Source organism: Ranitomeya variabilis, chromosome 5 (genome assembly GCF_051348905.1).
Source record: "Ranitomeya variabilis isolate aRanVar5 chromosome 5, aRanVar5.hap1, whole genome shotgun sequence".
NCBI classification, from domain to species: domain Eukaryota; kingdom Metazoa; phylum Chordata; class Amphibia; order Anura; family Dendrobatidae; genus Ranitomeya; species Ranitomeya variabilis.
Genome location: NC_135236.1, coordinates 86,345,295 through 86,417,383, shown reverse-complemented (window position 1 = coordinate 86,417,383; position 72,089 = coordinate 86,345,295). Strand labels below are relative to the sequence as shown.

Genomic DNA, 72,089 nt, shown 5'->3' with positions numbered 1-72,089 from the left:
GCTACCCATTCGCTACAGGGTCCAGTATAAACTCATCTCTCTCACTCACAAAGCCCTCCACAGTTCTGCACCGCCTTGTATCTCCTCTCTCATCTCTGTCTATCGCCCTACACGTGCCCTCCGTTCTACAAACGACCTAAGGCTAACATCCCCCGTAATCCGAACCTCGCACCTCCGTCTACAAGACTTCTCTCGTGCTGCGCCAGCTCTCTGGAATGCACTTCCCCAGACGATCAGACTGATACCTAGCCCCGACCTATTCAAGCGCGCTCTAAAAACCCATCTCTTCAAACAAGCCTACCACATCAACTACTCAGTAAACTAACTTTGCCCTGTTCCCTCCTTCCAAATATTATTCTAAATCTGCACCCTACTATTCATCTGTCTCCACACCCTCCATGCACACGATAACTGCACTTGATACTTGACTATTGCACTTAAACACCCGGGCTGATGACCGGATCATGCAGCTTTGTATGAAAATCCCTATGTATTATAATTGCCAGACCTGAAATAACAATCACTTTTCCCCTATTGTGTCCCCCCATTTCCTTGTAGATTGTAAGCTTGCGAGCAGGGACCTCACTCCTAATGTCACTGTTTAAATTGTCTTAACTTGTATTGAATTTGTCTGTATATGTCCCCGCTTAATTGTAAAGTGCTGCGGAATATGTTGGCGCTATATAAATAAAGATTATTATTATTATTATTATAAGTATGCGATTTTCATACTTAAGACCACATTCTAACTAGACGTGTCCGGCCTTGTTTAACACACTTGCATTGAGTGAGGCCGCACACGTCTAGTGGGCACATGACCGCATGTACGCAAAGCACATACTTGGGGTCACGCATCCGCTGCTCCTGGAAACGGCACCAGAGAATCCACACAGTGCACAGTGCATACGTTGTGAGTATTTACAAGTTTGTAGTCACATAGAGCTCATACATGGCTCCAGTCACTTGCTCCATATCCAGCAGGAAATTGCTGCTTTCTGACAGAGTCGGCAGACATTGTGCAGAACACTAGGCTCCATACTAAGAGAACACTTGAACTCATTGATGCACATTCTCACAGGAAGAGGGTAAGAGATGATGCCAGGGAGAAGCGGCATTACCCTTGTAGGAGATCCATTACTGTGAGTTGTGTAATGCAAACATGGCTCAACAGTGATGAGAGAATCCTGATTATTATCCTGCCAAGCGTAAAACGAGAACAATGTACTAATCAGCTGTGTCACTCACCCACGTAGATCTGGGAACCCGCCAAAAGCGTCGACTGTGACCATTAGGACTCCGACTAAATGTTCTTAGAAATATTGTGGGTGAAACAATATAATTAAAGTTAGTGTTCATAAGAGAGTGGAGATGAAGTTGCAGGAAAAAGGTGGAGGTGCAAGAATACAGGTGCTTCTCACAAAACTAGAATATCATCAAAAAGTTAATTTATTTCAGTTCTTCAATATAAAAAGTGAAACACCAGCTTGAAAAATGATTTTAAAATCGAAATGTTGGCCTAGAGAAATGTATGTTCAGTAAATGCACTCAATACTTGGTCTGCGCTCATTTTGGATCAATTATGGCATCAATGCGGGGTGGCATGGAGGTGATCAGCCTGTGGCACTGCTGAGGTGTTATGGAAGCCCAGGTTGCTTTGATAGCAGCCTTCAGCTCATCTGCATTGTTGGGTCTGGTGTCTCTCATCTTCCTCTTGACATTACCCGACAGACTCTCTATGGGGTTAAGATCAGGCGAGTTTGCTGCCAATCAAGCACAGTGATACTGTTGGTTATAAACCAGGTATTGGTACTTTTGGCAGTGTGGACAGGTGCCAAGTCCTGCTGGAGAATGAAATTTCCATCTCCATAAAGCTTGTCGGCAGAGGGAAGCATGAAGTGCTCTGAAATGTCCTGGTAGACAGCTGCGCTGACTTTGGTCTTGATAAAACACAGTGGACCTACACCAGCAGGTGACATGGCCCCCAAACCATCACTGATGGTGGAACCTTCACACTAGACCTCAAGTAGCTTGGATTGTGGCCTCTCCACTCTCCCTCCAGACTCCGGGATCTTGATTTCCAAATGAAATGCAAAATTTACTAGCATCTGACAACAACACCTTGGACCACTGAGCAACAGTCCAGTTCTTTTTCTCCTTTACCCAGATAATGTCTATTGGTCATGAGTGGCTTGACACAAGGAATGCGACACTTGTAGCCCATGTCCTGGATACGTCTGTGTGTGGTTTGTCTTGAAGCAATGACTCCAGCAGCAGTCAACTCCTTGTGAATCTCCCCCAAATTTTTTAAAGGTCTTTTCTTAACAATCCTTTCAAGGCTGCGGTTATCTCGGTTGCTTTTGCACCTTTTTCTACCACACTTTTTCCTTTTACTCCACTTTACATTAATATGCTTGGATACAGCACTCTGTGAACAGCCAGCTTCTTTAGCAATTACCTTTTGTGGCTTACCCTTCTTGTGGAGTGTGACAATGACTGTCTTCTGAACATCTGTCAGGTCAGCAGTCTTCCCCATGATTGTGCAACCTACTGAAACAGACTAAGGGACCTTTTTAAATGCTTAGGAAGCCTTTGCAGGTGTTTTTGTTAATTATTCTAATTTATTGAGATAATGACTTTTGGGTTTTCATTGGCTGTAAGCCATAATCATCAACATTAACAGAAATAAACACTTGAAATAGATCACTGTTGTAATGACTCTATATAATATATGAGTTTCACATTTTGTATTGAAGAAATGAAATAAATTAACTTTTTGATGATATTCCACTTTTGTGAGAAGCAGCGGTAGGTGGCCATGCTGGTTGGTGTACTATGCTTATAATAATGGGAAAGTATACATTGTTTTATGTCCATTACAGAACCCATGATCCCACGCAAATTAATTGAAATCACTGAACACACACAGTAGGGTTAGGGGCTGATGCAGTAGAATATCCCTTTTTTTTGGATCGTGGGGTGATTAAGAGTTGGCTGATGGGATTTATGGCATAACCCTCTTCATAATCTCCTGTATCAGTATGAATAACCCATTGTTTTACATATACAGCCTTGATATAACTGAACATCGAACTAGACATATGGGTTTATATAAATTTCAGTTTCAAATAGGGTGAGGAACTATAGGTAACAGCAGATGAATAACAACAACTTTCTCCAAAATTCTCAATGAAAGGATTATACTATGATATGATTACATGAATCCTGAATGTTACTGAACACTACGTCGTGTGTGTGGATATTTGTAGACCAAGACAAATTTGGGGTACAATGTTATTATTAATTTCTATGGTAAATAATTTGCTGTAAATGGAATAAAGAGCAGGGAAATTATTTACTTTATGCACATTTTATGTTTTTTTTTATCATTGTGTATGTAATCGTGATGTCATTTTTGGCCTGTATAAAGATCCAGTGTTTTCTGTTGTGTGCATGTACCTGATGAAGAGGATGGACCGTCATTGAAACGCGTAGACAATGAAACAGTTTTCATTACCTGGAGCTGGCTTGTCGGTGTGTTCCTCCTGTTCAGCTCCTGGACGTCAACTCATTGTTTCTTCGACCTCCGTTTTCTCAGAGCTGAGTCCGCATAGTCACTTTCCCATTGGCTCTGTAGACATGACCTGAGAGATCCCCGTTTCAAAAAAAAAAAAATCACAAGCAATGGGGAAAACACCACAAAATTCATTCTGCCCTTCCCTATAAAAGATATGAATAAGGAGGACAAGTGGGTAGACAAGCTCTGGGCCCTACAGTCCTACGAGGGAGGAGAGGGATGGCATCAACCAGAGCATGCAGGGACATTACTGTGGCTTTTGCTACGGGGATCTTCTATTTTACATAATTCTCAAAGATTTACTTTTTTTTTTGCACAAAATAAAAAAATTATAACATTTGATTTCAGATATAAAAGGTAAATAATGGGATAAATAACCCTACGGGTTCCTCTAGGTCAGGTGTAAAGTGCTTGGCTCAGGGGGAGTGTACAGAACACTTCTAAATACAATCTACTGGCATTCAAATAGTTTTTTTAAAGGGTACGACCATCTTTGAGGACCATCTTACAGCTTTGGCTCCTCTATCGGCATCTTAGGCTTCACTTTCCTTCTGCTGTTATTTAAGAAAAAATATCCGACAGCTGGACAAATACATATACTATGTCTCCAAAACATCAATGATATCATCCTATCAAAAACTGGAAATCTTTGTTAAGATAATAATCTACAAATCTTTATTGAACATGACAATAATTAGTTAAAACATAAAAATTATAAGGTACTAAATGATTGGACGACACATGTGACATTTAGGTAGGAAGTGATATCAATAAAATCACAAAAAATCTTATCACATAATTGTTCCCATAAACGCAGTCTTCAGTGTGTAAGTAAGAAACTTTATATAATGTTTACCCACATGGGAAAAAATAGAAACGGAGGAAGAGGATGTATTTATATGTCTATAATTGTAATATAGAATTTTGCTCAAAACTCCATTAGATGATCATATATACAGCTCGGGCAAAAATTAAGAGACCACTGCAAAATGTTCAGTTTGTCAGATTTTTTTCTTTATAGGTATATTTTTGAGTAAAATGTACATTGTTCTTTTATTCTATAAACTACTGACAACATGTCTCCGAATTTCCAAGTAATACATTTCGTATTTATTTTCTGAAAATGAGAAATGGCTGAAAATAACAAAAAAATTCATTGCTTGCAGACCTCAAATAATGCAAAAAAACCAAAAGTTCATAATCATTTAGAAATAACAATACTAATGTTTTAACTCAGGAAGAGTTCAGAAATATTTTGTGGAATAACCATGATTTTTAGTCACAGCTTTCATGCGTCTTGGCATGCTTTCCACCAGTCTTTCACACTGCTTTGGGTGACCTTATGTCACTCCTGGTACAAAAATTTAAGCAGTTCTTCTTTGTTTAATGGTTTGTGGCTATCCATCTTCTTCTTGATTACATTCCAGAAGTTTTCAATGGTGTTCAGGTCTGGAGGTTGGGCTGCCCATGACAGGGATTTGATGTGGGGGTCCTTCATGCACACCTCCCCTTGATTGACCTAGCTGTGAGGCATGGCGCATTGTCCTGCTGGAAAAACCAGTCCTCAGAGTTGGGGAACATTGCCTGAGCAGAAGGAATCAGCTGTTTTTCCAGGATAACCTTGTATGCGGCTTGATTCATCCGTCCTTCGCAAAGATTAACCTGCCCAATTCCAGCCTTGCTGATGCATCCCCAGATCATCACTGATCTTCCACCAAATTTCACAGTGGGTGCAAGACACTATGGCTCGTACGCCTCTCCAGATCTCCGTCTAACCATTAGATGACCAGGTGTTGGGCAAAGCTGAAAATTAGACTCATCAGAGTAGATTACCTTACTCCAGTCCTCTATGGTCCAAACCTTATGGTCTTTGGCAAACTTCAGCCTGGCTCTCCTTTTCTTCTCATTGATGAAAGACTTTTTTCTAGTTTTGCATGACTTGAGTCCTGCCTCTATGAACCTGTTACGAACTGTTCTTGCCGTGCACTTCACCCCAGCTGCCATTTGCCATTCCTTTTGTAGGTCACTTGATGTCGTCCTGCGGTTGCTGAGTGACATTTGAATAAGATGACTGTCATCCCGGTCAGTGGAGAGTCGCTTTCGCCCTCTGCCGGTCTGTAGCTTTGTTGTCCCCAATGTCTGCTGCTTGACCTTGTTGTATTGGACTGAAAATTTTAAGTATGGAGGCAACATGACGCTCACTGTATCCCTCTGCTAGTAAAGCCAGAATTGAGCCCTTCTTTTCCTCACTCAAGACTTTTCTTTTCAACTCCTTTGGCATGGTTAAAAGTAATTTTTTCATTCCTATTACTTTTGGGATATTACTATCACTTGTTTTGCCATCCAGCTTGTCCTATTGCAAGAGGATTGTGAACACCACAGCAGTGTTTTTTATACTTTCCTTCGTTAAATAAGATTTGGTTCAGGTGATCACCTAATCAGAAGCACATTAAGTTGAATGAGGTGTCCTCTGGTTGGGATTCAACTGACACTGGAATGGAATGGCTGTCAGACATGTAGAGAAGCTGATTTTTATAAAAGGAATAGTATCCTATTAACAATTCAGAGTAAAAATTCTATTTCTCCAACCTCCCTGAAATTCTTTATATGCGTGCTGAGAAGAGTGCCAAGCACTTTGTACATAATCATGCTACAATGCTAATTAACTGCATGCAAAAAGAGTTAATACAGAATGCAAAAATTCAAAGTGCAAAAATAGTGCAAAAAAGTGCTACATTAATGCTAGGCAACTCTCATATCAAAACACATATAAGACTCAAAACGACATACCACAAATTCAGTACAATGGACCATGTGTAGAGACCCCCTAATGCGCATTTCGCGTTATTGCTTCTTCCCAAGGGATGGCAGTGCAATAATAATATATATGATCATATAATGGAGTTTTGAGCAAAATTTTATATTACAATTATAGACATATAAATACATCCTGTTCCTCCATTTCTATTTTTTCCCATGTGGGTAAACATTATATAAAGTTTCTTACTTACACACTGAAGCCGGCGTTTATGAGAACAATTATGTGATAAGAATTTTTGTGATATTATTGATATCACTTCTTACCTAAATGTACCATGTGTTGTCCAGTCATGTACTACCTTATAATTTTTATGTTTTAACTAATTATTGTCATGTTCAATAAAGATTTGTTGATTATTATCTTAAAAGAGATCTCCAGTTTTTGATAGGATGATGTTATGTAAGAAAGTGGACAAGAGAAGATGAGTAGAGTTGATGCCTAGCTGTATAACTGCAAGCGAACATCACCATCTGGTCAAAGGCAAGAGTGTAAGTAAAGGAAGAATTTCAGCAGTAGGAACCTAATAGTGGGAACCTATGTACCCACATTAAGAGTTTTGATGGTGACACCAAGTCAGGTGATACTTGTGTCACAGTTACCAAGGATAAAACTCCTGGCTGGGCCGAAAAGAGGTAGTTGGCTCCAGAACCAGTACTAGGACAGGTCGTGTGGCTGTGAGGAAGATCCGCACCCCATGCCAGTAGAATATCCATACCCAGTGCCAGTAGAAAATCCGTACCCCACACCAGTAGAAGATCCACACCCAGCACCATTAGAAGATCTGTACCCCGCACCAGTAGAAGATCTGTACCCAGCACCAGTAGAAGATCCATACCCCACGCTAGTAGATCTGTACCGCCCACCAGTAGAAGATCCGTTAGAAGAGTCCAGAAGGAAAAAAGTAACAGCAGGAGTTCAGATATATTAGGCAACTGCTCTACCCACCACCATAAGTGCATTTCTGCTCCGTCTGAAAGACAAAACGTTGCAGACATGTGGTAGTGCATAAACCACTTTTATGCTATTTCGAAAGTCCTGGTACTGAAGTTTTTATGATTCTGGACACTACGAAGGATTGCTCCAACCATGTGGTGACATGCACGTGGCCCATCTATTGATGAGTCTAAGGCCAATAGACGTCCATATATCACGGTCCAAGTACGGACTGGCCACAAGTATCCTGATCTGAACTCAACAGCTTCAAGTATGCCCATTAGGCAGTTGATTTCAGTTCAGGAGAGCCGGAGCCAGTCCGTGACATACGGAAGTTTGAATTCGGCCATAGGGCTCGTGCACAGTCGTATTTCTGGTTCGAGTGCGGTAAGTCAAAACATTGGATCGCCCTGGCCCATACAAGTCAATAAGTCCATGGAAACCATCAGACTGCACATGGATGACATCTGAGTGCAGTCGAATTTACACGGACTGACAGAAGATGGATACATTTTTGTTTCTAAATTTTCTCCTTATAGGGGAGAAATGGATAACATTGATCAAACTTAGACTCAATTCTGTTGGATGGAAGAATACACAGTCATTTGCAACAGGCCCCATTTACACGTGGCATCAACTGGTGAACAAGCATTCATAAGAATGCACATTCCTGACTATCGAACCATGTACACATTCTTGAGCAGAATGCTGTCATGATCTGATTCAATCCATTCATAAGGGCGATTAAATCATCAGAAGCTCATTGACCCATCTAAGGGAAGAGTCAGATGGGTGTATATAACTCGGACGAGGATCGCAACTCAATTCTCAGACTGTCCATCAGCTCTCCCAAGCCAACTGTGACAGCTGCATAGAATTACATGCTGCCACGCTTGAGTCGGGAGTGCTACGGCCAGTCCAAGCATTGCGTTGCGATCTTTGTCTGAGCTATAAGTTCATCTGACTCTTGCCTAAACAGATTTGCTGAGGACAACATGCATTTCGTATGGTGAGAGACCGATGTGAATGGGCCACTACTGATAATAATAATAATAATAATAATTTTTATTTATATAGCGCCAACATATTCCGCAGCACTTTACAATTAAGCGGGGACATGTACAAACAATAAATTCAGTACAAGTTAAGACAATTTAAACAGTGACATTAGGAGTGAGGTCCCTGCTCGCAAGCTTACAATCTACAAGGAAATGGGGGGGACACAATAGGTGAAAAGTGCTTGTTATTTCAGGTCTGGCAATTATAATACATAGGGATTTTCATACAAAGCTGCATGATCCGGTCATCAGCCCGTGTGTTTAAGTGCAATAGTCAAGTATCAAGTGCAGTTAATCGTGTGCATGGAGGGTGTGGAGACAGATGAATAGTAGGGTGCAGATTCAGAGTAATATTTGGAAGGAGGGAACAGGGCAAAGTTAGTTTACTGAGTAGTTGATGTGGTAGGCTTGTTTGAAGAGATGGGTTTTTAAAGCGCGCTTGAAAAGGTCGGGGCTAGGTATCAGTCTGATCGTCTGGGGAAGTGCATTCCAGAGAGCTGGCGCAGCATGAGAGAAGTCTTGGAGACGGAGGTGTGAGGTCCGGATTACGGGGGACGTTAAGGTACCTTCACACTAAGCGACGCTGCAGCGATACAGACAACGATGCCGATCGCTGCAGCGTCGCTGTTTAGTCGTTGTGTGGTCGCTGGAGAGCTGTCACACAGACCGCTCTCCAGCGACCAACGATGCCGAAGTCCCCGGGTAACCAGGGTAAACATCGGGTTACTAAGCGCAGGGCCGCGCTAAGTAACCCGATGTTTACCCTGGTTACCATTGTAAAAGTAAAAAAAAAAAAACACATACTCACATTCCGGTGCCCGGCGTCCGCTTCCCTGCACTCCTCCTGCATCCTGTGTCAGCGCCGAACATCTCCGGCATCTCCCACAGAGCACAGCGGTGACGTCACCGCTTTGCTTTACGGCCGGCACTTACACAGGATGCAGGAGGAGTGCAGGGAAGCGGACGCCGGGCACCGGAATGTGAGTATGTGGGGTTTTTTTTACTTTTACAATGGTAACCAGGGTAAACATCGGGTTACTAAGCGTGGCCCTGGGCTTAGTAACCCGATGCTTACCCTTGTTACCAATGAAGAAATCGCTGGATCGGTGTCACACACACCGATTCAGCGATGTCAGCGGGAGATCCAGCGATGAAATAAAGTTCTGGACTTTCAGCAACGACCAGCGATCTCACAGAGGGATCCTGATCGCTGCTGCGTGTCAAACACAACGATATCGCTATCCAGGACGCTGCAACGTCACGGATCGTTGTCGTTATCGTTGTAAAGTCGCTTAGTGTGAAGGTACCTTTAGTCTCAGGTCATTTGTAGAACGGAGGGCACGTGTAGGGCGATAGACAGAGATGAGAGAGGAGATATAAGGCGGTACAGAACTGTGGAGAGCTTTGTGGGTGAGAGAGATGAGTTTATACTGGACCCTGTAGCGAATGGGTAGCCAGTGTAATGACTGGCACAAGTTGGAGGCATCGGTGAAGCGGCTGGACAGAAATATGACCCTGGCTGCAGCATTCAAGATGGATTGGAGAGGAGAAAGTTTGGAAAGAGGGAGACCGATCAGAAGAGAGTTGCAGTAGTCCAGACGAGAATGAATAAGAGCGACAGTACGAGTCTTAGCAGTTTCAACGGTGAAAAAAGGTCGGATTCTGGAGATGTTTTTAAGATGCAGGTGACAAGAGCGAGTGAGTGATCGGATATAGGGAGTAAAGGAAAGTTCGGTGTCAAATGTGACCCAAAGACAGCGGGCATGCTGCTTGGGAGTTATGGTTGAACCCTCCAGGGTAATTTCGATGTTGGGTAGAGTGAGGTTAGTAGAAGGGAGGTGGTCTCTCACTGATGGAGGCGGTCTCTCACTGATGGTGAGAGACCGATGTGAACAGGCCACTAATGATGGTAAGACCGATGTGAACTGGCTATTACTGATGGTGAGAGACCGATGTGAACGGGCCACTACTGATGGTGAGGGATCAATGTGAACAGGCCACTAATGATGGTGAGAGACCGATGTGAATGGGCCACTAATGATGGGTAGAGACTGATGAGAACGGGCCACTACTGATGGTGAGAGAACGATGTGAACGGGCCACTAATGATGGTGAGAGACCGATGTGAATGGGCCACTAATGATGGTGAGAGAAAGGTCCATAGACGGACGAAGGATCTGTCACAAGAAAAAATGGAATTCATTGGACTAAAATAACAACTTAATTTTACACAATGATGGTTGTCTAAAATACTGTTTATTCTTAATATTTCACCAAGTTTACAGTAATGGGTCCGTTGACGGCGAGTTCTTTTGTTTTTCCCACTCTTACGGCTCGTTCTGACAAACACATTTGCACGTTGTGCTGTCCATGTGCCCACGGACCATTTGTAGCTAATGTGCTAATCGACTCCACATGATAGATGGTTCATCTGGAAAAAAAGAGATGGCAGCGTGCACGACTCTGGTCTGTAAAAGAGACTAGAATTGTGCATGCAACAGAAGGCAGCTCCAGAATCTGTCCACAGTTTGGACCAGGACATGGAGCGAACCAAATCTGCAATTTTTGAACATGAAAAGACCAATTTTTCTATGGCCCAAACCCCCTGTTAGCCTCTTGAATACCTCGCCTGTCCAAGACAACATACACTCCTTTATTATTAAGGAATCTGTGAACATTTTCAACAAGTTTATTGATTCATGCAAATATGATTTGCTGGGTGTAAGGTGATAGGTTTTCTTTATCGCATGTAACATTTTCAGATCTTGGGCTTATTGACTTATTATTGGTTTATCTCCACATGAAAAGCAAGACTCCCAGAGTAAACAGTGGGTGCAGCGGTTTGGCCCAGCGCTCGCTTGTGCAGTTGGCAGCCAGCTTACTTCTCCTCCTGCCTGTCACCGAGGTGTGAAGTGTTCGGTACCACACACACAAACCTCATCTGAAACAAAACCTTTCGCAGCAATTATATCCACTGCAACTGTGACTGGTCCATGGAGTCCGAGTCCTGCGCTTCTCAAAATCTGTAGATAGTGTGGTATTGAAATTCCAAAATAGAAACCCTACAATATAAGATAATATTCATAAACTTACTTTTCAAATGAACTTTTCTCATAAACTGGATAGTATCAGACAGGGGTGGACATATCATTGGTGCAACCTGTGCAGCTGCACGTGGGCCCAAGAGGTAAGGGGGCCTATTTTTACCTCCAAATCAGGTGCAATTTTGCATTTTTAGGAGCTCTTGGGCTGCAAAAGGCCCATATATTGTTCTTGCACAGGGGCCTTTTGTGCCCCTGAGGGTCCAGTCGCCACAGAGGAACTGCACCTCAGCCAGAGGTGTGGCATACCTCCCAACTTTTGAAGATGGGAAAGAGGGACAAAGTTTGCGCGCGCCGCGGCAAATTTTAGGCCACGCCTCTGACCACACCCATTCATAATTAGTCCCACCCATATCCACGTCTCAACCACACCCATTTAGCACTGCTGATCACACTATTTTATATACAATAATTATAAACAAAAAAAATATGGCCACACAGTGCTCCATACTGTATAATGACCCCACATGATGCTCCATACTGTAAAATGGCCACACACAGTGCTCCATACTGTATAATGGCCACACACAGTGCTCCATACTGTATAATGGCCACACAGTGCTCCATATTGTATAATGGCCACACATGATGCTCCATAGTGTATAATGGCTGCACATGATGCTCAATACTGTATAATGGCCACACATGATGCTCCATAGTGTATAATGGCCACACATGATGCTCCATACTGTATAATGGCCACACATGATGCTCAATACTGTATAATGGCCACACATGATGCTCCATAGTGTATAATGGCCACACATGATGCTCTATAATGTATAATGGTCACACAGTGCTCCATACTGTATAATGGCCACACAGTTCTCCATACTGTATAATGATCCCACATGATGCTCAATACTGTATAATGGCCACACATGATGCTCCATACTGTATAATGACCACACATGATGCTCCATACTGTATAATGGCCATTGGCCACACATGATGCTCCATACTGTAGAACGACCACACATGATGCTCAATACTGTATAATGGCCACACAGTTCTCCATACTGTATAATGATCCCACATGATCCCCCTCACTCCTGTATGCATGGCTCATATTCCCCCCCCCCCCCCGTATGCATGGCTCATCTCCCTCCCATCCCATATACATGGCTCATATCCCCCCTGCTGTATGCATGGCTCATATTCCCCCTCCTGTATGCATGGCTCATATTCCCCCCCGAATGTATGGCTCATATTTCCCCCCCCCTGAATGCATGGCTCATATTCCGCCCCCTGAATGCATGGCTCATATCCCCCCCCCCCTGAATGCATGGCTCATAGTCTCCCCCTGTATGCATGGCTCATATTCCCCCTCCTGAATGCATGGCTCATATTTCCCCCTGAATGCATGGCTCATATTCCCCCCCTGAATGCATGGCTCATATTTCCCCCCCCCCCCGAATGCATGGCTCATAGTCTCCCCCTGTATGCATGGCTCATATTCCCCCCCAAATGCATGGCTCATATTCTACCCCCCCTGTATGCATGGCTCATATGCCCCCCCCTGAATGCATGGCTCATATTCCACCCCCCTGTATGCATGGCTCATATTCCTCCTCCTGTATGTATGGCTCATATTCCCCCCCCCCCGAATGCATGGCTCATATTCTCCCCCCTTTATGCATGGCTCATATCCCCCCTCCTGTATGCATGGCTCATATTCCCCCCTCCCCCATATGCATGGCTCATATTCCCCCCCTGTATGCATGGCTAATATTCCTTATTCCCCCCTGAATGCATGGCTCATATCCCCCCCTGAATGCATGGCTTATCTCTCCACCCCCCCGCTCTCGCTCCTGCTCCCATCTTGCATGGCGCGCCAGCTTATGTCCTCCTTCATCCCCCCGTCCCCCGTCCCTCATACTCACCTGTCTCACATCGCGCGGCCGCGCCGACATCCCCCTCGCTCTGTCCCGACTCCCGATGCAGCACCTTCTTCCTGCGTGAGCGGTCACGTGATACCGCTCATTAAGGTCATGAATATGTGCATATTCATGACCTTAATGAGCGGTACCACGTGACTGCTCATTCAGAATGAGCTGTGTACGCCGAGACCAGGCATCGCTGGAGCAAGCTGAGGTGAGTATCGTCTTCAAGGAGGGAGGGCGGGCAGGGGGCGGGATCAGAGCGTCCCGTGCTGGACAGCGGGGCAAAGCAACAAAACCAGGACAGTCCCGCACAAAGAGGGACGGTTGGGAGCTATGGGTGTGGTACTCCGCTCTCGGGTAAGGAGGGGGCACTACCCAGGACCCATACACTAGCACCCAAAACTAGACCTCTCTAGGCCAGGGAGGAACCAGGTAGAGGGTGTGGGTAGAGGAAGTAGGGGTTGTCATGGAGACAAGAGGGAGGAGTTAGTCAGTCACAGAGAAGTCAGAGGGAGTTGGAGCTGGGGACTTGAGGAGTGAGAAGCTCATCCCAGCACCAGAGGACAGATAGTGAGAAGAGAGAGTAAGAAGGGGTCCTAGGGGCACGGGTAGTGAGGAATCCACCCATGGGCCCGCATCCACGCCGACCGTAGTCGGGTGGAGGGATCAGGTTGCAGCAAGGGACCAGCCCTAGTGGAGAAACTGAGGACTCAACTAGCAATCCGGAGGCTGAAGTAATTGTATGTGCTACAGCCACAGCCGCACACATTGACTGAAAAGGCAGCCATGCCATATAGGGTCAAGGGGACCAAGAGGATGTCACCCGACAGGATCCACGGCTGCTGGCTCGGGACACTGTGTGTGAAGGCGCATGGCAGGAGGGGCGTGAGCCAGCGCAGAGAGACGGCCAGGGAAGGAACATAAGAAGGGGCTCTGGCAAAGTGTTCCCCAAATTACTTGAGAGCTGACTGGACCACAGACCCGGAGGACACAGCACCCGACTAGGAATTGCATATCAGAACTGTGAGTAAAGTGTGGAAACTGCACCCTGCTGTGTCCTCTGAATTATTGCTGCGCCACCAGCCCTGCACTGCAACATTCACCATCATTGACTTTAACACTATAATTGCCCTGTAGACCAGCTCTACCTGTGGAGAGCCATAACAACTCTGCTGCATCACCATCAGCTCCAACGGTCCACTTAAGCAGCATCAGCCACTGATTGCCGAACACCACGGGTGGCGTCACAAACAAATCCCCTATAAACTTTATTCCCCTTTCACATCACTTTTCATTGGATACCCAGGGCCACTGCTGCCATGACCACCCCCTTAAGAACAGTCAGACCCGGCCCGAGTGCCCCACGGCCCTAGCGGGTGTATCCGCCAGTGGTATCAGGGGTGTCGCTGGGGACCTCCGGGGCATGCGTAGTTGCAGGAAGAGGTGCCAACAAGCCATTTTTCTACAGCTTTCGCTTAAGGAAAATTAAAGGTGATGTCCAAGGCTTTTGTTCCGTAGTTGCTGTCTACCTGCCTGTTCTGCCCTGCACCGATCTAACTCTGCTCAAAGTGGTCACGGCGATTCTTCTGCTTCCTGTGATGTTCTGCTTAACTTCCTCTATGTTGATTGACAGCTGGTTCCCGGCTGCATTAGGCTGAGCTGGCTGTCAATCAGCATGACATTGGCAGTGACAGCCCAACGACAAAGTAAAGCAGAAGAGGAGGAACTGCTCTATCGATGTGACATCAGGAGAATCGCTGCCAGGAGAGGTCGGTGACCGTTCTGAGCTGGGAGAAATCATCACAGGGCAGAATAGGCAGGTAATTTGCAATTAAAGAAAAAAGTCCTGGATAACTCCTTTAAACATTACATGGTGCCCATACAAACAAATGAGATGTCTCAGCAATGCGGGACAGGTCCTTTACATTTGCACCCAGTGAAAAAAGTCTCCAGGAGCTCGGACTTTGGATTGTGCTTAACGCCATCGGATACCTTGGCCGGGGGTCGCTTCTGTGTCCCAGGACAGTAAAGAAAAAGGGGTCTGGCTGGATGTGTTACATTTAGCATACTCCACTGCCTACTGCATGCTGCCGCTTGACATGGCAGGTCAGGACCAGAAGTAGAGATAATTGAGAGGCCAGAGTGCAAAAATAAAACATTTCTTTACTAAACAGTGAAACTTATATACACTGCTCAACAAAATAAGGGAACACTAAAATCCCACATCCTAGATATCACTGAATGAAATATTCCAGTTGTACATCTTTATTCATTATATAGTGGAATACGTTGAGAACAGTAAAACCTAAAAATGATCAATGTAAATCACAACTAATATCCCACGGAGGTCTGGAGTTGGAATGATGCTCAAAATCAAAACGGAAAATCAAATTGCAGACTGATCCAACTTCAGTGGAAAAGTCTCAAGACAAGGAAATGATGCTCAGTAGTGTGTGTGGCCTCTACGTGCCTGTATGACCTCCCTACAAAGCCTGGGCATGCTCCTGATGAGGTGGCGGATGGTCTCCTGAGGGATCTCCTCCCAGACCTGGACTAAAGCATCCACCAACTCCTGGACAGTCTGTGGTACAACGTGATGGTGGATGGTGCGAGACATGATGTCCCAGATGTGTTCAATTGGATTCAGGTCTGGGGAACGGGCGGGCCAGTCCATAGCTTCAATGCCTTCATCTTGCAGGAACTGCTGACACACTCCAGCCACATGAGGTCTGGCATTGTACTGCATTAAGAGAAACCCAGGGTCAACCGCACCAGCATATGGTCTCACAAGGGGTCTGAGGATCTCATCTCGGTACCTAATGGCAGTCAGGCCACCTCTGGCGAGCACATGGATAGCTGTGCGGCCCTCCAAAGAAATGCCACCGCACACCATTACTGACCCACTGCCAAACCGGTCATGCTGAAGGATGTTGAAGGCAGCAGATCGCTCTCCACGGCGCCTCCAGACTCTGTCACATGTGCTCAGTGTGACCCTGCTTTCATGTGTGAAGAGCACAGGGCGACAGTGGCGAATTTGCCATTCCTGATCTTCTGTGGCAAATGCCAAGCGTCCTGCACGGTGTTGGGCTGTGAGCACAACCCCCATCTGTGGATGTCGGGCACTCAAACCATCCTCATGGATTCGGTTTCTAACCGTTTGTGCAGACACATGCACATTTGTGGCCTGCTGGAGGTCATTTTGCAGGGCTCTGGCAGTGCTCCTCCTGTTCCTCCTTGCACAAAGGCTGAGGAAGCGGTCCTGGTGCTGGGTGGTAACCCTCTTATGGCTCCCTCCATGTCTCCTGGTAGCGCCTCCAGCCTCTGGAGACCATGCTGACAGACACAGCAAACCTTCTTGCCACAGCTTGCATTGATGTGCCATCCTGGATGAGCAGCACTACCTGAGCCACTTGTGTGGGTTGTAGAGTCCGTCTCATGCTACCACAAGTGTGAAAGCACAACCAACCTTCAAAAGTGACCAAAACATCAGCCAGAAAGCATTGGTACTGAAATGTGGTCTCCATCTGCCGAACCACTCCTTTATTGAGGGTGTCTTGATAATTGCCAATAATTTCCATCTGTTGTCTATTCCATTTGCATAACAGCATGTGAAATTGATTGTCAAACAGTGTTGCTTCCTAAGTGGACAGTTTGATTTCACAGAAGTTGGATTTACTTGGAGTTATATTCTGTGGTTTAAGTGTTCCCTTTATTTTTTTGAGCAGTGTATATCGGATAGCAGGCATGGCACTTACAGAATAGATCTACTGCACAATCCAGAGGCAGGAACTGCATGGTTACATGGGGTGGTACATTTCTTCTATTAAATGTTGCATTAACAAGCATTTTGTTATTGGAGGCTCCATCTTCGCTTGTGAGGAGCGCCCTGGTCGAGATGTGTGTCGCTGCAGCCCCTCACAACTATTCTCAACTTTCCAATCAAATAGGCCACACCGCACCTCTTGGCGTCTCACTGCATCTTAGTACCTATTCATACTTATTGAAATCTCCTTAGGAGAACATGTCCCAACCTGGCCAATTTTTACTATCTATGACCCTCAGCTCTGACTACACTTTAACTACTTATTTAGTATAGATGGACATTTGCTGTAGGCCTCCACCACCATGGGCTGGTTCCCAATAGTTAACCCTCTCTGCGGGCTAACTATGTGGTGAACGCCACATACTAGATAAAACAACACATCAACAGCTCCTCTCTTCTTTTACAGTGCCTCATGATAAGAAAGCAGTATCATCTTATCTATATAATCGTCTAAGGGTCACTTCCATCTGTTTGTCTGTCACGGCAATCCCACGTCGCTGATTGGTCGCAACCAATCTGCGACGGGCACTGTCTGGCCACGAATTCGACCTTCCCTACTCCCCTCCAGTCAGTGCCCCCATTGCGGTTTAGCAGTCCTTTAAACAGACTGCGTTACACCGCGGCATAACCCGGTGTAACGCAGTCAGATAACGCTGCTATTAACCCTGTGTGACCAACATTTTACTATTGATGCTGCCTATGCAGCATCAATAGTAAAAAGATCTAATGTTAAAAATAATTTAAAAAAATTAAAAAATCATTATATTCTCACCTTCCACCCTCCTTGCAACGCTCCGGTCCCAAGAATGCATTGCGGCAATGACCGAAGAGGACATAGCGGTCTCGCGAGACCGCTACATCATCACGTGTTATTGCCGCAATGCATTCTAAACGCCTGGGTTGGATCCGGGGGCCACCGGAAGGTGAGTATATAACTTTTTTTATTTTTTTTTTAACAGGGATATGGTGCCGACATTGCTATATACTATGTGAGCTGTGTTATATACTACGTGGGCTGTGTTATATATTGCATGGGCTATGTCATATACTGCATGGGCTGTTATATACTACGTGGGCTGTGTAGTACAGTATAGTTACATAGTTATTAAGGTTGAAGGAAGACTTTAAGTCCATCTAGTTCAACCCATAGCCTAACCTAACATGTTGATCCAGGGGAAGGCAAAAAAAACCCCATGTGGCAAACAGTAAGCTCCACCATGGGGAAAAAAAATTCCTTCCCGACCCCACATACGGCAATCAGACTAGTTCCCTGGATCAACGCCTTATCAAGGAATCTAGTATATATACCCTGTAACAATATACTTTTCCAGAAAGGTATCCAGTCCGCTCTTAAATTTAAGTAATGAATCACTCATTACAACATCATACGGCAGAGAGTTCCATAGTCTCACTGCTCTTACAGTAAAGAATCCGCGTCTGTTATTATGCTTAAACCTTTTTTCCTCCAGACGTAGAGGATGCCCCCTTGTCCCTGTCACCGGTCTATGATTAAAAAGATCATCAGAAAGGTCTTTGTACTGTCCCCTCATATTTATACATTAACATAAGATCACCCCTTAGTCTTCGTTTTTCCAAACTAAATAGCCCCAAGTGTAATAACCTCTCTTGGTATTGCAGACCCCCCAGTCCTCTAATAACCTTGGTCGCTCTTCTCTGCACCCGCTCTAGTTCAGCTATGTCTTTCTTATACACCGGAGACCAGAACTGTGCACAGTATTCTAAGTGTGGTCGAACTAGTGACTTGTATAGAGGTAAAATTATGTTCTCCTCATGAGCATCTATGCCTCTTTTAATGCATCCCATTATTTTATTTGCCTTTGTAGCAGCTGCCTGACACTGGCCACTGAATATGAGTTTGTCATCCACCCATACACCCAGGTCTTTTTCATTGACGGTTTTGCCCAGAATTTTAGAATTAAGCACATAGTTATACATCTTATTACTTCTACCCAAGTGCATGACCTTACATTTATCCCCATTAAAGCTCATTTGCCATTTATCAGCCCAAGCTTCTAGTTTACACAAATCATCCTGTAATATAAAATTGTCCTCCTCTGTATTGATTACCCTGCAGAGTTTAGTGTCATCTGCAAATATTGAAATTCTACTCTGAATGCCCCCTACAAGGTCATTAATAAATATGTTAAAAAGAAGAGGGCCCAATACTGACCCCTGTGGTACCCAACTACTAACCGTGACCCAGTCCGAGTGTACGCCATTAATAACCACCCTTTGTTTCCTATCCCTGAGCCAGCTCTCAACCCACTTGCACATATTTTCCCCTATCCCCATTATTCTCATTTTATGTAACAACCTTTTGTGTGGCACCGTATCAAAAGCTTTTGAAAAGTCCATATACACTATATCCACTGGGTTCCCTTGGTCCAGTCCGGACCTTACCTCTTCATAGAAGCTGATCAAATTAGTCTGACATGATCGGTCCCTAGTAAACCCGTGCTGATACTGGGTCATGAGGTTATTCCTCTTCAGATACTCCAGTATAGCATCCCTTAGAATGCCCTCCAGGATTTTACCCACAGTAGAGGTTAAGCTTACTGGCCTATAATTTCCGAGTTCAGTTTTTGTCCCCTTTTTGAATATTGGCACCACATTTGCTATACGCCAGTCCTGTGGTACAGACCCTGTTATTATGGACTCTTTAAAGATTAAAAATAATGGTCTATCAATGACTGTACTTAATTCCTGCAGTACTCGGGAGTGTATCCCATCCGGGCCCGGAGATTTGTCAATTTTTGTGATTTTTAGACGCCGCCGTACTTCCTGCTGGGTTAAGCAGGTAACATTAAATTCGGAATTATTATCACTAGTCATATTGGCTGCCATGGGATTTTCTTTTGTAAATACGGATGAAAAAAAGTCATTTAGCATATTGGCTTTTTCCTCATCCACCATTTCACCCAGACTATTTTTAAGGGGGCCAACACTATCATTTTTTAGTTTCTTACTATTTATGTAGTTAAAGAATATTTTGGGATTATTTTTACTCTCTCTAGCAATGAGTCTCTCTGTCTCAATCTTTGCTGCCTTGATTTGCTTTTTACAGAATTTATTTAATTTTGTGTATTTATTTAATGCCTCCTCACTACCTACTTCCTTTAATTCTCTAAATGCTTTCTTTTTGTCCCTTATAGCTCTATTTAGCCATATTGGTTTCCTCCTATTTCTAGTATGTTTATTCCCATACGGTATATACTGTGCACAGGTCCTATCCAGGATGCTAATAAATGTCTCCCATTTTCTTCGTGTATTTTTATGTCTCAGGATATCGTCCCAGTTAATTGCACCAAGATCCTCTCTCATCCGTTGGAAATTTGCCCTCCGGAAGTTTAGTGTCCTTGTCACCCCTCTACTACACATCTTATTAAAGGAGACATGAAAACTTATTATTTTGTGATCACTATTCCCCAAGTGACCCCCAACCCTTATATTTGATATGCGGTCTGGCCTGTTGGTTAATATTAGGTCTAGCAGTGCCCCCCTTCTTGTTGGGTCCTGAACCAGTTGTGAAAGGTAATTGTCTCTCATAGTTGTCAAAAACCGATTACCTTTACTGGAACTGCAGGTTTCTGTTCCCCAATCTATTTCAGGGTAGTTGAAGTCCCCCATAATAATGACTTCTCCTTGAGTCGCAGCTTCATCTATTTGCTTTACGAGGATATTCTCCATTGCTTCCATTATTTTGGGAGATTTATAACAAATCCCTATCAGTAATTTATTATTTTTTCCCCCTCCCCTTATCTCCACCCACAGGGACTCTACATTTTCATTAGATTCACCTATATTATCACGCAGGATGGGTTTTAAGGTCGATTTTACATACAGACACACCCCTCCCCCTCGCTTATCTGTACGGTCATTTCAGAAAAGGCTATAGCCCTGCAAGTTAACAGCCCAGTCATGGCTCTCATCCAGCCATGTTTCAGATATCCCCACCATGTCATAATTATGTTCCAACAACATTAGTTCTAATTCGTCCATTTTGTTGGCGAGGCTTCTGGCATTAGTATACATGCACTTGATGTTCCTCTCTGTACCTCTATTCTTTCTTAAATTACTAACTGTTCTAACCCCACCCCCCATGCCACCACCACCCCCAACTTCCTTATTTGTGCCCAGGTCTCTATCTGCACTATCTTCCCCTCCTATAAAATGAATACCCTCCTGTTGTGAATTTACTTTTTGCTCCCTCTAGTGGTTACTAGTTTTTTGACTCTGGTTTTTCTGTCATTCCTTTTATCCGCACCTGGGTCGTTAGTTAAGGGTGTTGCTATTTAAGCTCCCTGGACCTTCAGTTCAATGCCTGGCAACGTAGTTATCAGAGCTAGTCTGCTGTGCTCTTGTCTACTGATCCTGGTTCCAGTTATATCAGCTAAGTCCGCTTTTTGCTTTTTGCTATTTTGTTTTGGTTTTGTATTTTTGTCCAGCTTGTTCCAAATATATATCCTGACCTTTGCTGGAAGCTCTAGGGGGCTGGTGTTCTCCCCCCGGACCGTTAGACGGTTCGGGGGTTCTTGAATTTCCAGTGTGGATTTTGATAGGGTTTTTGTTGACCATATAAGTTACCTTTCTTTATTCTGCTATCAGTAAGCGGGCCTCTCTGTGCTAAACCTGGTTCATTTCTGTGTTTGTCATTTCCTCTTACCTCACCGTTATTATTTGTGGGGGGCTTCTATCCAGCTTTGGGGTCCCTTCTCTGGAGGCAAGAAAGGTCTTTTGTTTTCCTCTACTAGGGGTAGCTAGATTCTCCGGCTGGAGCGTGTCATCTAGAATCAACGTAGGAATGATCCCCGGCTACTTCTAGTGTTGGCGTTAGGAGTAGATATATGGTCAACCCAGCTACCACTGCCCTATGAGCTGGATTTTTGTATTCTGCAGACTTCCACGTTCCTCTGAGACCCTCGCCATTGGGGTCATAACAGTTTGCCAGGCCCGTATTAAATGTTTAATGCATTGCAGAAGAGGGATTATAAGAAAGAAGATTCTGAGTTTTTTTTTTTTTTTTTCTTCTTCCCCTTTACCTCAGAGTGGCTATGCTTGCTGCAGACATGAATGTCCAGACCTTGATTACAAGTGTGGACCAGCTGGCTACTCGTGTGCAGGGCATACAAGACTATGTTATCAGTAATCCTAGGTCAGAACCTAAAATACCGATTCCTGAACTGTTTTCCGGAGACAGGTTTAAGTTTAGGAATTTTGTGAATAATTGTAAATTGTTTTTGTCCCTGAGACCCTGTTCATCTGGAGACTCTGCTCAGCAAGTAAAAATTGTTATTTCGTTCTTACGGGGCGACCCTCAGGATTGGGCTTTTTCGCTGGCGCCAGGAGATCCGGCATTGGCTGATATTAATGCGTTTTTTCTGGCGCTCGGTTTACTTTATGAGGAACCCAATCTTGAGATTCAGGCAGAAAAGGCCTTGCTGGCTATGTCTCAGGGGCAGGACGAGGCTGAAGTGTACTGCCAAAAATTTCGGAAATGGTCCGTGCTGACACATTGGAACGAGTGTGCACTGGCCGCTAATTTTAGAAATGGCCTTTCTGAAGCCATTAAGAAGGTTATGGTGGGTTTTCCCATTCCCACAGGTCTGAATGATACTATGGCACTGGCTATTCAAATTGACCGGCGGTTGCGGGAGCGCAAAACCGCAAATTCCCTCATGGTGTTGTCTGAACAGACACCTAATTCGGTGCAATGTGATAGAAAAATCGCAAATTCCCTCATGGTGTTGTCTGAACAGACACCTGATTTAATGCAATGTGATAGAATCCTGACTAGAAATGAGCGGAAAATTCATAGACGCCGGAATGGCTTGTGCTACTACTGTGGTGATTCTACACATATTATCTCAGCATGCTCTAAACGTATAGCTAAGGTTGTTAGTCCTGTCACCGTTGGTAATTTGCAACCTAAATTTATTCTGTCTGTAACTTTGATTTGCTCACTGTCGTCTTTTCCTGTCATGGCGTTTGTAGATTCAGGTGCTGCCCTGAGTCTTATGGATCTGTCATTTGCTAAGCACTGTGGTTTTACTCTTGAACCATTAGAAAATCCTATTCCTCTTAGGGGTATTGATGCTACGCCATTGGCAGCAAATAAACCGCAGTATTGGACACAGGTTACCATGTGCATGACTCCTGAACACCGCGAGGTGATACGTTTCCTGGTTTTACATAAAATGCATGATTTGGTTGTTTTAGGGCTGCCATGGTTACAGACCCATAATCCAGTCCTGGACTGGAAGGCTATGTCAGTCTCAAGTTGGGGCTGTCGTGGTATTCATGGGGATTCCCTGCCTGTGTCTATTGCTTCTTCTACGCCTTCGGAAGTTCCGGAGTATTTGTCTGATTATCAGGATGTCTTCAGTGAGTCTGAGTCCAGTGCACTGCCTCCTCATAGGGACTGTGACTGTGCTATAGATTTGATCCCAGGCAGTAAATTTCCTAAGGGAAGACTGTTTAATCTGTCGGTACCTGAACATACCGCTATGCGTTCATATATCAAGGAGTCTCTAGAGAAAGGACATATTCGTCCGTCTTCTTCCCCTTCTGCTGTGGAGATGGACCCAGTCAAGGTCCGAGCTATTCTTGATTGGACTCAGCCCTCGTCAGTTAAGAGTCTACAGAAGTTCTTGGGTTTCGTGTCATGATCTCTGCAGGCAGAGATCATAGCAAGCCTATAGAGGGACAAGCTCTCGGAAGATGGAACTATACTGACCATGAACTAAGCCTGCCGCGCAACTAGAAATAGCCAGGTAGCATTTCCTATTTATCGCTAGATGCCCAGCTCTGGCCTAAGACCTAAATAGCTAGCAGAGGGAAATATAAGACCTGGCTCACCTCTAGAGAAATATTCCAAAGAAGACAGTAGCCCCCCACATATAATGACGGTGAGTTCAGATGAAACAACAAACGCAGCAGGACAATAGTCTTAGCAAATTTGAGGTCCGCTTACTAGATAGCAGAAGACAGATAGTATACTTTCATGGTCAGCAGAAAAACACTAACAAAACACCATCCAGAGATTACCTTAAACTCTGGCATTAACTCATAACGCCAGAGTAGCAATCCCTGATCAACGAGAGCTTTCCAGACACAGTAACAAAACTTCAGCTGTGAACTGGAACAAATAGGCAAAACAAAACATGGACAAAAGTCCAACTTATCTAGTAGTTGTCTAGAAGCAGGAACAAGCACTGAGAGGCATCAGATAACATTGTTGACCGGCAAGAAACCACCAGAGAAATGAGCTTAAATAGCGACACCCACTACTGATGGAACCAGGTGAAACAGGAAAGAGGATGACAAGTCCAATTCCACAAGCGGCCACCGGGGGAGCCCAGAATCCAAATTCACAACAGTTTCGCTAACTTCTACCGTCGTTTTATCGCTAATTTTTCTAGCATTGTGAAACCTTTGACGGATATGACCAAGAAGGGCTCCGATGTAGCTAACTGGGCTCCTGCTGCCGTGGAGGCTTTCCAGGAGTTGAAACGCCGGTTTACTTCGGCGCCTGTTTTGTGCCAGCCCGATGTCTCACTTCCCTTTCAGGTTGAGGTGGATGCTTCAGAGATTGGAGCAGGGGCCGTTTTGTCGCAGAGAGGCCCTGGTTGCTCTGTTATGAAGCCTTGTGCCTTTTTCTCTAGGAAATTTTCGCCTGCCGAGCGAAATTATGATGTGGGCAATCGGGAGTTGTTGGCCATGAAATGGGCATTTGAGGAGTGGCGTCATTGGCTCGAGGGTGCTAAGCATCGTGTGGTGGTCTTGACTGATCACAAAAATCTGATGTATCTCGAGTCTGCTAAACGCCTTAATCCGAGACAGGCCCGCTGGTCATTGTTTTTCTCCCGCTTTGATTTTGTTGTCTCGTATTTACCAGGTTCAAAGAATGTGAAGGCCGATGCTCTTTCTAGGAGCTTTGTGCCTGATGCTCCTGGAGTCGCTGATCCTGTTGGTATTCTTAAAGATGGAGTTATCTTGTCAGCTATTTCTCCGGATCTGCGACGTGTGTTGCAGAGATTTCAGGCTGATAGGCCTGAGTCTTGTCCACCTGACAGACTGTTTGTCCCGGATAAGTGGACCAGCAGAGTCATTTCCGAGGTTCATTCCTCGGTGTTGGCAGGTCACCCGGGAATTTTTGGCACCAGAGATCTGGTGGCCAGGTCCTTTTGGTGGCCTTCCTTGTCAAGGGATGTGCGGTCATTTGTGCAGTCCTGTGGGACTTGCGCTCGAGCTAAGCCTTGCTGTTCTCGTGCCAGCGGTTTGCTCTTGCCCTTGCCTGTCCCGAAGAGACCTTGGACACATATCTCCATGGATTTCATTTCTGATCTTCCGCTATCCCAGGGCATGTCCGTTATCTGGGTGATATGTGATCGCTTCTCAAAGATGGTCCATTTGGTTCCTTTGCCTAAGCTGCCTTCCTCTTCCGATCTGGTTCCTGTGTTTTTCCAGAACGTGGTTCGTTTGCACGGCATCCCTGAGAATATTGTGTCAGACAGAGGATCCCAGTTCGTTTCCAGATTCTGGCGATCCTTTTGTAGTAGGATGGGCATTGATTTGTCGTTTTCGTCTGCTTTCCATCCTCAGACTAATGGACAGACGGAGCGAACCAATCAGACTTTGGAGGCTTATTTGAGGTGTTTTGTCTCGGCTGATCAGGACGATTGGGTGACATTCTTGCCGTTGGCTGAGTTTGCCCTTAATAATCGGGCTAGTTCCGCCACCTTGGTTTCGCCTTTTTTCTGCAACTCTGGTTTCCATCCTCGCTTTTCTTCGGGTCATGTGGAGCCTTCTGACTGTCCTGGGGTGGATTCTGTGGTGGATAGGTTGCAGCGGATCTGGAATCATGTGGTGGACAACTTGAAGTTGTCACAGGAGAGGGCTCAGCGCTTTGCCAACCGCCGCCGCGGTGTGGGTCCCCGACTACGCGTTGGGGATTTGGTATGGCTTTCTTCCCGCTTTGTTCCTATGAAGGTCTCCTCTCCCAAATTTAAACCTCGTTTTATTGGGCCTTACAAGATATTGGAAATCCTTAATCCTGTATCTTTTCGTCTGGATCTTCCTGTGTCGTTTGCTATTCACAATGTATTTCATAGGTCCTTGTTGCGGCGGTACATTGTGCCTATAGTTCCTTCTGCTGAGCCTCCTGCTCCGGTGTTGGTTGAGGGCGAGTTGGAGTACGTGGTGGAGAAGATCTTGGATTCTCGCCTCTCCAGGCGGAGGCTTCAGTACCTGGTCAAGTGGAAGGGCTATGGTCAGGAGGATAATTCCTGGGTGGTCGCCTCTGATGTTCATGCGGCCGATTTAGTTCGTGCCTTTCATGCCGCTCATCCTGATCGCCCTGGTGGTCGTGGTGAGGGTTCGGTGACCCCTCACTAAGGGGGGGGTACTGTTGTGAATTTACTTTTTGCTCCCTCTAGTGGTTACTAGTTTTTTGACTCTGGTTTTTCTGTCATTCCTTTTATCCGCACCTGGGTCGTTAGTTAAGGGTGTTGCTATTTAAGCTCCCTGGACCTTCAGTTCAATGCCTGGCAACGTAGTTATCAGAGCTAGTCTGCTGTGCTCTTGTCTACTGATCCTGGTTCCAGTTATATCAGCTAAGTCCGCTTTTTGCTTTTTTGTTTTGGTTTTGTATTTTTGTCCAGCTTGTTCCAAATATATATCCTGACCTTTGCTGGAAGCTCTAGGGGGCTGGTGTTCTCCCCCCGGACCGTTAGACGGTTCGGGGGTTCTTGAATTTCCAGTGTGGATTTTGATAGGGTTTTTGTTGACCATATAAGTTACCTTTCTTTATTCTGCTATCAGTAAGCGGGCCTCTCTGTGCTAAACCTGGTTCATTTCTGTGTTTGTCATTTCCTCTTACCTCACCGTTATTATTTGTGGGGGGCTTCTATCCAGCTTTGGGGTCCCTTCTCTGGAGGCAAGAAAGGTCTTTTGTTTTCCTCTACTAGGGGTAGCTAGATTCTCCGGCTGGAGCGTGTCATCTAGAATCAACGTAGGAATGATCCCCGGCTACTTCTAGTGTTGGCGTTAGGAGTAGATATATGGTCAACCCAGCTACCACTGCCCTATGAGCTGGATTTTTGTATTCTGCAGACTTCCACGTTCCTCTGAGACCCTCGCCATTGGGGTCATAACACCCTCCCCCCCAATCCCTAGTTTAAACACTCCTCCAACCTTCTAGCCATTTTCTCCCCCAGCACAGCTGACCCTTCCCCATTGAGGTGCAGCCCGTCCCTAGCGTAGAGCCTGTAGCCCACTGAGAAGTCGGCCCAGTTCTGCAGGAACCCAAATCCCTCCTTCCTACACCAATTCTTGAGCCACTTATTAACCTCCCTAATCTCCCGTTGCCTCTCTGGCGTGGCACGTGGTCATCCTTCAAATGACCATTGGTACCTATCTGCCCTGGGGGCTATATATGGTACCACAATGATGCAGTCCCACTGCCCTCAAGGGAAATTATTTTATAACTGGTATATATTTATGGCACTTTTGGAGAATAAGGCCAATACATTTATCAACCAATGAACCAAATTTCCATTAGTTAGAAGGTACCAGTGTTACCACAGATGCAGAGATCATCATCATCGTGAAGTTAGAGTTATTACAGTTGAGAGAGAAAAAAAATAAAAAAAGATACGCCCATCACGTTCATCCGAGAAATGTGAGAGAATAAGGGAATGGGTATACAGTGAGGAAAATAAGTATTTGATACACTGCCAATTTTGCAAGTTTTCCCAACTACAAAGAATGGAAAGGTGGAGTAAGTCATAAACCACCAGGTAGTAGTGTAAAATGCAAATTTTATTTGAACAGCACATTAAGAACATACTGAATACACAGATAAGTAACAAAAATCATGAACTATGGAGGAGACAAAGAAGTAGGCAAGGAGAGGGTGGAGGTCCAGTGAGACATGGGAAGGCAAAAAGAGGAGTCACCAGAATGTACATAGGCACCAGACGTATGAGAACATACCCAGATCAATGCTGGGTCAACTAGTTGAATAATGAGCAGTGTTCACTAAAATACATGAGCTGCCATGGAACCACATTTGCTTACCCATAGTTAGTCTGGACCACTGAAGCCCTCCAGTCCTTGCTGCCCCTGACGCGCGTTTTGCGTACCTGCTTTATCGAAGGGGTATAGATGAGTGTCCTTCCCCAGATATTTAAATATATTATCACCTCCTCGGTTGCCGTCACTGCATCGTGCACATGTGGGTGAACTCGCACCCGGTGACGTCATTGGGTATGTGCACGATGCTCGGTCAATAGCAGCTGGAAGGGTGACGTGATGGAAAGTCACAGCGCGCACCATCGGCGATCATCTTCATGGAGACTGTGGACGCAGCCATTTTGGAGGGGATTTCAGTAAGTACATAAAGCTTAACCCTATACAGGATGTCAATGAAAATACAACCCTGGGATAAATACTGGATATCGATGTCTTCGGACTGGTAAATATAAACGAGAAAGTGAAAATAAAGTGCGACGTGCGGGGGAGTGACGGAAATAGAATGAATGAGCTAGCTAACAAGCGCTCATGGTGAGAGGGAACACTGGGAACAGGTAATAGCAGCGCGGGTACTCTGTGCATAAAAGGGGCAATATATAAAGGGCCTTAACTGTGACAAGATGAAAAGCAGTAGATATGCCAAAGTGCGAAGCACAAGGATAAGGAAGGTTGTAAGAAGATGGTGGCAAGGCCAGTTGCCCAAAGACAAAGAGCCTATTACGAACAATCAAGGCAACCAGTTTGTGCCAGTGAACAATAGTAAAGCCATTATTGGGCATAGATGTTTTGGATCATCAGATCATCCATCGGTAGTACATATTGCATTTCATATGGAATAGAAGGTGCATGGGACTATAGATGGCAAAAACTGTCAAATTATGTAGGTAACAACCATCATCAAAAGATAGCCCAAGAATATATGTGCAGTCCAATAAGAACAATGGCTGAGAGTGAAACTGAGATGGGCGAGTATCGCTGAGTCACAATACAGTTCTTCCAAAATGGTCATCCATTCTTATAACTCCAACAAGGAGGAGAGGGAAGTGCATCATGAATGTATGACGAGGATCCAAAGAGGCATCAGAGAATCACGGCACATAGGATGGTTACCAGCAACAATGAAAAAAATGGACACGACAAAAATAAAATATCAGAATTATAGAGAAAACCAACCATATAGGACACTAAGGTACTATTTGGTGGAAAGGAACAAGCGAACCGTATTGGGCATGAACGGGGGCAGGTCACAGAAGAGGGACGAAGCTTAGTTTTTATCTTCTAGGGGACATGGTGCCGATCCACCTACATTCACGTTGGGCCAAGATTTTCCATATTCCACCCCTGATGCCACCATGAATCCTCTCGATGCCCTTAACCTTCAAGCCACACGGATCAGACCGTGGAAGGCCCTGAAGTATCTTAGTAGACTTTTAAGTGTCAACACATCGGACACTTCCTTGGCAGCCAAAATATTGCGTACTTGTAAGACTGATAAATCAGGGAGCAGGGACATGTGGCATAATATATCATGTGTGATATTGCACGAGATGAAGTAGCGAATCTTATATTCCATTCTCCCGTCACATGATAAAAAGGTCTTACATCTGAGGATGTTGGGGCATGCCACACAAGTACCACAGGGAAAGCAGCCATGTTTTGGAACACCTGAATTAAAGAATGACTTGTTTTGCCACATAGTGGCTTCTGACAAGGTGGTCCCTCAGATTTTTCCCTCTCCGCTGTCATGCATGGGGCCGATGGTAAATGGGCTAAAAAAAATTGTGTCGTTTTCAAGATCGACCAAATGTTTATTCAGGATCCCACGGATCCGATCCCAGTGGTGGTTAGAGGTAGAGGTAAAGTTAACATCAAAACTTCCTTTCCTTTTTTTTTTTACCATCGTCCCTTTTCGTTGACCTGGCCCGTTTATATCCAGCCCTGTGGATGCATCGGCCACTGTAACCCCTGGCTCTAAATCGCTCAGTGAGAATGGTGGATTGTCTCTCAAAACGTTCCTCAGTGGAACCGACCTGTCTGAGAAATTGGCCAACTGGGAGGGCCTTGATCACTGGATAGTAGTGTGCCGAGGAGGCGTTTAGTAAGGAGTTAACAGATCTTTCCTTACGGTATACCTCCGTCTCAATGGACCCATCCTAGGATTCTGCTTTCTTTTGATCCTCAGTGACCGACTCCCTGTTACCATTATTTAGGGAACGCACCTGTCTGGACCTCTTTTTTTGGTAACCTATTTATTAAAAGATTGTCTTCTGATTTTTGTGGCTTTCTGCCATAATTTTTAACTAACTGATTTGTCTTTGTTTTTTTAACAGATTGTGATGGCATATAAAAACAAAGAGCTGGACACAGACTTCTCAGTAATATCTTCTAAATGACCTTTTTTTTTTTTTATCAAACATCAGTGGAAAACCATCACTGGCAGGAATCCATGAGAAAATCCCAAACTAAAAACAAAAAAACTAATAGTAATAAATAAAAAAATTAAATAAATAAAAAAGGAAAAATTCTGATCCAGCCCCATACCACACTGGGTAGCCTCTTCATTTATAGTAATCTCTGGAGGCGGATTCTCAGGGAGATCTATGTCCGGCCCATAGATCGTAACAGCTCATTTACATATTAAGAAAAAAGTGGATTTCTCTGGAATAAGACATCGGATCGCAGCTATCAAGGTATCATTTTATTCAACTCAGTGACCTACATGACCATATAGGCGGCTTAGGAAGGTTGATCCTACGAACAGGCAGGAGCGGAGGCTTCTCAGATCTGGATCATTAGCACAAATGTTAATGACTTCTACCCTGTCGCTGATGAGATCACAGTAAAAATAATTACATGGAGCCCATTGAAATAAAAGGGAATCATGATCATCGCTAACCAATAGATCCACCAAGTGTAAAATGTGATTTCTAAGCTGTACAGATGGATAAAACATGTGGTGTGACGAGGCATTTTCACAGTAATTTTCTGTCCAAACCCAAACTCTCCTTTATTTTCTAAGTACACAAATGATTTGCATGCAAATGAGCCGAGGACAGAAGCGGCCGCGACTGTTTATTGTGACAATGCGGGAAGGAACACAACGGAGCAGTCCACGGGATATCAGCGCCACCTAGTGATCAGGAGGGGAATGGGAGTACAAATAAACACCCATGATAATGGGAAGAGCGGGGTCATCACCCTCCCAACAAATGGTCCTGCAGAAATAAAAAAAACAAAGACACTTCATCATTTCAAGAATCGATATTTATTTTAAAGCTCCAGTGTCCAATATTAGCAGCACAAACATTACTAACATACAAATTACAAAATTCATATTCGCCGGCAGTGACGACTGTAGAGGGATTCATCAAGAAATATCAACAATGGAGGAAACCTTTAAAAAAAAAAGTCATATTGCAATGCATCAACCCAGATCTGAGAGAGGAAACAAAAATAAATAATAATCTATATCGTTATAGGGCCTTGTACTATAGGGCCAGAATGCAAACCCAACATTTATTTAGTATATTTAGGTTTGATTGATTCCTGCCCTGGATCTGCTCCATTGTGACGTACCGGGGCCAATCCATGACTTTTCCGTGCATAATTGAAAGAAAATAAATAAGAAGTTACTTATTTTTGTGCTATATCCCCCCTTCCCCCAACAGCAGAGCTGAAAACGAATGCAGAGATTTTCTGCTGCGTGTGAACGGGGGACGTAGAAACTTTACATTCATTCGATGTCGACCCTCATCTGCTTTGTTGTGGATTTTAGCGCAGAATCCGCAGCGAAATCCATTTCCAATCTGACCCTATCACGGCTGCAATGGTAAAACTAAAGAGATCCATGGTGATGGAGTCAGAGAGCCACATGGCGGCCGTCTGAATGAGGCCAGTGTGAAAGGAAAAGGCTTAGTTGCCCAGAGCAAGCAGATTTTGACTTTCCTTTTCCAGAATCGAGCTCTGATGGTCAACTACGAGCAACACATTTTCTGGTTCCCATCTCCTATCCCGATATATAGTAGATGTAACAATAATATAAGCAAATACCTCCAATCAGAAATGTAGTATAGTTCTTCTGATTCGCTATGCCTCTTACCCCATGTGCAGGGCATTGCAGTAGCTTAGGTATCCAAGGTTACGACCACTAGCAACTGTCACTGTATCAGTGGTCATAACCATGGGTATCTAAACTACTGCAATGTCCTGCACATGGAGTAAGTAACATAGGTTATAAGAAGAACTATACTACATTTCTAATTGGAGCCATTTACTAATAATATTACACCTAGTACATAATGGGATAAGATCTTGGAGATGGGAATATCCCAATATAGTCTCTTGAACCCTTTGGAGAAAGAAATGGGCAAAATTACATAATTTCATTAGATATTTACAGCAAAATTTTTCGCAAAGAAAAAATATCAAGCAATAGTTAAAAAAATATATTGCCAATATAAAAAAAAATATATATATAAAACCCATAAAAAAGGCCAAAAGTGACAAATTTCAGCAATAAGGCACATAAGCTTCTGATAAAAGAACTATCCTCTGTCCTACCTACAGACAAGGGCAAGACAGCTCGGGAATGGGAAAAGTTTTACAAAAGATTAGGGACTGTACTGTCACTTTAATTTTTTAATTTACCATTACTGCCCCCACGATCTGGAGAACGGGGTCTGGAAACGACCGGTTGGAATGGAGACTATGTGGTTCCATTCATTGTTTGCGGGACTGTTGGAGATGTGCAGCACCCGGCCATCCCCAGCAGATCCATAGAGAAGTGGTGCCAGGCGTATGCATGACCTGGGGCGTTTCAAATCCCTTCCCCCGAGGATCAGTGGGGATCCCAACTAGTGAGCAGGTTTCGCCAACCTCCACCTAAGGTTATGCACACGGCCATACTGGATCCCTGCTATACAGATCAGTAGTAAGACACACACGCACGGCGTACAGTGCAGCCCCTCATCATACACTTCAATCTCATCTTATTGATTGACATCAATAATACTGGAAATATTTTGGTAGTTGTAATTTCAGATATATAACACTCCAATCATTAAATATTTGCCCATAGTCACCAAAAATTAAACGTGATGTGTGCCGCCATATAGTGCCTCCAAATAATGCCGTGTTATGGGGTTTATACATAACAGTGTCTGACGAACAGGGGAACATTTTCACAAGTTCACACCTCTGTACGTGCTCCAAAGGCATGAAGCCCCATAGAAATCTACAGGCGGCGTGTTATTCCGCCATACAATGTGGCATATTTATGGAGCTATAATACTTCTACTTTGAAAGAAGACACTTGGGTAGTACTAGTGTCACATTTTTGGAGTAAAAGGGGATTAAATCCCTTGTGGTCCCTAGGATAATCACACATACCGGGGTTTCCAAATTAGGAGGATCAATTCATAGATCTGAGAATAAAAAACAAAATGCAACTCGATGTTTCCCCAAATTCTTCTGTCAAACAGGCTGGAATTTTACCTGCATAACTGTTTCGCCCAGGAAATAAGCTGCATCAGGGGTGACCGACAGCCGCTTATCTCTGCCATAGGAAACAGCTGAACAGGCATAGAAACGGGATATCTAGTAATAGAGGTCACAGATTTTATAGGTTATCCCCATGTTCTACATGTTACACCTTAGACTACAAATTCCCAAATAGTTTCTAATCCTTCTAATTCCACTTTCTGCCCTTCTTTCTCACCACAACTCCCATCACATACTGCTAAGGTAAACTGCTGCATTAAAAAGAATCTGTCGGCATGCAATCTGAGAGCAGCATGATGTAGGGGCAGAGACCCTGATTCCAGAGATGTTTTTTTCATTAGGAGGAGATTATCACAAGAACTTTTTATCTCGTGCCTCCAGGTCCAACCACTGATTGGCAGCTTCCTGTAGTAGTATACGGTCAGAAAGCAGCCAGCCAATCAGTGGTGTGGGCGGGGCTATACAACGCTCAGCATTTGAGCTCTGCTAGATCTGCAGCAGAGAAAATTGGGATTCCATCACAACTGCTGCACCCAGTAAACTAAGTGACACATCGCCGGAATCAGGGTCACAAACCCTACATCATGCTGCTGGCTGGCAGAGATATATATATATATATATATATATATATATCTCAATATCGAAAACCTGCTGACAGATTCCCCTTAATGCAGTTTTAAAAAATAAAAAATTCTGTTACTACAATACCACGATCAACCCCCAGATGGCTAAACAGCAAAGATAAGCCTGTAAAAGACAGATATCCAGAAAACGGACAAAGCGAGAGGAGTTTTTTTTTTTTTAATTGCAATTTTTTTTACTTATATTTTTAAAACATATTAAAAACTATCAATCATGTTTCTTTCCAACTTGGTGTATTTCAGATTTCCATGGGGGTCACAAAACACTACATTTCCCGTTTAGTGTCACTAAGGGTTCTTTACCAAGTAAACGAGTATTGATTGACAATATCACGAGCTAAACAACAAAAGTTGCCCGCTGTCCCTGGATATAATAGCCACAGTCCAAACAGCATCCATCTTTATGCAATGTCACCCCCTCTTAATCCATCAGCATCCTTGAATTTTAGTGTTCACCATGTGTATAAATATCCCATAATATCGCCTATTTATACTCTTGCCGCAAAACGTGCAGTAACCAGCAGGGGGCAGCGTTGTCACTACAATGACATGAAGGCAGGAGGGCGGCCATAAGGCAGCGGTGCAGATGGGGGTCATGTAATAATAGTGTTAGGAGGATGCTGACATGTTGCGGTGACATTTAAGGCATTTTTAGCTTTACAGGGTGATAAATGAGACTCCCCATAACGAGAATGATGATGGATGATGAATGATGATGATGATGATGAGTTGCAGCATGCAGGACTTTAAAGCCAATCTAGGAAGGGTTAAGGAATGTAGAGATCTCTCTACAGCAGCAGGATGGCATATAACAGCACTATAACCCCCATCATCAGTGGTCAGACACTAGATATAAAGTCTTGGTAATGAATGAAACAAAAACACTTCTTTAAAAATGAACAGACTGCAAGTCCAAGTAAAGAAGGATCAGGAAAAACCTGAAAACCTCATCACACTGACGTACCTACAGCTTTACTAGCCACATTCTGAAAAACCTATAAACTGCACCCCATGTCAACGAGGCCCTAGGCAACTGCCTACTCCTTGCCCCTGGTACTGGGCAGACAGAAGAAACGATGGATTCAGGACTAAACTATAGAGTTAGTTACCACAGATACGCATCAATCTGCACAGGAGCTGTAGACACAAAACAAGGCTAAATAAAAACAACTTGAATGGTCAAACTTTTTCACCCCCCGCATAGTGGTCACATGACATGTATATGTACCTGCATTATATGGCACCGTGTACTTACAATTTTCCCTTTCTACCCAGTCAATTCTTCTCTATGTAGAAACCAGAAGTCTCTTGTCCCTCAAATTATCATTCCCCTCTTCACCTCCTGACCCACCTGCTCCCTATGCCGGGGACTTTTGCAGCGATTTATGACTCTTACAGGGAAAACTGACCTCCTGTTTCTGCATAGAGCTTAGAAGGATTCAGCTAGTCAGTTACACATCACAGACCTAATGGAAAGAAGAATTATCTGGGTAGAAAGGAAAAATGAGCAATAGTAAGTACACAGTGTAATATAATATGATTATTGCAATATATTAAGACAGACCCGGGCAAAGTGCGGTTCGTGGGCCACATCCGGCCTCTGGTTGTCTCAGTCCAGCCCGCGGACCGAGACAGCCATGGGGCTGGAAACTAGAGGTCCACGGGCCGCACCGTGCCCGCTCGCTGTCTATCTGCGCTGCGCCGCTGACTCATTTAGTGGTGGAGAGGTCTCCGGCCACTTCCTCCACCAATCAGTGTGTGAATCAGCTGACACCATGACAACTCATCACGTCAGCTGTGTACTGCGGAGTCAGCGCACCGAAGGTAGGGAGACCAGCAGAGCGCCGGGGAACGGGAGTACGTGGTGGTCATTTTATTATTTTTTTATGTGTATGGGATGTTTGAGTGGGCATGGGGAGGGGTGACATGGTGCAGCACACATGGGGGGTGACATGGTGCTGTGCATGGGGGGGGGGTGACATGGTGCTGTGCATCTGTGGGGGGAGACATGGTGCTGCACATAGGAGGGTGACATGGTGCTGTGCATGGGGGGGGGTGACATGGTGCACGTGGGGGTGCATATAGGGGCGACATGCAGTGTATATAGGGAGGCTGTGTGGGGCACATGCAGTGTATATAGTGAAAATTAATTGCCCACCCCTGTATAAAGAGGATGGAAACAAAGGGGAAAGGGAAAGAGGAAAGGGGAAAGAGAAGAGAAAGAGGAAAGGGGAAAGAGAAGAGGAAGGGGAAGAGAAAAAGTGCTTCTATAAACAAGAGCGTTACTAAAAATCCATTATACTCCACTGAAAGAGTCAAGCACACCCAAAAAAATGTCAATATGGGGCAGAGGGTTAGCCACCAGGTGAGTTGCATTATTTTGGATTTCCTCCTGCATAGGCAAAAGCATATCAAGATGAGCCAAATGTGCGGGATTTTTTGCGTTTGCTTTTGTTTTTTTTAATGAAATTCCCCAGGACCGCCAACTAAAAATTACATCAGGAGCTTGCTTCTCCATAACGTTAAAATACACCTCCCAGCATGCCCCAACAGCTGCAAAGCATGCTGGGACCTATACCTTGACAATCGGGGGGGGGGAAATGTCCTCTTAATCAGTACACGATCCCATTTTAATATCTGTGCCCACATAACATTCACACCCAGAATATTAACCCTGTCTGTTCCACAACTTAAAAAAAACACATTAAAACAATTTTACATTTTCAAAAGAACCTCACACAATATTAATATATTCTCTGGAATAAAAGTGTCGGATTGTGCGTCTTCTTGTTCTCAGCATTACACGGCTCCGAGAATAGCATAAATAAAAATAGATTTATATATAAAATCGGACTTGTGCGCAGTCATCTTGGCGGCTATAAAACTCTCTGTATAATAATATATACCTGTATGCTGTTACAGCAAAACTACAAGCCAGCATTGCTGGTCACCAGTGTACCCGAGGACGAGCCGTCAGAAGTCAGGAAGGTCCAAGACACAAATGGCACTTAATTTGGTGGAGGTGACAGGCACCAAACTGTGGCGTCCTTCATGGCTGTAATCAGAGTATCAAATAAATGGATTTTTTTTAGATATAAAATACTGATTCCCAGACCCGGCTCCATCAGCAATGGCTTCTTCTTCTTCTACCGCAGTGCATGTTTGCAGACCTACTGTTTCTTTTTGCTCAGGAAGTACTTGAAGAACTCGTACACGGACCACGCGATGGCGGTAGAAGGCATCTGATAAATGACCCGAGCCTGCACGCCCTTGAAATACCCTCCTACCCCTCCGAGTTGGTACACCGTCCTTACGGTATTGGCCAGGCCCGAAAGATGTCCGCTGATGTTTACAGAGCTGAGGGCCATGTTCTCCTGAGTGTTCAGTAACGTCTTGCACACGTCTAGTGGGGTGGTGGCTGCAGCGGCCACGGCCCCGGCGATGGCTCCGGACACGATGTGAGAGCCGGGGTGGTACTGCCGCTGCGGATTCAGCTGCTCTTGGGTGAACTCATAAGTGATGAAGTGAATGGCCTGGAAAGGGATGTTCATGAGGAGCTGGGTGGTGTAGCTCCGGTAGAAGGCTCCCACGCCCTCCGTCCGGCTCACCGTCCGGATGCAGTGCAGCATGCCCCTGTAGGGGGAGTTGTACATCTGCATTCTCTGCTTCACCACTAGTGACGGGAAAAAAAAGTATATAAATCAGTTATTGGAGTATGAGAAAGCTCGACAATATACTTTTATGAGTAAATTTACAAGCCATGACTTTGTTACATCAGCAAAAAAAATAAAAAAAATTCTTCACCATTGTAAACTTGTAAAAAAGTCACACAAAAAGTTGTGACTTTTTTACAAGTTTACGATGGTGATGAAAATTTTTTATTTATTTATTTTTTTTAACATGCAGCTTGTCACATGGACACCTGAACTTGTATGATTCTTTCCTAGGCTAGGCAGCCCGCACCCTAAAGAATACACAGGATGCACAGTGTATTCATGAGACAAACCGCAGACTATGGGTCACACACCAATCACTTTCACACCAACTATTTTCATTTAAAAAATGAAAATTCATTTATGAGGGCGCAAAAAAAAACAAAACAAGAAATCAGACACAGTAAACCATCAGATTTTTACGGATACATTGCAATTCTATAACATATAAAACTGTAAATGATTAATAGCTGCTGTGAAATTTAAAAAAAACAAAAAAAAGGGATGGTTTATAAATGAGAAAAAACAAAAACCATTACTTCTCTGGAAGAAGCGCGGTTTCTTCCCCCCCCCCAAAGGATGCCAGGCAGGGCAATGAATAAACCCTTCTATGGGGCAGATGCCCAGAGTCTTGCTTCTTATACACCAGTCTAGATCCAGGGCGCGTCGAGGTCACATGTACAATTCAGGAGCCATTGTAGCAAAGCCACAAGTTTCATTATAATTTTGCGACTTTTCAAGGAGTCACCGCATGACGGATCGGCCCATATACGTCTTGAGTATTGCCACATTGCTCCCATTATCCAAACAATATTTTTTGGTGACGATTTGGCTAAAAAGGCGAGAACAGCGGCCCCCATACGCCTCTGTATTCATTGCCGGGAATGGAGCAGTGGCCAAGTGATCAGTGCATTATCCCTTATCCTATTTTGGGAATAGCCCTTTAAAAAGACTCCTACTATACAGAGAAAACTCGACAATATACTTTTATGGTAAATTTACAAGTCATGACTTTCCGCTACATCAGCAAAAAAAAAAAAAAAAATTATTCGCCATTGTAAACTTGTTAAAAGGTCACAATTTTTTTCATTTTCCTTTTAAAACGTGCAGCTTGTCACTTTTATACCTGAAGCAATCGCAGAAATAGAGAAGGCCGAGCACCGCTGGTGATTCAGAGAGCCAATACCATCAGCTGATCAAAAATGCTGCCCACTGTACCCACTGTATGCCTGTAGGTTTGAGTCAGATGACCTGCGGTCAAGCCGTGCACAGAGGTCTGCATTCAGCCATCTGAACAGTGCCCAATATGAAAGACATTTTTCTCCTAACACACGCCGTAGAGGAGAGTTAGGACATCCACATACACTTTGGATGGTCGGCCGGTCTTGCCAAATTCAATGGGTTTGATTGATCATCTTGTGTATATAAGGTTGTATGGGGTCATCCAGACGCTCCCCGACAGCAGATATAAGGTTAGATTTTAGTGACCGGTCCACTTGTTTTCATGAGGAATAAGAACTTACTAGTCATGTCTGTCTGACAGCAGCTTTCTCCACTTTTCACATGCACACTCGCCCAAATTGAGCAGGCATGTACATTTGCGAGTTTATGTAGAGAAATTGCCGTCGGACAAATGAACACTTTGTGCTTAACACCAACCATATAACATTGGGGGGACGTCACCCAACCACAATGTTTAGCATTACTTACATAGAGCCAGAACTACAGACCAAGATTTCGAAAAAAGAAAAACAGATCATGTAAATCGAAAAAATGTAAGAAAGAAAAAAAGAAAAAAAAGGAAATGGGTCCAAGAGCCGGAGTCTTAGCACATAGGCAGAGGGGGATGGAGGGATGGAAATGTGAAGTACCTTCCGCTGGGTTCATGACGGCATCGTGCAGCACCGTGGCCAGACTTCCTGCCACCCCTGCAGACAAATGAAGAACTAGTCATATGGGGAATGTGATGTAACAGGAACATTATCATAGAAATGGTTATCAAAATAACGGCTTGCGCTCAGGTTTTCCTTTTGGAAACACTAAATCCCCTGCATAGTTTACGGGTGTCCACACTCCGTACATACATGCCAGTCACGTGGCCGGCAGCGGGCCCTACCTCCCCCCATGCACACTACACTTGGGGGAGCGTGCATGCTTTTTTAAAATGGGTTGAGGAGGGTAAACCGCAGCAGAAAGTCTCCTGTCAGAGCAAAATATTGGGAGAGGCCGAAATCCAACATCCAGGTCCCTTCTTCTGACATCCACCATCAAGGAAGACGGGAGCAAGACGATACACGCGCCAACGTGTTCAGCAGACAGTAATCTAATGTGTGTGGCCAGATTTAGACTTAATGGGGTCGTCTGCTACTTTGAAACTAATGACCTATACTGAGAACAAGTCATCAATATCAGGTCTGACGCCCAACACCCCCATTATCACCTCCGGCAGTGGCGCATGGAAATGGTAGCTCTGAATCCTGTGTAGTGGCCGTTCTTAGGTGCTGCAGATCAGCTCTTACTGAACTACTGAATAACAGCTGATCTGCAGGACCCAGGAGCGGCCACTACACTGAGCACGGACGGGACGGCTCTCAGAAATTGTTTCATCCGACAGCTACTTGAGGCAATATCAGCCGAGTGGTGGTGGGTGCCAAGTTTTGGACCTCCAAGATATATTGAATGTCATCAATATCAAAGTAGTGGACAATCCCTTTAAGAGAGAACATTCTGGCTAGCAGCTGTCACCACTAGGGTGACCCTGTGTGAATAGGAAGAGACCTGTCAGTCATTGGTCAGGCAGAAACCGCCGAGGGCCCGCCAGCAGGACGCATGAGGTGGGACGGGGACTTTACCATTAGCCACGTGGCTGTTGCCCGCATGATTAATCATGCCTCCTATAGTGGTCTTCATTTTCTCATAGCAGGCGAAGTACAGCGCGTGTGCCGGCCCGGCCCCCAGCACCGTCACGTTAATTCCTCGCAAGGGGGTCAGCAGCCCTTCGCTGCGGATCATCTTCCTCAACGCCTCCATGACTCCCCGGTACTGAGCGTTGGGGTCGGGCTGCAAGCTCTGCATTCTGGTCTGAAGAATAGCAAAGAAAAAAAGAAAAGGCACATAAAGATTAGAGGCTTAAACCAGGTCTCAACATTAGGTGTTAGGTTAGACGGCAGCATTTTTATCATCTCCACAATCTTATGTCTATTATGCAAACTAAGGGCCCGATTCATCTGTTGCACTTTTCTTTAATTTTTTGTCCTCGTTGACTTTTTTTTGTGCCAAATTCTTCAAAATGTGGCTCATGGGTTCATGACTTTTGTACAAAATAAATAATTCTCTCTCTTCACCCAGTTTCTGATATTTTAGTTAAAAAAAAAATAAAAAAAAAAAATCACAGGTTCTTCTAAAATGACGCAAGATTGGCACTAGCATTGCAAATGTACATACTCCAGGCAAGGGGAAATGGAGTATATGCGGCAAAAATCTGGCGACTTTTACAGAAAAACTTCGTTTTCAATTTTATTTCATAAATCAATAGTACACATGAAAATGAGGAACTTTGTAATATATATCATCAGAAAAATCTGCTTCTTTCCCCTCTTGGACTGATCCTTCACTCTCAGTTCACGGGTGAAATCTGCATTCAGTGAAGACATCCCCATCACTGAAAAAAGAAATGACAGTTGGTGCTGATAAAATTCTATGTAGAGGGGAGGAGCTAAAGTGAGCTCCTCCCCCAGAAACATAGAACCTTATCAGCACCAACTATCATCTCCCATCTCAGTGATGGAACCTTCTTGTATTCACTGAAAACAGATTTACCCGGGAATTGTGACCATGAATGATCAGGAAGTGGAACAAGCAGAGTTCTCTGATAAGAAATATTACAACGTTTGTGTACTAATGATTTATGGGAAAAAAAAAAAGTTAATACATTGGGTTCTCTTTAAATAATCCTAATAAATAAATCAGCTGCAAACATATGGAAGCGTCAAACCCACCCACAATGATGTCAAAAAAAGTGAAGAAAACACATAAAATGGACTAGAAAAAAAAAAAAAAAAAAAAAGCGTAAAAAGATCAAAAACTAGAAGTGGGTGCAAATGCAATAATGAATCTGTCTCCAAGTCTGATTGTTTCCCTGAGATAAGAAGCACCAAGACTCCCAATTGCCGCTTATCCCCCAATTAAAATACCTTGTGTGGTCAGCCGCGGGTGCACATTACAGCGGATGGCAAACGTCCAACTAATGTCTAATAGGATTACGAGTCTCAGCGATAAAACTCTGAACCTTGTGCATTATGCAAACCAGATTACACAACCCTAGTGAGAAGAATTAATCCTCGATCTGCTGGTTATCCGAGCGCATCAGCGCCACCTCCACACATGGAGGGTCACCCGGAGGAAGGCTTCCTGCTACGGGCATGTACATACTTGACAGGGTTTGTAAAGGCATCCGCTAAAGACTGGCACAGAAAGTGACAGCGGGTGGGAAGACAACCGGGGTGGGACCGGCAATTCCTTTCCACCAGTGACACCCCCCGCTGGCTCGGCTCCCTGGATGGTAAAGCTGCAGGCCTGGAGTGGATGTCCCGACCTCGGGGGCTTCCATATCTGCCCTCTTCGGTGCCTGCTGCCCATAGACAGGATGAACACTTAATTAAATTCACCGCACTCTCTTAGAATATGTAAAGAAAATTATAACAATTTATTCAACCTGACGGGAGCATAACAGAATATTGCAGCATATGCGATAAACAACAACGTTTCGGCTCAGCCTGAGCCTTTATCACGTTATCGCTGTGGAAAAAGTACATGAACAAAATAAAGTAAATAACATGAAACAAATGGTAGGATATATAAAAACAGGAACAAAAACATCAAAATCCTAAATAAGAGATGAGGGAGTAGCAGAACACTGAATACGTCCACCGATCGAGACATCGGAGGGTGTCCAAGAAGGTGAGGAATCAGGGAGTGGGAATTTCAGTAGGGTAGAAAGAATCTCATGTATCCTGTAAGTAGGGACGGTAGAGTGAGTAAAATCATGCAGAATATAATACATATAGAGTCATAGTATTGCGTTGGTACAACATGGCATTCCAGAGTATAACATGCTAGACCAAGATGGTAGCACACTGAGGAGAATATACCCAGGTATACAGTAGGCAACATGTATGGACAATGTGCCGCATAAGTATAACATAAAACATAGCAGTCAGAGAACATGGCACAGAGCGTTTACCTTATTCCAATAGAAGATAGTGTGTGAGCAGGGATAAGTCCCAGTGGTGCAGCAGATTCTATAGAGAATAGTGAATAAGGGTTAGCCAGTGAAAATCATAGCAGTGCCCATTATGCTGTATGTTTACCTTTTAGTAATAGACTGGTATGCTAAACAAATATGTATATAGCCAGAGGTTCCCCTTGTAGAGGATATGGACCTATTGGGAAGTAAATAGTACATGTTCATGTTGGTGCCCATAGTGGGAAATAAGGGTGGAAGCCTGCTGTACTGGCGTTTACCTTTGGAATCAGGATGGAGAGCGGCGCTCCCGCGCTGTGCTCAGCATGTGTCAGGTAGTCTGTTAGGGCTGTGTGTGCTGGTTAAATATCGCCGTACCGGAAGTGGACGGCGCAAACCGGAAGTGACGTAGTGTCACTATTTAGAGCCTCAGTGCGCATGTCTGGAGCTTTGTTGTGGAAACCTTGTAACTAGGCGCTTGTAAGTGGCTAAGATGGAGGCAGAGACCTGGGAGTAGGGCAGAGTGCGCATGTCAGGAGCTAGTTAAAGCAACCTTGCAGCTAAGCGCTATTGATAACTAAAATTAGAGCGCTATGTAAGGTATATAATGCCCTGGGGACCGGGTAGAGCCCGCAAATGGTCGGTGTAGGCACTGATAATGTTGTGTTATAACCTCGCAGCTATATGTAACCTTGTGGCTAAGCGCTATTGGTAATTAAGAATAGAGCGCTATGTAAGGTATATAATGACCTGGGAACCGGGTAGAAGCCCAGATGGTCAGTGTAGGCACTGGTAATGTTATAACCTCAAATATATTTACAGGATATCAGGTGGAATAAACTACTAAAGATAAATTACAAAAATAAAAATAAATACAAATAAAAATAAATAAAGAGGTAAAAAGTAAAGGGTAATAAAGCCATACCAGGGGGGCAGAACAAATCAGGGGACTGAGGGAAACTCACCCACTTAAGAATATTGAGAATATTGAGTCCTATAGGGTAATATTTTAACGAGTCTGTAGAAAGAGAATAAACTTGTTAAATAGTTATATCTGGGTTCTAATCTTGCCAAATCTGTAAAGAGAGAATGTAATTATCAAGTAGTAAACGAGAGCTCATATTAACCAATCTATTTCCCTGTTTAACCCTTTAGGGGCCAGAGTATCCAGCTTATAGATCCAGAAGGTTTCACGTGCTCTCAGTAATCTAACATGGTCACCCCCTCTCCTGGGGCGGGGGACTTTTTCGATAACCTGAAACTTAAGCTGTGCCACAGTGTGTTTGAATTTGGTGAAATGGTCCGGTAAGGGCAACCAGTTCTTGCCACATCTGATGGTAGATTTATGGCTGGAGATTCTGTCCTTTATGTGTTGGGTAGTCTCCCCTATGTAGAGGAGGCCACATGGGCATTTGATTAGGTAAACGACAAAATTTGAGTCACAGGTATGAAAGCCGTGTATTGGATAAGTTTTGCCAGATCTAGGATGAGTTATGGTGTTGGACTTAATGACATTTGAACACGATGCACAATTGAGGCATGGAAAAGTGCCATTCCGTTGAGTGCTCAATAATCTCTGTGTATTACTGGGTCGCTTAGTGCCAACGTCCGCTCTCACAAGTTGGTCCTTGATATTGGGTGGTCTCTTATTACACATCAAGGCTGGTTCCTTGAAGGACTGTATATTCGGGTATGCTTTAGCCAGAAGTGGCCAATGTCTCCTAATGATCGAGTGAACTTTAGGGACCAACGGGTGGAACCTATGTACGAATGGGACCCTCTCTGCTGTATTTCTCGGGGGCCGAGGAGATAGAGGTGACAAAATACGTGCTTTCTCGTCGGTGAGAAGTTTGGAGGGATAGCATCGTGCTTGAAATTTAGATGACATGGTGTCTAATCTGTCGTTGAGTTTGATAGGGTCAGAGACAATGCGAGCTACTCTGTTGAGTTGAGATCGTGGCAAGCTGTTTTTTAGTGAACGTGGGTGGCAGCTAGTGTAAAGTAAGAGGCTATTGCAGTCGGTAGGTTTACAGTACATGTCTGTGGAGAGATCTCCATTGGTGGCTTTAATGACAGTAGTGTCTAAAAAGGGTACTGAGTCAGTGTTGCAATAGATGGTAAACTGGAGCTCTGGGAGAATGGAATTCAGGTAGGAGTGAAAGGTTGTTAATGTATCAGGGGGGCCTGTCCAGATAAGGAAAATGTCATCAATGTAGCGGTGATAACATAGTGCGTGTTGTAAATAGAGCTCGTTGTTAAAGACATGAGTTGTCTCAAAATGGTTCATGAATGCATTTGCATAAGCTGGCGCTACATTTGAACCCATCGCGGTCCCGCACTTCTGGATGTAGAAGGTGTCCTCAAATAAGAAGTAGTTCTCATAGAGCACTAGGGTAAGTAGGTCTAGGCAGAATTGAATGGCATCCTCTGGTATTGTGGATTGGTGTAACAGTAGTCTAGTGGCCTCAATGCCTTTTGTATGCTGAATAGCCGTATAGAGGCTATTAACATCTAGCGTAACCAGGGTACTGTGGGGTGGTACCGTGCCCAGTTGTTTGATAATGTCCAAAAAGTGACCGGTGTCAAGGAGAAAAGATTGGGTAGTTTTGACCATGGGTGTCAAGATCCTCTCTAAGAAGATAGATAATGGGGACAGGACAGAGTCAGTGGAAGCCACAATTGGGCGACCAGGTGGATTTCGTAGGGATTTGTGGATTTTGGGTAACACGTAAAAAACAGGTGTTATCGGGTGGGGGTTAACCAAAAAAGTTGCCGTTTTCTGATCTATAGTGTGTTTGACTAGATATGTGTCAATCACATTTTGGATTTTGCGACTGATGGCTACTACTGGATCCCTAGGTATGATATCGTAGGTGTTGGTGTCTGCCAATTGGCGATAGATTTCGCCAATGTACTGTGTACGATTCATTACTACAATCGCACCCCCCTTGTCTGCCGGTTTCACTATAATTGAGTTGTTAGTGTGAAGAGAGGACAGAGCTTGTTTCTCGGTGGTAGAGAGGTTAGAGTGCAGAGGAAAAAGACCAAGGCGTTGCTGGTGAATAAGAGAATCAATTTCTTTATCTACCAAGGAGATAAATGTTTCAGCCGCGTGATAGGTCCTCGGTGGGCAAAAATTACTCCGGTTACGAAGTCCAAGGGTGGTGATTGATAATGCTGGTGGTATGCCATCGCCCCTTGTAGGAATCGGGGTATGCAGATTGTCCGTAATTGAGCCAAAATGAGTTTTTAGTCTAATCGTCCGGTAGAAATATTCCAAATCCTTTTTCAATTGCAAAGCGTCCCAATTAGGTGTGGGGCAGAATGAAAGCCCCTTCTGGAGGACTGCGAGTTCTGTAGGGGAAAGAAGATGATCTGATATGTTGATTACTAAATTGGTAGTCTCACCTGAGATCTTGTTGTCATTCTTTCGCCTTGCTCTCCTTGTGGGTCTCCTTCGTGGCGTCCTCCCCTCCGTCCCTTGGATAAAAAATGTCGCCTGTTGTAGTTGGAGTTGGTTGAGGAATCGCTGCCGGAGCTGTAATATCCATCTCTGCGTGGGTAGCGTGGTTGGCGCCTGGTTGAGGTAGAGGAGTCGGTCCATTTGTAGACCCTGTTGTTGGCGTAATCGTCGGTGTCGCGTTGGAATTTGGCTCTCTTACGTTCCTGTAGGACCTTCTGATGCTCTGCCAAGGTTTTCTCTGTCTTTATTTTCAAAGTAGACCACTCCGTTGAGGACAGAGTTGATGAAAGTTGTGTCTCTATATTCTGAATATTCTGTTTGGTTTCTATTATTGCTTTCTGGAGGAACTCAATTGTTAGTATTATGATGTCTAAGGAGCATTTGTTAAGAATCCTCTTATATTTCTCACAGTATTCCGGAATGTCCGAGAATAAAGTGGGGTGCAGGTTGCACCTAAGGCCCCTGGGTATTTTGTTCTGCTTATAGTATTCAGCTAGGGTTGTGCAATGAAGGTCGTAGGAAATAAGCCTACGCCTTTCTTTTTCAAAGTCCCTGGTCCTCAGTTCATGGACTGGGGTCCTGAGAAATTCGCTAGATCCTGTCACGTGGGACAGTATATCTGAGCTTGTGGCCACATCAAATGCAAACGTATCGGTAGACATGGAATTATTGCACAGATTATGATAGGAGTGGTCGGTGCAGCAGCCAATGTAGTAGTATAGAAAGGGGTTAAATGGCGTGCACTCGGCCTAGTAAGACGAGGTGCTGGTGCAATGGACCTAGAGGCCCTGAATAAGCACTTAATTAAATTCACCGCACTCTCTTAGAATATGTAAAGAAAATTATAACAATTTATTCAACCTGACGGGAGCATAACAGAATATTGCAGCATATGCGATAAACAACAACGTTTCGGCTCAGCCTGAGCCTTTATCACGTTATCGCTGTGGAAAAAGTACATGAACAAAATAAAGTAAATAACATGAAACAAATGGTAGGATATATAAAAACAGGAACAAAAACATCAAAATCCTAAATAAGAGATGAGGGAGTAGCAGAACACTGAATACGTCCACCGATCGAGACATCGGAGGGTGTCCAAGAAGGTGAGGAATCAGGGAGTGGGAATTTCAGTAGGGTAGAAAGAATCTCATGTATCCTGTAAGTAGGGACGGTAGAGTGAGTAAAATCATGCAGAATATAATACATATAGAGTCATAGTATTGCGTTGGTACAACATGGCATTCCAGAGTATAACATGCTAGACCAAGATGGTAGCACACTGAGGAGAATATACCCAGGTATACAGTAGGCAACATGTATGGACAATGTGCCGCATAAGTATAACATAAAACATAGCAGTCAGAGAACATGGCACAGAGCGTTTACCTTATTCCAATAGAAGATAGTGTGTGAGCAGGGATAAGTCCCAGTGGTGCAGCAGATTCTATAGAGAATAGTGAATAAGGGTTAGCCAGTGAAAATCATAGCAGTGCCCATTATGCTGTATGTTTACCTTTTAGTAATAGACTGGTATGCTAAACAAATATGTATATAGCCAGAGGTTCCCCTTGTAGAGGATATGGACCTATTGGGAAGTAAATAGTACATGTTCATGTTGGTGCCCATAGTGGGAAATAAGGGTGGAAGCCTGCTGTACTGGTTCCCAGTTCCCGGTTCCCAGGTCATTATATACCTTACATAGCGCTCTATTCTTAATTACCAATAGCGCTTAGCCACAAGGTTACATATAGCTGCGAGGTTATAACACAACATTATCAGTGCCTACACCGACCATTTGCGGGCTCTACCCGGTCCCCAGGGCATTATATACCTTACATAGCGCTCTAATTTTAGTTATCAATAGCGCTTAGCTGCAAGGTTGCTTTAACTAGCTCCTGACATGCGCACTCTGCCCTACTCCCAGGTCTCTGCCTCCATCTTAGCCACTTACAAGCGCCTAGTTACAAGGTTTCCACAACAAAGCTCCAGACATGCGCACTGAGGCTCTAAATAGTGACACTACGTCACTTCCGGTTTGCGCCGTCCACTTCCGGTACGGCGATATTTAACCAGCACACACAGCCCTAACAGACTACCTGACACATGCTGAGCACAGCGCGGGAGCGCCGCTCTCCATCCTGATTCCAAAGGTAAACGCCAGTACAGCAGGCTTCCACCCTTATTTCCCACTATGGGCACCAACATGAACATGTACTATTTACTTCCCAATAGGTCCATATCCTCTACAAGGGGAACCTCTGGCTATATACATATTTGTTTAGCATACCAGTCTATTACTAAAAGGTAAACATACAGCATAATGGGCACTGCTATGATTTTCACTGGCTAACCCTTATTCACTATTCTCTATAGAATCTGCTGCACCACTGGGACTTATCCCTGCTCACACACTATCTTCTATTGGAATAAGGTAAACGCTCTGTGCCATGTTCTCTGACTGCTATGTTTTATGTTATACTTATGCGGCACATTGTCCATACATGTTGCCTACTGTATACCTGGGTATATTCTCCTCAGTGTGCTACCATCTTGGTCTAGCATGTTATACTCTGGAATGCCATGTTGTACCAACGCAATACTATGACTCTATATGTATTATATTCTGCATGATTTTACTCACTCTATCGTCCCTACTTACAGGATACATGAGATTCTTTCTACCCTACTGAAATTCCCACTCCCTGATTCCTCACCTTCTTGGACACCCTCCGATGTCTCGATCGGTGGACGTATTCAGTGTTCTGCTACTCCCTCATCTCTTATTTAGGATTTTGATGTTTTTGTTCCTGTTTTTATATATCCTACCATTTGTTTCATGTTATTTACTTTATTTTGTTCATGTACTTTTTCCACAGCGATAACGTGATAAAGGCTCAGGCTGAGCCGAAACGTTGTTGTTTATCGCATATGCTGCAATATTCTGTTATGCTCCCGTCAGGTTGAATAAATTGTTATAATTTTCTTTACATATTCTAAGAGAGTGCGGTGAATTTAATTAAGTGCTTATTCAGGGCCTCTAGGTCCATTGCACCAGCACCTCGTCTTACTAGGCCGAGTGCACGCCATTTAACCCCTTTCCATAGACAGGATGAAGACTGCTGGTAACGGCTCTTGTGTTGCGTTTATGGATCCACAAGACACTGCTTCAATTTCCCCAGACACTCCAAGTCGTAGGGACGGAGACTGTAATGCTAGACATGGTCCCGGATCATAAAGTAGGCCGTCTGGACTTCAGCCTTGAAGAAGAGTCCACCAGAAAAAGATGTACTAAACAGATTAGTACATATGCACCACTTAATGGCGCATCTCTCAACTGCCATGCACCACCGCAAGTAATGTTCTCCATGGAGTCTGTCGAATTTAGTCCCACTTTTTGGGGGTAATGCACGATGAATTTGTCAGGTGTGCCCATCACAACACATCCTGGGTAAGCGCCGACGACTTTTCATTAAGTTGCCAGATCGGACTGTGACTGTCCAAAGCTTTTGCGGCATTTGAAAATAGCTTTACGACAAAAGTCTAAATCGGTTCTAAAGTAAAAAAAAAAAATTGCCACTTTTGGGGTATTCCCGACAAAATCATCAACGTTTTTTAAATATTGGATAGAGTTTAGCCAGGCAGGATGGAGGGCGTTCGAGAACATCCAATAAACACATTTACATATTATGCTGAAAAAAAAAAAAAAAAAAAAAAAAAAGAGCATGAACCGCACCTCCAAAAAATCATATAAGGATCTAAAGCCGCTAGGCAAAAATATATATAACTTGAACATGAGGTTCTTAGTTTAACATTCTGATCAGACTGTACAAAGTCCACTGACACATCATGGCAATCCTCGCAGTGGGTCCTACCGCCCTAACAGAGCGGAGTCATGCGCCGACCACATCGGCAATGCACCAGCAGGACAGACGGCCTGTTGCCCCACAGCACCCATGCTGCAAGACTGAGTCCCCATGACTCCAGACCGCGCCGCCCCGCCAGCACAAAACCGCAGCATCAATGGCCGCCACACAGCACCCACACCAAATGGATTGGCGAACGGCTCCGCGCCGTTAGGGCGTTAGTACCCACTACGAGGTTTGCCATGACGTGACAGTGGGCTTCATACAGTCTGATCAGAATGTTAAACTAAGAACCTCATGTTCAGTTATATATATCAAAGTAGTCCCCCTACACTCGAGATCACTGCTTGTAGTCAAGGTAAAACTTCAGATATAAATTCGTCCTGGACATGTGATGACGGACACACTGAGCAGCCATGACTTGTGTCACCGAGTGTCATACATTGGGGAAATCTAAAGAAAACGACAACTATATATAACCACAAGACCATGACCTTCATGACAATGACATCAGAGGAGCTTTGCATAGTACCCTAAGGAAATAAAAAGCTACTGACCTACTAATCAATCTCTCCATGCCGAGAGTCAATGGACCTGCTCTTAAAGTCTATGGAAGTCAAATGCCACTGCGGAGACAATTTTTGCAAAATTTAGCCATGTTCCTCTTCACTTCAGATGTGCAGTTAGCTGGTAATCTTACATCAAGTCCCTTATACATTTAGAAGGTGCCACGTCCCTCCGATGCTGAACATGCAGAGGAGAAAAAGCGATTGTTGGCCAATTCTGCCTGATGTAATAAATAGATCTAGTTGTGTAAAGTGCCTATCGGCGAGAAGATGAGATTGCGTCTCTCCTTCCTCATCCTCTCCTTTTGCAAGAACTTCATTATATATACACACTGCTAAGAAAGAAAATTCTGGGGACACTTGCATGTCACAGTATAACCCCTAGTCAATAAACCTCAGGGAGCCACTGAGTCCATTCCACCTGCTTTGGTGTCAATGAAAGAGACAACAGGAGAGGGACAGAGATAATAAGGGAATGGTTTTCAGGTGGTGGCACAAAATTATTCTTCTCTTATCCTTTGACTGATTCTTCTCTAGTTTTGCATTTTGCTAGAGTCCTTGTCGCTGGTGGCATAAGGTGGTACCTGCAACCCATTAGGGTTGCACTGGCCATCCAGTTCCTCCAGGATGGCACGGTTGCATGATGGTTTCCTGGTTGTATCGGCACAGTGTCAAGAGCTTCTAGCAGATTTCATATCACAAACAATTACACTAAAATATCTGGACAGGAGGACCACAGAAGGGCATCAACACAGCAGCAGGATAAGCATTACGTCTACTGTGTGGGGAGGAAGCCTCGGCTCACAGTCCCGCACCATGCGGCTCAATTGGCATCTGCCTGAGACCACCAGAATTAGCAGGTCCACCATTGTCACCTCATTCTCTTACCAGATAAGCACTGGTTCACATTGTGCAGGTTACAGAAGTGGAAGTATGGCGACGCCGTGGTGACTGTTGTGCAGCCTGCAACATCATCCAGAATAACCAGTTTGGAGGTGGGTCACTGATGGTCTGAGGAGGCATCTCCTCGAAGCGTTGCACAAACCTCCACATGATAGGTGTTAAGTACCAGGAGGAAATCCTCAGAGCTATTGTCAGACTTTACAGAGTAGCCCTGGGTTCCTCTTGGTGCAGAGCAATGCCCGACCTCATGTGGCCAGGGTATGTAGGCAATTCTTGGATGACAGCCATTGATGCTATTATCAGGCCCTCACCTTCCCAGACCTGAATATAATGGAGAACCTGTGGGACATTATGTAACCGTTCAACCAACGCCATCAAGTAGAGCCACATTTCTCCATGACCCCATCGTGATCTCATCAGGAGCAAGTCCAGACGTTGTCAGGAGTCCTTACAGTTGTGTAGGGGCATACATATAACTAACAATATAGCTTTCTGTGATGAATTTCACACAAATTAGATCCACTGGTGAATTTAATGTCTTAACTCTGATCTTCTGGGCTATTTGGAATCCAGCCCTCAATCGGTTAATGATTTAGGTTTCCATTGATTTATCATCAATGAATAACACTCTTTTTATACTAGTGCAATTGAAATCTAAAACTAAAAAGGGGAAAGTTTTCAGGTATTACAAAAAAAAAAATTCTGCTGAAGGCTCATATATAAATGATTAAGAGTTTTTGGTTGAGCTCGCGTCCTGCTGCCATCAATTACCCCGGCCAGCAGATGAACGATACCTACAGCAGGCTGGAGAACAGCAGAACTTTCCACAACATGGAAATCATATATTGAAGCTGTTTTTTTTTGTATTACGTCTGAGCAGCTTTTTTTCTTTTTAATGCATACTCTACGCACGTCAATTTTGGTTTTACGTATCTCCTACGCACTTCTGTACAAGTCTTAAAAATCACTAGAAATAATATTTAAGTGCTAAAAAAAAAAAAAAAAAAAAAAATCACTTCAGGAGGTCATAGTAAGAATTTAGAAGTTTAAATTGTTGGAGATCCTGGTACTCTGTCCCCATGGTCACTACAAGGGGCAAGGGCGTTTAGCTGACCATTGTGCTCTTTAGGTGGAATTAGGACATCTGTGAGACATAGTCAATGTATGGACCATGATCTATGGGACTGGTCGCGGGCCAAAGGCATACATGAGGCGGTTGAGTGCGGGTCGGGAGACTTAAAGCCCGTATGGACATTACAGTATGTACATGAACCACGTGTCTCGGACGTTCAAGTTCGTTCTAAGCCCAAATTCAGATGAGCAAATGCAAAGATAGTCTTTTGTTCTAGATGAAAACCTGACTATTTTTCCCATCCGCATGGTATCAACAAATAAAAGTCAAATACAGTAGCTTTCTATGTTAATTGGTGACCCGTATGAATCAGATTTCTGTGCGCCCATTGACTTGAGGTTTTTTTTTTTTTTTATGAGTTGACCGTCGGTCTGCGTGTAGAACCGGTCACGTGAATTACACCTTTGCATTGGTCACTGTGCGGTCCCTTAGGCTAGCCGTTTTGGTTACAGGCAGTACACGGATCGATAGTATGCTTGTCTGAATAAGCCCCTACCCTGCGTCTGCCTCTGTTGATCATATAAAAACAAGCAGAGCGGTATACAACACTTTCTCCATTTCCAAGGATCAGGTGAGCCGTGGGGGACACAAACGAAGGGGCATAAGGATTGGCTGAATGCTTACGGCCCCTCATTATAGTCAATAGTGGGGGACTCAGGAGCCAGATCCCCACTGATCAAACTGTCTAATATGTTGCTAAAAGCTTAGTTACAGTTGAATCAGATTTTCTCATCTTGGAGATATGAGATATAGATAGAGATATACATCATATCCATCACTCCAGATTTTTTTTTTTTTAAAAAATGGAGGTCTACAGGCAAGTGGACAACATTCAGCCACAGACTAGTTAGAGAGGTGGGCAACACAAACCTATCAAACATTGCACTGGCCAAACTCGTCACCAAGTCATAATCCACAAAGAAAGCAGCTAGATCAGGCTCTGCTACATCTGCCCAACAGTGATAGAAAGCAGCTACATCAGGCTCTGCTACGTCTGCTCCACACCGATAGAAAGCAGCTACATCAGGCTCTGCTACGGCTGCCCTACTCCGATACAAAGCAGCTACATCAGGCTCTGCTACATCTGCCCCACTCCGATAGAAAGCAGCTACATCAGGCTCTGCTACGTCTGCCCCACACCGATAGAAAGCAGCTACATCAGGCTCTGCTACGTCTGCCCCACACCGATAGAAAGCAGCTACATCAGGCTCTGCTACATCTGCCCCACTCCGATAGAAAGCAGCTACATCAGGCTCTGCTACGTCTGCCCCACACCGATAGAAAGCAGCTACATCAGGCTCTGCTACATCTGCCCCACTCCGATAGAAAGCAGCTACATCAGGCTCTGCTACGTCTGCCCCACACCGATAGAAAGCAGCTACATCAGGCTCTGCTACGTCTGCCCCACACCGATAGAAAGCAGCTACATCAGGCTCTGCTACGTCTGCTCCACACAGATACCTTGTCACAACGTTCATCAGTGAACACCGGGAATGACATAGCACTTTTTTTTTACCTCTGTCATTCGGCCAAACAGCCTGGGTGTGGAAGTTATATAAGCATTTAGCAAGATCCTGATATTAGGCCTTCACGAGGAGATGTCCAGCCCTGGCAGTGCCGCTGAGACTCGTGTGCTGCATAAACTGCACGTTTTATGAACTCGCTGTGAATGTTACCACTAAATAAGAGCGGCCTGCCAGCGCTGGTTTATGTACCGTGCACGCCACATGATGGACGCTGTCCCTGCTCACTAGACTAATCTCCAGAGCAATTCTGGAAATCCTCCACATTACAAGATACACGCCGCTTACCACAAGACTTCAAGGAAGTTTTGGGATTTCGAAAGAGCTGGCATCTTGTGCGACTGCCAGAAAAGTTCTCATTTCCCAGTACAATAATATACAAGCTCAAGAGTCACTCTCCCCCCAGAGGGTGAAACGCTCTACATTACTTCACTATATCCTGCTATCGGGATGTGACAAAACCAAACGCCATTAATAAACTCCTGTCATTTAGATTTTCTAAACTGGACAGTGGGAGCGTGAACAGCGCAGAGCAGGCCCGAGCCAGCGAGAGAGAAAAAGCACAAAAAGAGCAGAGCAGGCCCGAGCCAGCGAGAGAGAAAAAGCACAAAAAGAGCAGAGCAGGCCCGAGCTAGTGTGAGAGAAAAAGAGCAAATAGCACAGACCAGGCCCAAGCCAGTCAGAAAGAAAAAGCACAAAGAGCAGAGCAGGCCCGAGCCAGCGAGAGAGAAAGAGCACAAAAAGAGCAGAGAAGGCCCGAGCCAGCGAGAGAGAAAGAGCACAAAAAGAGCAGAGCAGGCCCGAGCCAGCGAGAGAGAAAGAGCACAAAAAGAGCAGAGCAGGCCCGAGCCAGCGAGAAAGAAAAAAAGCACAGAGCAGGCCCGAGCCAGCGAGAGAGAAAAAGCACAAAAAGAGCAGAGCAGGCCCGAGCTAGTGTGAGAGAAAAAGAGCAAATAGCACAGACCAGGCCCAAGCCAGTCAGAAAGAAAAAGCACAAAGAGCAGAGCAGGCCCGAGCCAGCGAGAGAGAAAGAGCACAAAAAGAGCAGAGAAGGCCCGAGCCAGCGAGAGAGAAAGAGCACAAAAAGAGCAGAGCAGGCCCGAGCCAGCGAGAGAGAAAGAGCACAAAAAGAGCAGAGCAGGCCCGAGCCAGCGAGAAAGAAAAAAAGCACAGAGCAGGCCCGAGCCAGCGAGAGAGAAAAAGCACAAAAAGAGCAGAGCAGGCCCGAGCTAGTGTGAGAGAAAAAGAGCAAATAGCACAGACCAGGCCCAAGCCAGTCAGAAAGAAAAAGCACAAAGAGCAGAGCAGGCCCGAGCCAGCGAGAGAGAAAGAGCACAAAAAGAGCAGAGAAGGCCCGAGCCAGCGAGAGAGAAAGAGCACAAAAAGAGCAGAGCAGGCCCGAGCCAGCGAGAGAGAAAGAGCACAAAAAGAGCAGAGCAGGCCCGAGCCAGCGAGAAAGAAAAAAAGCACAGAGCAGGCCCGAGCCAGCGAGAGAGAAAGAGCACAAAAAGAGCAGAGCAGGCCCGAGCCAGCGAGAGAGAAAGAGCACAAAAAGAGCAGAGCAGGCCCGAGCCAGCGAGAGAGAAAGAGCACAAAAAGAGCAGAGCAGGCCCGAGCCAGCGAGAAAGAAAAAAGCACAGAGCAGGCCCGAGCCAGCGAGAGAGAAAGAGCACAAAAAGAGCAGAGCAGGCCCGAGCCAGCGAGAGAGAGAGCACAAAAAGAGCAGAGCAGGCCCGAGCCAGCGAGAGAGAAAAAGCACAAAAAGAGCAGAGCAGGCCCGAGCCAGCGAGAGAGAAAAAGCACAAAAAGAGCAGAGCAGGCCCGAGCCAGTGTGAGAGAAAAAGAGCAAATAGCACAGACCAGGCCCAAGCCAGTCAGAAAGAAAAAGCACAAAGAGCAGAGCAGGCCCGAGCCAGCAAGAGAGAAAGAGCACAAAAAGAGCAGAGAAGGCCCGAGCCAGCGAGAGAGAAAGAGCACAAAAAGAGCAGAGCAGGCCCGAGCCAGCGAGAGAGAGAGCACAAAAAGAGCAGAGCAGGCCCGAGCCAGCGAGAGAGAAAGAGCACAAAAAGAGCAGAGCAGGCCCGAGCCAGCGAGAGAGAAAGAGCACAAAAAGAGCAGAGCAGGCCCGAGCCAGCGAGAGAAAGAGCACAAAAAGAGCAGAGCAGGCCCGAGCCAGCGAGAGAGAAAGAGCACAAAAAGAGCAGAGCAGGCCCGAGCCAGCGAGAGAGAAAGAGCACAAAAAGAGCAGAGCAGGCCCGAGCTAGTGTGAGAGAAAAAGAGCAAATAGCACAGACCAGGCCCAAGCCAGTCAGAAAGAAAAAGCACAAAGAGCAGAGCAGGCCCGAGCCAGCGAGAGAGAAAGAGCACAAAAAGAGCAGAGCAGGCCCGAGCCAGCGAGAGAGAAAGAGCACAAAAAGAGCAGAGCAGGCCCGAGCCAGCGAGAGAGAAAGAGCACAAAAAGAGCAGAGCAGGCCCGAGCCAGCGAGAGAGAAAGAGCACAAAAAGAGCAGAGCAGGCCCGAGCCAGCGAGAGAGAAAGAGCACAAAAAGAGCAGAGCAGGCCCGAGCCAGCGAGAAAGAAAAAAGCACAGAGCAGGCCCGAGCCAGCGAGAGAGAAAGAGCACAAAAAGAGCAGAGCAGGCCCGAGCCAGCGAGAGAGAAAGAGCACAAAAAGAGCAGAGCAGGCCCGAGCCAGCGAGAGAGAAAGAGCACAAAAAGAGCAGAGCAGGCCCGAGCCAGCGAGAAAGAAAAAAGCACAGAGCAGGCCCGAGCCAGCGAGAGAGAGAGCACAAAAAGAGCAGAGCAGGCCCGAGCCAGCGAGAGAGAAAGAGCACAAAAAGAGCAGAGCAGGCCCGAGCCAGCGAGAAAGAAAAAAGCACAGAGCAGGCCCGAGCCAGCGAGAGAGAAAGAGCACAAAAAGAGCAGAGCAGGCCCGAGCCAGCGAGAGAGAAAGAGCACAAAAAGAGCAGAGCAGGCCCGAGCCAGCGAGAAAGAAAAAAGCAGATAGCACAGAGCAGGCCCGAGCCAGTGAGAGAGAAAAAGAGTTAACGAAAGTGATGAGCGAACATGCTTGGATAAGGTGTTATCCAAGCATGCTCATGTGCTAACAGTATCGTTGGCGTGCTTGAATACTATGCTTGAGTCCCCGCGGCTGTTCGACAGCCACAACACATGAGGGATTGCCTGCTTGTTAAGTAATCCCTGCATGTGTTGTGGCTGTCGAACAGCCACCTCCGCCTAGTGGTGTCACCAAATTATCCAGATTAGTTAAAGGGGTATTCTGGCCTAAGTGTCACAGTGAGGGTCCAACTACCAAGAATCTAAGCAGGTTCTACCACTACAATAGAGTTTCACTAGAGCAACGCCACATATGCGCTCAAATGGTGCCCTTTTCGAACTCCTCCATGCTGCGGTCATGCTACACAGAGAAGAGGAAATTGCCTCTATTAAGGGACCAACAAATGTTCAAGGGGTCGGACTACCACTACCTTTATCTGTAGTAGTGACCGGGGCACTGGGCACGAGACGTGTGTTTATTGCAGTAAGCATTCGTGAGCTACTAGGGGGTAATACTATTGGTCCAGATATCTAATAACGGTGGTCCTTTCAGCACAATTTCTTATGTCTTTTAATATTGGTCGATCTTTTCACTGAGGTAGTACTCTGGGCATGCCGTCTTCAGATCTAGATGACGGGGACGTAGTAATCATTCTATGAACAGCACCGCCCTCTCAGTGCATGATCACTTTCAATTGATGGCTTGTTAACTCAACGAAATGTTGCGCTTTACCTTATATGTCTTGAGTTATTAAAAAAAAAAAAAAAAGCTCTGAAGAAAACATCCTACATGCGATGCCGTGGATACTACTTAATGTAACACTAATTGGGTCACAGTTAACAGTGGGGTAGCACAGGGGTCGGTACTGGGTCCTTTTCTTTTTAACAAATTTATTAATGACCTTGTACAGGTCAAGCAGTAGATTTTTCATATTTGTAGACGATATTAAACTCTACAAATTAACATAAGAAGAAGATAATCTAAAATTACAGAGGGATTTATGGAAGCTGGAGGTTCAGGCTGAGAAGTGGCAACTGAAGTTTAATGTAGATAAATGGAATTACTAAATAGTAAAACTGTCACTGAAAGAGACTGATATGTTGGTGGAAAGCAAACTCAACTTTAGTGACCAATGCCAGGTAGCTGCTGCCAAGTCAAATAAAATAGTTGGATGCAATAAAAGAGACAGATGCTCATGAGGAGAACATATTGTTGCCTCTATACAAATTAAATATATTACAGGTTACGGGACGTTGATCAAGGGAACTAGTCCAATTGCCTTATGTGAAGTCAGGAAGGAATTTTTCCCCCACTAATCGGGTCCTAAAGTCCACTGCTTGAAGCGGGATGTTAGCCACCTTACCAACCCCCACAAGAGGTTGTCACAACACTTTCCCAATCTTCAGTTATGAAGCAATCATCACCCCCACACACCATATAGCTTTAAGGCCTCTTTCACACGTCAGTCTTCCACATGTGTGGTGACAGTTTTCACACATACCAAAGACACTTACACATGTAGACACATTCAAGTGAATGGGTCTGTGCATGTCTGTGTGTTACCACAGACTGTGTGCCCGTGGGCAAAATATGCTAACATGTCTTTTTTTTTTTTTTTTTTTTTTAACAGCAGCACGGGCTGCAAAACATCCTGCACATATGCACACAGATGACATCCGTGTGTCAATGTGACATGCACCCGTGCCTGAGAAGCAGCAGTACAGTTAGCGCTGTTCCCCAGTGCTGGGTGCTGAAGAAGGAGCTCATCATTCTCCAATGCTCTGCCGGTGATCAGGTGAGAATGATGAGAGCTATATTCAACTGGAAACAGCAATAGCAGGCGGCGGCTGATGGGACTACTATTCCCATCAGCTTACACCTGCCGCCGTTAATAACCGTGAGAGCAGTCGGCGGCTGATGAATACTCTCTATACTCCTGCGCTATAAAACTATCTGCACACGTCAGGATTTCTTGCAGAAATTTCCTGAGCAAAAGCGGACATTTTCTGCAAGAAATCCGCATGCGTTTTTTGCGTGTTTTTTTTCCAGAGATTTCCCAATATAATAATATAGCGGGAAATCCGCAAATATTTTTGTTTTTTTTACTGGAGACGAGTGATTCAGAAGAATTAGGTGTTCTACTCTTCTGTTTCTTATTTTAAAATAAAAAGGAAAAGGGGGTTTTGGTTTCATTTCAAATAAAAGACTTTATTCTTGCCATGTTTTTATTTACCATACAGCTATAGGATTAGTAATGGATAGACGTCTTATAGACGCCTCTCCATTACTAAGCTGTGGCCTTGATGTCACTGGACAATACAAAGGTGACATCAACCCCACTTGCCAACGCCACAGGGCAAGTGGGAAGAGCCAGGCAAAAAGCCAGAATTGGTGCATCTAATAGATGTGCCTCTTCTGGGCGGCTGCGGGCCGCTATTTTTGCTTTAGCAAGGCTGGTTGTGAAAAAAAATGGACCCCAATCCGTTATTTTTTTTTTTTAATTATCATTTATTTAAATGATTTTAAAAAACGGCGTGGGGACCCCTCTATTCTTAATAACCAGCCTTGCTGAAGCTGACAGCTGAGAGTTGCAGGCGGCATCTGTCAATTTTGCCTGGCTGGTTATCAAAACTACAAGAAAACCAAACGCCGGATTTATTTATTTATTTATAGTACAGGCGGCGGCTGATGAATACTCCTATCAACCGCCGCCTGCTCTCTCTCTGTTATTAGCGGCAGCAGATGTAGGCTAATGGGCGTAGTAGTTCCATCATTCTCCCCTGGTTGCGCTGATTGCCAGCTGAGCAGTGAAGAATGATGAGAGCTGTCTTCAGCACCCGGCGCCGAGGAACAGTGCTAACTGTACTGCTGCTTCCCAGGCGCCGGTAAGGCTACTTTCATACTAGCGTCGCACGACGAATTGCGTCGTTGCGACGTACCGACGCAAGCAGTGAAAGCGCCGCACAATGGGGGCAGCGGATGCTGTTTTTCAACGCATCCGCTGCCCCATTGTGAGATGCAGGGAGGAGGGGGCGGACACGACGGACCAAAAAACGTTACATGCAACGTTTTTTGGTGCCGATGGTCCGACGCAACAATCGCACGACGGTTGCGACGTGTGGCAATGCGTCGTTAATGTTAGTCTATGGACAAAAAACGCATCCTGCAAGCAATTTTGCAGGATGCGTTTTTTAGCCACAACGACGCATTGCGACGTGCAGTGCACGACGCAAGTGTGAAAGTAGGCTAAGTGTGGAACTGATGCAGCACACTGTTGCGACATGTGACGCAAGTATTACACACACTGACACTGATATTTCTGGTACCGAATATATTAGGATGTGTGAAACCAGCCTAAGACTATATACAACTCACCTGTTACCCAAGTTATTGGTTTTTTTTTTACATGAGAGAAATAAAATAAATAAATAGAAATTGCAGTGCTGGATCCATCAGAGCAACAGCGCCCCAAGGTCCTCACTAACCATAACTGGATTTTCTGGGTTTCCGGCAAGGGTTGGGATCTGTCATTTTACCAGCCGGTTGTGCCATTTCTTCTGTTTCTGACAGTATCTGTGACGGAGATGAATACGCCGCATTCAGTTCTGAACTTTTATAAAAAAAATAAAAAATAAAAAACACACACACACACACACACACACAGGAGATCAGCTCATAATCATGAATCACACAATTCACCCACAGCAGACAGGCAAAACTAACAAGGCCTCAGTTCGTGATTTGTGTTTTTGTTTTTATCTTAAATCGTGTTTTTGCCATGTCTTTTGGCCCACAAATGTTGGATACAATTGGCACAATTTTTTTTTTAATGCGCATAATACCAATTTAGGCTTTATTTGGAGTAAAATGTCGCACATTACAGACTTTTATTCTCCTTCTAGCAGGGCTGTGGAGTCGGAGTCTGAGCCCATTTTGATGGAGTCGGTGTCATGGAAATTGAGGAGTCGGAAGTTTGGCTTACCGACTCCACAGCCCTGCATTCTAGAATCCTCGAATTTCAAAAAGCCAAAGTGTTGAGCAAACCCTCCCAAAATGATGAGGACTGGTATGAAAACAAAACAACAACAACAACAAAAAAAGTATAAAAATAGTGCAAAAGCCATATCAAATCTGTCGCAAGCATAAAAAAAATGCATGAAACCAAAACTTTTACAGCATGAAAAAAGGCACATAAAGGATTAAATCAAATCTTTGAGACTTTAATGGGCAACACTAGAATACAAAACTGTCCACATCCCCTCTTTGTGTGTACTGGGCACTGCCAGCACGACACAAGGGCATCACCCACACCCACTACCACCCAGAACATATTCCCCCCTTACTAATATCCTAAATCACTTCTCCTTCCCCAGCTCTACACGTGCTGAGCTGATCCTTTATAAATGACACCAAGGGTAGAGGACAGATAAGGACAAAGATCAGCAGCGAGGGAGGGGGCACAGCCATGAACTACTACCTACAGGGCAAACGTCACTTTACAATACCGGCACGGCTCTGCGCACAGTGAGTATAGTCACCCTGGAATAAAAGTTATACCCGGAGGAGTTATTAATGCACGCAGATCTATCATAAGAGGCCAGGCACGTCTCAAGACAGCGGAGTCGCACATGCATGTGTCCCGTCATATAGTTGGATGCCATGGAACGGTGCAGATTGTGCACGAAGCAGCAAACAAGCACAATGACCAATATATGAATAAATACATGATAGTAGTGATCAATCTGTGCAGGTAGATATATCACCATTACAAGGCGTCATCCTCTACACTTAAGGACCGTTTCACCATTCCCACAGCCGAGGATTCTTTACAGTAACAGCAGCGACACAGAAGGATCAGATGGTCTTTATCACATGCAAACAGCACAAATAAAGCCTCCCTGCGGATCAAGAAGGGGCTCCAATATAATGGTGGGGAAATCTTCACTTTTTAGGAAGAGTGACCTTACAGTGCGCACAGCAATGAGGGCTCCATCTGTGTACTAGGAATTTGGCCATCAAGTCAGACCAGTGACCCATCCACACAAACACAAAAATGACGGCATCTCGCTAGGATCTGACACCCCTTCCCAATTCATACGAGTCTATATAGAAAAACCTCCACTGGGCCCAGAATAGAAAGACACAAGAAAAGTCTTTTATGAACATTGAGGAGCAGATACTGTAAAAGCCCCGTCCTCCCCACACATCGGAAGGGGTCCGGGAAGTTGGATTCATCAGAAAGTGGTAGAGATCCTATTAACATAATCTATGGGGGTTGGAAGCCTCCATTAACCCTTTCCCAGTACAGGACATACTATTAAAACATGTGATGAATAGTGTGCCATCCCAGTTGTGCATCTATTCAAGCACTTATCACTTAAACAAGCGACATGAAGGCCGCCATATTGGTACTCCGGTCCAGCCTGGCGAGCGGAGACAGAGTACGGGGGTACAGCACTATACAGGCAATCAGACCATCACAGGCTGAAGACCCCTAATGAGATGGAAAGACAATTACAATGTAAAGTAGGAAACAGGTTTTGAAAACTTTATTAAACTCGCTCCCCATGTTTGGTTTCTGTGTTTGTGTAAGAAGGACATCATGGTCAGAAGAATAGAAATAACAAGGTGAAGAGGAAGACGAGCAACACGATGGCTTCATACTATGAAGATAATGGCAGAGAAGACCCTGGTGGACCTATCTAGGCTCACACAAGATCAATCATCCTACAGATCAGGTCTTCCAGACGTTAAATAATTTCTGTATCACTCTGATTAAAATATAAAAACACCAGAAGGAAAAAAATAAAAAAATCCAGAACTGCATTTCTTTTCGGTCACCATACCTCCCCTCCCAAAAAATGCAATAAAAAAAAAAAAAAGATACTAAAATATATACGGTACCAATAAAAACTACAGATTACTATGCAGAAGCCCTGCTAGGCTCCACTGACTGGGAAAAAAAAAGTATGGGTCTTTATACAAGAGGAGGAAAAAACAAACTGATAGCTCCTTAGAAGGATATAGGGATTTTTCTCCCCATAAAGGAAATGTGTTAAAACATGTAAAAGTAGTGTGTGCAGCTCACTGCCCGGCCTGGTCTACGGAAAGCACAGCTTATACATACTACTTGAGGACCCCCCACCTCATATGCTTTTATTGATCCCCCCCACCCCACACGCTTCTGTAGATCACCCACCCCATACGCATTTGTGGACCCCCCCACCCCATACGCTTCTGTAGATCACCCACCCTATATGCTTTTGTGGACCCCCCCACCCCATACGTTTTATTGACCCCCTCATCCCATACGCTTTTGTGGACCATAAAGACCCCTGGCCGTCCCCCAACCTCTATGTTTCTGCAGATCACCCACCGGCAGGCGCAGACTCCTTACAATATATACGGTATTTGTCCTCTCCAAGCTGTGGCTCACTTTGACACTACAACTCCCAGCACGCCCTACCACCTTCAGACATTAATAGCATGCTGGGAGTTGTAGTATTACCAGCCACAGGACACCAATAGCCCCATTAGAGACCTGTCCTGCACTGGTTATGGGGTGGGTACTGCTCCCTCTGTGGGGGCCCCTGTCCTGCACTGGTTATGGGGTGGGTACTGCTCCCTCTGTGGGGGTCCCTGTCCTGCACTGGTTATGGGGTGGGTACTGCTCCCTCTGTGGGGGCCCCTGCACTGGTTATGGGGTGGGTACTGCTCCCTCTGTGGGGGCCCCTGTCCTGGTTATGGGGTGGGTACTGCTCCCTCTGTGGGGGCCCCTGTCCTGGTTATGGGGTGGGTACTGCTCCCTCTGTGGGGGCCCCTGTACTGGTTATGGGGTGGGTACTGCTCCCTCTGTGGGGGCCCCTGCACTGGTTATGGGGTGGGTACTGCTCCCTCTGTGGGGGCCCCTGTCCTGCACTGGTTATGGGGTGGGTACTGCTCCCTCTGTGGGGGCCCCTGTCCTGCACTGGTTATGGGGTGGGTACTGCTCCCTCTGTGGGGGCCCCTGTCCTGCACTGGTTATGGGGTGGGTACTGCTCCCTCTGTGGGGGCCCCTGCACTGGTTATGGGGTGGGTACTGCTCCCTGTGTGGGGGCCCCTGTCCTGCACTGGTTATGGGGTGGGTACTGCTCCCTCTGTGGGGGCCCCTGTCCTGCACTGGTTATGGGGTGGGTACTGCTCCCTCTGTGGGGGCCCCTGCACTGGTTATGGGGTGGGCACTGCTCCCTCTGTGGGGGCCCCTGCACTGGTTATGGGGTGGGCACTGCTCCCTCTGTGGGGCCCCTGTCCTGCACTGGTTATGGGGTGGGTACTGCTCCCTGTGTGGGGGCCCCTGTCCTGGTTATGGGGTGGGTACTGCTCCCTCTGTGGGGGCCCCTGTCCTGGTTATGGGGTGGGTACTGCTCCCTCTGTGGGGGCCCCTGTCCTGGTTATGGGGTGGGTACTGCTCCCTCTGTGGGGGCCCCTGTCCTGCACTGGTTATGGGGTGGGTACTGCTCCCTGTGTGGGGGCCCCTGTCCTGCACTGGTTATGGGGTGGGCACTGCTCCCTCTGTGGGGCCCCTGGAGGACACACTGTAGGTGATGTGCAGTGACAGCCAGCCGCCCATCACTGTCCTGTCACAGCCATGCTCCATGCACAGCGCCATGACACCTGTCACCCGGCCCCGCCCCCTCCCGGGCTCTCACCTTGACAGAGTCCACCGGATACATGACTGTGTGCTCCAGAATCCCAGCCACAGCCCCGGCCATCATGTGCGTCAGCGGAGAGACTCCCTCCGGTAAACTCTCGTACTCGTCACCATCACCCGGCAAGGCGGGAACTCCCTCCCTTGCTTCCATTGAGAGACCGGGGCTTCGTAACTCCATGGAGTTGACAGACGCACGAGAACAGACCCCTCCCTGTAAATGTAGCGAGCAGGCCAAGCTCTGCCCGCTGACTGAAGCCAAAACTCTCCTCTCCAGCCTACTAGTCCCCGTGACGTCACGGAGAGGGCGGGGCTACCTGTTGGTCCGCTGTCCTCGGCCGCAGCGTCCTCTCTCTACCTTGGAGACCGGAGTGAGGGGCGTTTCTCATTGGCTCCTGTAAGTTACAACTTTTACTCTTGCCACGCCCACTCTGGTAAGGGCACGAGCGTGTCACGTGAGCACTGCCTGGGATGGAATGCGGGAGAGATCAGAAAACTCGTTTTCGCTTTCCTTACGACATGGGATAATCCATCAGTCAGTGGCGGAGGGGGGAGTCAGGGTCAGCAGAGCACAGGTGCTGCTCACTGGTCCTTGGGGTTGAAGTTCACCTTTAAGTATTTTCTGCCTTGTAATAATTCCTATGCAGGTAGAGGTGCGGAGTCTCCATAATAATGATTAAGATAGGCCCCGCCCACTGCCACACCCCTAACCATCAGGCAGTTGTCAGAAGTAGGTACTTTCCCTTTAAAATTTAGAGGGGACAGACATGTAAAATAATAAACTTGTAGGCTGCAAATCTACATTCCTCACTCCATTGCTGTCACGGGTCGGACCCCTCCATGTCTGTCTTTACACGACTAATTCAGAGAACATGGCATCTAAATCTGGGGACGTCCTGGCGGCAGTGTAGTGACCAGTCTGTCATTACGCCCCTATACCTCTTCTGCCTGTTCTGCGGATAAAAATCAGATGCAACTTATTAGATGACTATTTAGATCAATGACTTGATGCAGCATCGTCGCCATCACCAGGCTTCCTCCATGCCAGCCCCTGATCACTAGCTGTTCTTTTTTCTAGTATCCATTCAAAATGCTCCCAAAAAGTAGCAGATGGATGGATGGCAAAATTATTTCAGGATCCAACTATACAGGGTTTATTTGTAGTCTGTTACTATGGAGACACATAGCTCTGCATGGGGTCTACAGACAAAAAAAACATAAGACATTTTGAAATATTATACTATATGTCCACTGTTAAGGGATCATCTAAGGTCCAGATGGGCACACAGTATATATAAATAAACACCGTGTGCACCGCTATACTCTGGTGCGGAGACTAGGTTCCCAAACCCTGGAGTAAATTGTAAAAAAGTCTCGCACTCAACTTAAATCTTATTGATTGGTAGATTTATTGGTATTTGAGGTAGCACTGGAAACGTTTCAGCTCTTATTGAGCTTTCATCAGTCACGTGCTGTGCCTTATAGTGTGTGTCAATCGTGTCCTTATATAGGATGCAGATCGTGCATGATGCAGTCGACTGCTTAAAGATGAAGAGGTGGTTTAGTATATTAGGCAGGATGCGTAAGAGCTTATATTGGTTGTATATTAGGCACGTATGGTCTGAGAGGACCATACGTGCACACCGGCGGCTCCCCTCTAGCCCCTGCTAATACATACATCCAGGCGACTTCAGTGCCTGTTTCGGTACTGGCTATTTTTGAGACTACTTCCTCTAGCCTAATATACAACCAATATAAGCTCTTACGCATCCTGCCTAATATACTAAACCACCTCTTCATCTTTAAGCAGTCATCGACTGCATCATGCACGATCTGCATCCTATATAAGGACACGATTGACACACACTATAAGGCACAGCACGTGACTGATGAAAGCTCAATAAGAGCTGAAACGTTTCCAGTGCTACCTCAAATACCAATAAATCTACGAATCAATAAGATTTAAGTTGAGTGCGAGACTTTTTTACAATTTACAGATGGGCACACAGGCGTCGGTGCAGCAGGCTGGTGAGTCCCATGGAAGTCAGGTAATAGATGTACTGGAGACCACCGATGCACAGGAGACTGGGGACACGTAGCTGAAGTACTGGAAGCCACAGGCAGACAGCTGAGGTACTGGAAGCCGCAGGCAGACAGCTGAGGTACTGGATGCAACAAGCAGACACGTAACTGAGGTACTGGAAGCCCCAGGTAGACAGGTAGCTGAGGCACTTGAATCACATAACTGAGGAACTGGGGGCAGCAGGTATTCACGAAGCTGAGCTACTGGAAGCTGCAGGCAGACACGTAGCTGAGGTACTGTAAGCGTCAGGCAGACATGTAGCTGAGGTACTGGAAGCTTCAGGCAGACACGTAGCTGAGGTACTGGAAGCGTCAGGCAGACACGTAGCTGAGGTACTTGAAGCTGAAGGCAGACACATAGCTGAAGTACTGAAAGCTGCAGGAAGGCACGTTGCTGAGGTACTGGAAACCACAGGCAGACACGCAGCTGAGGTATTGGAAGCCACAGGCAGATATGAAGCTGAGGTACTGGAAGCCACAGGCAGACACAAAGCTGAGGTACTGGAAGCCGCAGGCAGACACAAAGCTGAGGTACTGGAAGTCGCAGGCAGATATGTAGTTGAGGTACTGGAAGCCCCAGGCAGATACATAGCTGAGGTACTCGAAGCTGCAGGCAAATACGTAGCTGCAGGCAGGCACGTTGCTGAGGTACTGGAAACCACAGGCAGACACGTAGTTGAGGTACTAGAAGCCACAGGCAGATACAAAGGTTAGGTACTGGAAGCCACAGGCAGACACGAAGCTGAGCTACTGGAAGCTGCAGGCAGACACGTAGCTGAGGTACTGTAAGCGTCAGGCAGACATGTAGCTGAGGTACTGGAAGCTTCAGGCAGACACGTAGCTGAGGTACTGGAAGCGTCAGGCAGACACGTAGCTGAGGTACTTGAAGCTGAAGGCAGACACATAGCTGAAGTACTGAAAGCTGCAGGAAGGCACGTTGCTGAGGTACTGGAAACCACAGGCAGACACGCAGCTGAGGTATTGGAAGCCACAGGCAGATATGAAGCTGAGGTACTGGAAGCCACAGGCAGACACGAAGATGAGGTACTGGAAGCTGCAGGCAGACACGAAGCTGAGGTACTGGAAGCTGCAGGCAGACATGAAGCTGAGGTACTGGAAGCCGCAGGCAGACACGAAGCTGAGGTACTAGAAGCCGAAGGCAGATACGTAGCTGAGGTACTGAAAGCTGCAGGCAGGCACGTTGCTGAGGTACTGGAAACCACAGGCAGATACGAAGCTGAGGTACTGGAAGCCGCAGGCAAGACACAAAGCTGAGGTTAGAAAAGGGAGGGGTATATTTAGCTTACCATGCCGTGTAATGCAGAGTCTTGGTTGAAAGCGATTCCCGGAGCGTGCTGATCCTACCGGTGATTGCAGCCAAATGGAAACAAGGAAGGAGTGGGTGAGCACAGCCATTTAGGTATTGTAAAATAAAGACTTTATGTAATTCTCAAAACATAAAAAAATGAAGGGTATAAAAAACCTGACACGTTTCTGGCACATCAGTGTCCACCTATGAGTAAAGGGCACTGATGTGCCAGAAACGCATCAGGTTGTTTATAACCTTCACCTTTTTATGTTTTGAGAAATAAAGTCTTTTTTTTACAATACTTGGATGTCTGTGCTCACCCATTCCTCCCTCCTTCCTTGTTTATGTAGCTGAGGTACTGGAAGGCCCAGGCAGACACATAGCTGAGGTACTGGAAGCCGTAGGCAGATAGGAGACGTCCTGGAGACTGCAGACAGGGAACTGTGCTCAGACAAACTAAAAGTCTTCACACCAAGACATAGGTCATCCGGCCCAACGTGTAGCACAACAGAGTTTAATGGACCGGGATGAGGGAAGCAAAACCCGGATATGGGACGGGACAGATGAATAATATCCATCTTTAATGGGTAAAGCCAGGTCACAATGTGGCAAGATCTCATCATGAAAGGAGTCTTTGTTCACGTCTGAGATGTAGTTTGGATTTCCCTGGAATTTGTGCACCGCACGTACAGAAGAGCGCACAGCTCCATACGTGACCGTCCACATTAATAAGGGTGGGAGCTTCTGTCTGCTGGAAATTCCATCCAAAAAATGAATGCGACATTTTGCCAGAAATGTCCTGAGCAGGTGACAAATTTAGGAATAACTCACTCCTGGACCCCTAATGACATTTTTAATGATTTGACCAGGTAAAAAAAATTAAATCTATTTTTACTTCTTTTTTTAACAATTACAGAGCAGCAGCTCAGCAGGGAAATGATGCAGACAATTGGGTTGTTCCTCTGTTACTCCCCCTAGAAATGTATGAATAATTCGTAAGTGGATGCTCCTGTCCCCCCTGTCAGCGGGTTGTGTGTCCACACTGTCTGACGCTCAGTGCTGATTCGGTAGTGTCGGTGTGAAGGAGATTTCCCCATTGGTAAGTGGAATGGTAACAACCAAATTTTCAGTTCATTAATACATTTCCAGGAAGAATAAAAGAGGAACGGAGTAAAGCAGAATCAGAAAGACATGCTGCAAAATTGTTATTTTTATAATGAAATCCTTAGTAGGAATTGTGGTGTCACCGACTGTCCTAAGGAGAAGCCCCCTAACATTTAAGATTTAATTTGCAGCCTGTCTTGGCCATACTATTAGTTTTTACAACAAACTAATAGCGCAATGAGGATCACTATTCCTGTGGTCAAAAGACAGATGTTAGGCTAACTTGGTGAGGAGAATACTCAGAACCCAAAGTACAGGTGGGCACACAGGCGTCGGTGCACCAAGCAGGTGCGGCATGCGAAAAATAGGTAGCAGAGATCCTAGAGACCGCTGGCAGACAGGAGACCGGGAACAGGTAGCAGAGATTCTGGAGACTGCAGGCAGACTGGTGACTGGGAACAGGTAGCAGAGGTCCTGGAGACGGCAGGCAGACAGGAGACTGGGAACAGCTGAAAATAGCCGAGTACATTGCTTTTGTTTCTCCAGTAGTCCCATAGACAATGGCCCACTTTCATCAAAGCTTTTATGCCAGAATTCTGGTTTGAAAATTCGCAAAATTTTAGCTCAACGTGAGGCTGCTCTAAAATTTGATGACTTTTGGCACTCACAACATTTTCACCGAGCTCCAACACAGTGGAGAAAGCTGGAGCGGAATGTGGGTATGGCAATCCCACTCGTTAAACTCATGATTATCACTGGTCAACAGCATTTTTGGTGCCAAAGATATTTCATCGAATTTAGGGTAACTTTGGGGTGCTGATTCTGAATATGTCATCAGTTTTGCCAGATTGGCTCAAGTTTTTGAGATTTTTCGTAAAATGTGTGAAAAAAAAGACGTAATTTGCTACACGCGCATTAACTTTATTGAAATAACAGTCATCATGATGATTTTTTTGCTCTCTCCACACCATTGGAACACCAAATTTGAAGCTTTTTCTTTGTCCTTTGCTCCATTTTCGTAATAATTCGATACATGCTTTGCACACTATGTCTTGGTCCCCAAGCATAACCCCAAAATAGGCAAAATACACTTTTTTTACGAAGTCTGTTATGTTTCTTCTATGTTTTGGCAGTGTGTATTCACCACAAATGTAACAGAATGAGTCTGGATCGTTAAGACAACTTCTTCTTGATGAGTTCATGCTTTTCACTGGAAAACAGACAACAACATAAAGTTAGTGCAAAAATCAAGCTATGAACAAACTTTTAGAACACTAATTAACACAAAACTATATTGAGAACTGCTCAGTTCAAGTACTAATCCAAAGAAATTAATGAGATGATGCGTCGCATTTACCAACAAGTGCTATAAATAAGATACCAAAAATCTCAAAAACTTGAGCCAATCTGGCAAAACTGATGACATATTCAGAATCAGCACCCCAAAAATACCCCAAATTCATTAAAATATTTTGGACACCAGAAAAAAAAATTTTTTTTGTTGACCTGTGTTATCAGTGGCGTTCCTTATGCCATGAATCTTACTCCAGTCAGAGATTGGCGTAAGATTGGCGACTGTCACTTTTCAGACGCACCGGATTCATTGAGAGACGTGCCTCTTAATGAATAAGGAATGTCTGACTCCAGCACCTCCTCATCAAGAGTGGCATGAAAAATGCTGGTCTTGATTCATCGGGACCAGATATCACGGATGTGCACTTCCGCTTGATTCAAGGTGGGGCTGCAGAGTTCCATGCTTGGGGTCCAAGAGCCCAGATCTTGGGATTGATGGGGACTCAGTGGTCAGAATAACCCTTTAAAGGGAATTTGGGGAGGTATGGATTATGGGCCGGGGTTGGGGTGTATATTTACCTTTGACTTACATACGATTGACTAGCTGACGCGCGACTGAGAACTGTCTGTAGCTTATCGCAAGAAAACGGCAGAAGGTACAGCAATAAGCAATGCATATTCTGAAAAGCCTGCCCAAGCCCATTTCAGGATACTATTAGTATTAATGATGAGTGAATATACTCGTTACTCGAGATTTCCCGAGC

The 72,089-nt window shown here is 45.2% G+C and overlaps 1 protein-coding gene and 2 long non-coding RNA genes across 5 annotated transcripts; 1 reads left to right on the top strand and 2 right to left on the bottom strand.

Annotated features, from left to right (window-relative positions):
* Positions 1 to 34,534: 34,534 nt before the first annotated feature.
* SLC25A37 (solute carrier family 25 member 37) lies at positions 34,535 to 65,944 on the bottom strand. Of its 3 annotated transcripts, XM_077262837.1 has the most exons (5): positions 65,539 to 65,648; positions 61,336 to 61,423; positions 40,951 to 41,179; positions 39,970 to 40,026; positions 34,535 to 38,058 (listed from the first exon to the last, which is right to left on the bottom strand). In XM_077262837.1, exons 2-5 carry the CDS (start codon positions 61,336 to 61,338, stop codon positions 37,556 to 37,558), a joined length of 792 nt encoding a protein of 263 aa, XP_077118952.1. In that variant the 5' UTR covers positions 61,339 to 61,423; positions 65,539 to 65,648; the 3' UTR covers positions 34,535 to 37,555. The 3 variants fall into 3 exon arrangements, with proteins under 3 accessions (XP_077118952.1, XP_077118951.1, XP_077118950.1); XM_077262836.1 differs by lacking the exons at positions 61,336 to 61,423; positions 65,539 to 65,648 and adding an exon at positions 65,855 to 65,944; XM_077262835.1 differs by lacking the exon at positions 61,336 to 61,423 and having other exon boundaries at positions 65,539 to 65,873.
* LOC143775020 (uncharacterized) lies at positions 42,957 to 43,711 on the bottom strand. Its single transcript, XR_013215578.1, has 4 exons — positions 43,622 to 43,711; positions 43,468 to 43,539; positions 43,341 to 43,398; positions 42,957 to 43,110 (listed from the first exon to the last, which is right to left on the bottom strand). It is a non-coding gene; the product is annotated as an uncharacterized LOC143775020 (long non-coding RNA).
* Positions 48,867 to 49,621, top strand: LOC143775019 (uncharacterized). Its single transcript, XR_013215577.1, has 4 exons — positions 48,867 to 48,956; positions 49,039 to 49,110; positions 49,180 to 49,237; positions 49,468 to 49,621. It is a non-coding gene; the product is annotated as an uncharacterized LOC143775019 (long non-coding RNA).
* Positions 65,945 to 72,089: the final 6,145 nt, after the last annotated feature.

What these genes read in the sequence shown, in the direction of transcription:
- SLC25A37 (XM_077262835.1), bottom strand. Translation starts at nt 65,718, where the DNA reads ATGGAGTTACGAAGCCCCGGTCTCTCAATGGAAGCAAGGGAGGGAGTT. An exon ending in ATCCGGTGGACTCTGTCAAG is followed by an intron (nt 41,180 to 65,538) that starts GTGAGAGCCCGG and finishes GCTATTCTTCAG; the next exon opens with ACCAGAATGCAGAGCTTGCA. An exon ending in CGTCATGAACCCAGCGGAAG is followed by an intron (nt 38,059 to 39,969) that starts GTACTTCACATT and finishes TCCCGTCACTAG; the next exon opens with TGGTGAAGCAGAGAATGCAG.